The sequence below is a fragment of the Mizuhopecten yessoensis genome, unplaced genomic scaffold (assembly GCF_002113885.1).
Source record: "Mizuhopecten yessoensis strain PY_sf001 unplaced genomic scaffold, ASM211388v2 scaffold10227, whole genome shotgun sequence".
Classification (NCBI taxonomy): domain Eukaryota; kingdom Metazoa; phylum Mollusca; class Bivalvia; order Pectinida; family Pectinidae; genus Mizuhopecten; species Mizuhopecten yessoensis.
Window position 1 is genome coordinate 710,127 of NW_018408441.1, and position 72,089 is coordinate 782,215.

The window sequence follows — 72,089 nt, forward strand, 5'->3', positions numbered from 1 at the left end:
CAAAATCTTGCATGCACGGTCGTCTTGTAGTTATAAGTATCTTAACTTCATACAAGCTCAAACAAACGGTCGTCTTGTAGTTATAAGTATCTTACTTCATACAAGATCAAATAAACGGTCGTCTTGTAGTTATAAGTATATTAACTTCATACTAGCTCAAACAAACTGTCATCTTAGAGTTATAAGTATCTTAACTTCATACTAGCTCAAACAAACGATCGTCTTGCATTTATAAGTATATTAACTTCATACTATCTCAAACAAACGGTCGTCATGGATTTATAAGTATCTTAACTTCAAACTCTTATATCTCGGGTTGGATTAGCAAAACAAGATACATGTACAATGTACATGGAAAGTTATATGAGAGTATGAGTATACCATATATGTTGCTTCGATAAAAAAATATACATCAATGTATATTTACATTGAATATATATCTTAAATAACAATTAAAAGAGCTCTTTCATATGCTTTATCATATAAAATGAATAACATGCATATCTTTATCATGGAAAAGATTTTCGTCAGATATATCTTTATCATATAAAATACATTACAGATTTATCTTTATCATGTAAAAGATTTAAAAATTAAACTACATCATATAATTCATAGGACATCTTATATTATCAATCATTTTGAAAAGTTGATTGATGAAAAAATAGGGCAGATGCTATCTCATTTAATGAGACCAAGGAGAAAGAATCACGCGAGATATACATATAGCATATATATATACTCTAATAAACTGAAATGGGCATTTTGGTGAAGATATATACTATGTTCTTTGTAAAATAAATCTTTATCTATATCCACATTTGTTAGAATAGCATATACTTTATACAATGTAATATATATTATTTACACAATATATCATACACCTTTATGATATACAAATGTATCTCGTCCATAAATTATCATATTAGGGTGGTCGGGTAGAGCAGAAGAAAGCCACTTCCCTTTCACCAAGGCGGCCGGGGTTCGATCCGCCGATCGGACGTGAAAAAGTATGGAGTCACCTGCCCGACCACGTGGGTTTTTTCCGGGTACTCCAGTTACCTCCCACAATAATACCCCCGCGCGCTAACATCCGGGCCAACAAACGTATTTAATAAAAGTTGAAATAACTTGTTTCATAATTGTTGTAAAATAAATAAAGTTTATATGTATATTTTAGATACCTTATTCAATATAAAATATATCTTTTTGAGATATCGTATTTGTTGATCTGATATATCTACAATTACATGAGATATCTGACTTCAAAGTAATGATAAGATGGTATGCAATATTAACTTTAATTCCCGTTTTACTTGGACAGCTTCACACGACAATAAACTGTAGAGTAAGGGAGCTAACTCCAATTAAATTATCTTATACTTCGTAATTGAACAGTGTCGGTTATTACGTTGATTTCGTGGTACATGCGATCATTCTCCTCGAATTTTACTTAACTGCATTATGTAAAACATTAGAGCACAAGTATCATATAGATATATGTATGTATTGCTTTTTAGCAGCAAAGTATCATTTTAATCACGAAAATCGTATTAGGCTAAGTAAGTTAATGGGGTTTCGGCGAATTTGTTCTTTTGTCCTTGATTCCAGATGTCTACACCAGAATGACGAAGAAAAATCGCGATTGTGGCTCTCCAAACAAAACAAAAGAAACATAAAGAAAAACAATGAAAGTGCCCTAATATTTTTCTTTACAGAATCTAATTTAAAGAAAAGTTCAAATGTAATAAGCGACACTTCCAATGAATGTTTGCAACTTCAGCATGGAATTGTACAGATATATTTAGATTATTATTGTTAAATCACTGAAACATGTCTCCAACCCGAGTAAAATATTATTGGTACCAAAGTTTTTTGTTCGCCCCGCTTTGGTGCCGCCACCCCATTTCTCTCAAAACTGATACCCCACTTGTGAGGCTATACACAGTGAAAAAAAACATAAGGTGATTGTTTTGGTTTGGTTTAGTATTGTTTAACGTCCTATCATCAGGTATGGTCATTTAAGGACGGCCTCCCTGCGTAAAAGATGCATGCGTGTAGTGTATGCGTATGTGTTTTGGGAGGCTGCGATATGTTCGTGTTTGTCTCCTTGTGATTGCCGACCTTATAGTGCTACCTCACTGAAACATACTGCCGAAGACACCCAGCAGGACACCCCACCCGGTCACATTATACTGACAACGGGCGAACCAGTCGTCCCACTCCTAAATTGCTGCGCGTTAAGCAGGGGACAAAAGAAGAGAAAAGATAAGATCCCAAATTTAGTCGTCTCTTACGATCATGCAATGGGCGCAGCAGGTACAATTCTTACGCCCTACCCGCAGGAACTCCATAGGGTGAACACACGTACACAGACAAAACTGAACCTCAAAAGGAATACCGATGAAATATCGAAAACACGGTCACCATAGTGAAATCACAGACAAAAACCAGGTGGTCCAAAAGTACATGCATCACGCGTGTACATTTCTAGGGCCAAATTTGCATTTTTGTCTCTGTTTATATGTTTTATACATGACGTCGTCTTTTATATTTTCAAATCTTGACTGCCTCAAGTTATATATCCCATTATTTTGCCATAATCATTGTCAATGGTAGGGGTATACGAGTAACAGAAAAGGAGAGCAGGCAAAGAAATAATTAAACTACATGTTATAAAAAGGAACAATTTAAAAACACTGAAAAGACATTATCACTGTCCCAAAATGTGCGTATGATTATGCACAGTGTATATTTACAACTGATGAAGACGTATCATTGCAACATTTCAATAACAAACGATATCAGACAATTACAAAAAAAATCAGACAAACTTAATATTCTGTTATATACAAAATCTTTTGCTGTGTGTGACAATTTTTACATATCTAGACACCATTATTCTCATCTAATGCTAGGTTTTCATAACCAAACACTTACTAGATTAACCCTAAGCTTAAAGTCATATGTATACTGTTTAAGTATAAAACGTGAATATACAAGCTATTAATTAAGATTTATAAAAGTGATAGTCATCCTCACAGTGCATGCGTGGTAGTCACTACTCAAAACACAGTTTGAATCATGAACTAAATTTAGAAGGAAAAGATCCGTTTTAAACAAATTGCATGGCCGGGATGTCTTAATCTGGTACATATGATATTTTTATTTTTATTATTATTATATGTTTTCTATCCCCTTGTTTACAATAAATCGGTCGCTCCATAAGTATATTTTGTACTGAAGCTGATTAAAAAGAAGTGATCGACAAGGATCATTGATAAAATCAACAAACACTTCGAAAACGAATTATAATCGATATATAACTATTGCTGTATATAAGAACATCTCCCTTGCCATCCCTTAATTTCTTTCACCTCTTCCTTAATTTTACTCTAGCTCTTTCCTTCTCTTTTTTGTTTTTCATATTTATAAATAATTATTTATAAAGTATATATATTTCATGTTTTTGTGTGTTTTGGGGGTGTTTTTGTGTGGTTTTGTTTGGTCTTTTGTGGTGTTTTGGGGGTATTTTTGTTTGGTTTTGTTTGGTCTTTTGTGGTCTTTTGGGGGTCTTTTGGGGTCTTTTTGGATACATCGTGCTGTCGGTAGTGAAGCTAATTATCCCAGGAAATTATATCGTAAGAACTGTGTTTAAGATATTTGAGAACTACGTACATTTGTATGCGCGCGTGTTGGAGGTGGATTTCTATGAAGGGTGAGGACCTGGAAACCACAATTCTACGATGACGAACTTTGATATTAATATGTGTGTATAAATATGGCAAACACGATTTTATTCTAATTTTATTCCATGATATGGATATTATCTACGTGTGTGCACCGTTGAACTAATAAACATTGTTATGTGAACTTATTTTGTCAGATGGCCAGCTGACTTGTATATATTCCTATGATCGTGTGGATCCTTTTATGATCATGCATGCTAACATTTATTGATAATTCTTTTAATGTTATACCGAATTGACTTGTGTATATTCCTATGATCGTGTGGATCCTTCTATGTTAACGCTAGCATTTATTGCTAATTCTTTTAATAACAAATTTGAGGGCCTATCATGCAATGGTCAGAACTTGTTACCAATCGAAATATGTATGTCTGAATGAAAGAGGATCGGATGTCAACGTCGTTTGCATTACAGTAGTGGAGTGTAAACGAAGCGAACACTTGGCTAGCGATCAGATGTATTTTGTTTAATCAACACACAAAGACACGAAAAAATGCACATTTGGCTTTCATTGATCAATTTTACAAGATAAAGATGTTTTGTTAAACTATTTTCCTAACTATATATCCCTTATTTGAAGATGCTTCGTACACTTTAAGTATACGTCGCCGCATTGGTCTACTACTTTATACGATGGCCGATAGCGGCCGACAGAACACTCGTATTAGTAAAAAGTGTTCTGTCTGACAGTTTGTCAAATTATAAGTGGGCATTTTACACATTTTGTAAAAAGTGTAAACTGTCATGACACTTTGTCAATTCATGCATGGCAGTTTACTCATTTTACTTTCACAAAATAAAAACTGGGGGAGGAGGGAGAGATGGGAATAGGGTCACATTCCAAGGGTTTAAGCATAAATCACACGGATTAGACGGTGTTTTTAACTGTTCATTGTGTACACTGGGAGCAAGAGGGAGTTCCTGCTATGAAGTAATTTATTGACGAACACAAGTTCAATACTGAAGGTAGCACTGGACTTTACTGGCAGCAGGATAACCTTTCTTGGTAATGTTACACACCGTGTGCTTGATTTGAAGGTCACAAAAAAATAGGAGGCTAATCGTTGTTTTGATAGAAATGATGGCATAGTCAAAGTCTGCATACTATTTAACCGTAATGTTTGATATACTCTTTCTTGAATATAGCACAGAGTTGTTACAATTTTGATACAATAGTTCATACCATTAATTTAACTTATCCGGGAGAACACGGTAATGATAATTGTAATTATTGTAATACTCAGTGACTATTGACAAATTAGTAGTATACATATCATGTTACAGTGACATTCCGAAATGCAAACTGAACCGCAAGACAGTACAACCCTTCGATTTGATGTATGCGTTGTATTTCCTAATACGCATAACGCATCCACTGATAATAGATATAGATATATTTGAGATATATTACATTTTATCGTTGCGGACATATGTTGGCGCAGTCATTAGCTCTTTTGTGTGTCCGTTTAAATAAGTATGCTAAATGCTCCAGTCCCTTTCGAAAATACAAATGATATGCTAGTTATTTACAATATAATTACAATTATCATTACCGTGTTCTCCCGGATAAGTTAAATTAATGGTATAAATTATTGTATCAAGATTGTAACAACTCTGTGCTATATTCAAGAAAGAGTATATCAAACATTACGGTTAAATAGTATGCAGACTTTGACTATGCCATAATTTCTATCAAAACAACTATTAGCCTCCTATTTGTGACCTTCAGATCAAGCACACGGTGTGCAACATGACCAAGAAAGGTTATCCTGCTGCCAGGAGTGTCTAGTGCTACCTTCAGTATTGAACTTGTGATCGTCAATAAATCCTTAAGCTTACATATTCAAAACAGTATACGTATACATTTATAATATAAATACTCTTTAAACAGAATTGTTTTACTTACTTCATAGAAGGAATTCTATCTTGCTCTGTGTACACGAAGAACAATTAAAAATACCGTCTAATCCGTGTGATTTATGTTAAAGGTAAATAAGTTCATTGGGATAGCATACTACGTTCTGATCAGCCCTTGAAATGTGACCCTATTTCCATATCTCCCTCCTCCCCCAGTTTTTATTTTGTGAAAGTAAAATGAGTAAACTGCCATGCATGAATTGACAAAGTGTCATGACAGTTTACACTTTTTACAAAATGTGTAAAATGCCCACTTATAAATTGACAAACTGTCAGACAAAACACTTTTTACTTACATGAGTATTCTGTCGGCCGCTATCGGCCATCGTAACTTTACGCTAGCGCTGTCAACATACCTGTAATGTTTACGTCAGTTGGTCATAGATGCCACAGGTGAAGTACGAAGGAGTTATTTATAGACACGATGAGTCATAATTATTGTAGAGGCATACCTGTTCATATGCAAATACCTGTGACTGTCCTGAATTTGAATCGAGGCCATTGTGTGTGGACAGAAAATACGTACTGGATTTCCGGGTACTTGTGGTGTCAGGTGTTGGTCAAGCAATCGAGGTTGCTCACCTTTCGGACATCATGTTTCGTCGTTTTATTATTGTGTTTAAAGAAGTTTGTGATTAGACTACCTGCAGTCAGGTAAAGCGATATGTAAAATACATCCGGAACCGAAACTGACAACAAACATGGCGGTCTCCGTCTTATTTTCGGTGTTATATTTAACTTTTGTGTGTTTTGTTGATGTCGGTTGGGGACAGAGAATTACTCCCCCACCCCCTGGGAACTTACCTGTAGTGTCGGATGGTATTGTATACAATCTCCGACATGTACCTGCCATATGCCGGGAGCCGCGCGTGTTGGATCCAGATGAAATCAAGTTTGGGATTGTTATCAAAGGCTCGAAAAAAGCATTGATGAGGGATCAAAGTCCTTACAAAGTGTACGGAAACATCGAGCTGGATAGCAAGGCTTGCCTCTACATCGAACCTGGCACTACAATGCACTTCGGTGCAGGTTATGGAATGATTATTAACGGAACTTTGATAGCAAGAGTAAGTTTTGAGACACCCCCTGTCAGTTAGCTTGATCTAACCTCTCATCTTTATTGACTCATAGTAAGTATGTAGGTGTAATGAACACCTATGGGCAAAGAAATGGACACCTGATAATTAATCACCACACAGGTGAATGAGTACATCTATACATGTAAAGGTAGAGTAGAACACGGAATCCAGGACATCGTACCCGTTTATGGTAGTGTACATGCATGTAGCTTAAGTTTTGCACAGGGACCCGAGAACTTGTTACAGCTATATTTGGACCTAAACAAAGGTGTTCAGAGTAATTTTACATGTTTTATACATGTAGGGGTTTAGATCGACTTTCTGTAAAAATACTATACCCAAATGATGATCGATACATAAGAAAAGATGAAAGCTATCGATGTTGAAATTAATTGACCCCACCGGCCAGTATATATATCTTTCTTGCATCAAAAACCTGCACATTTCTAATAGTTAGTTTAAAAATAAATGTTTAGTAGCTGTACCTTATTTGGAAAGATGGATATTTCTTCTCTGAAAAACCTCCTTTAATACACGTAAATGTGCATGTTCTGCATGCAGACATGATCTCCGTTTCCTTTAAAAACACGCCATTTCCGAGTTTCAAAGTTTCACAGTCATTCACCATGCAGTTTGATTCTACCTGTGATGCCTGGGTTGCAAAATAAACATGTACTTTTGAAGGTACAACATTGACCAAGGGGTTTATTTGAAGGTACAGAATGGATATTATTAAGTTGAATACAGTTGAAGGTGTTATCTATAGCTATTCCTTATAATTATTAAAACTGTGCTAGGGTAATTTGTTACCCCTTTGCATTGTCATCGCTCAAGAAATGAGTGTCGATAGGGGAAGAATAGAATAAAGGGGTCAATAAATTAAATAAGTAGACATGTATTGATACAAAACCTAGTCCTAGTCCACAAGTCGGAGGAAATGTAACAAGCCACAAAGCACCATGCAGTACATCATGTGTACATAGTATGCACCCTCTCTACAGTGTACATAATTAAGGACAGCTAGGTCACATGGCAACACAATCTCATCATGTCAATGATTCTTGGGGTTTTGCATCTTCACAAACGCGAAAGTCACATAAAGATGGTGCATGTCCTTGCTCTGATGATCCGATCAGGAACCATTAAGGTAATAGGATTGTGTCACCATTTCTCAGTAGAATTTCTTCAAATTTTGTAGTTATATTGCTTTGAAGTAAAGAAAATTTTCTGCCACAAAGAAATATAGGTTGTCAGAAATTTAAGGATTTTAAATGGAAATTTATGTAAAAAGGAGTGAATTTTGAAAAAAATATGAAAGACACAATCTTTTGTAAAATAATGTCAATAAAAATGATACTGCCATAGATTAGCATTGCATTAATGTATATCAATTTAATAAATGCTGAAATTGTGTAAAATAAATTATCTATAAACAATTAAAAATTGACGCTTTATAATAAAACCATATACACATAGTAATTGCATGGAAGAGTTATCTTTCTTGAAAAACTTCACAGTAGTGAAATAGGTAGCCGGGTTCCTGAAGTACAGGAAAATGGACACCTTTGACTCATTGATAAAAAAACACCTTTTGTACTGTCAATAATAAACATACAATATTCATCAGTTTAATATTAAACATTAGAATATGCGGAAATTGTGATACTGTCTCCCTACATTGGATTTTCAAGTAGGGATGTACTTCCTATTTCCGTTTATCAATACACTCCTATGACCTTAAATTGAGTTCATTTCATATTAAAGTGCCATCTCACTGAAATCTTATAACAAGTGGATAACGATAGCACAACACTCGACTCGGTCGCATTAATACTGATGATAGAATTACCTGTCATTGCTAGTACCACCCATTTAAAAGTTAAGTTTTGCCAATTTAAGTATAGGAATGTGAGGAAAAGAGAAGTGGTTATATATATAGAGAGAAAAAAAGGGAAAATAAAAACTGCTGCAGATCCTGAATTCTTTGATAATATATAAAAACATGAACAAATGATACAAAATAATTATATCAAGTTATATAAAAGCATTAAATTAAATCAACAACTAAATATATTTGCAGGGTGCAACTTATAAAACATAATAAAGTTACAGGAACTATGTTCATTATAAATATACAAAAGAGTGAAAAGTTATGTTTTGTAGTCTAGACTATCAACCAAACACTGTCTATTATATCTATATTTTGTATGTTTACAGGGAAGTGAAGGACCAGGCGGACGGATAACCATGACTAAAGATCCCGAGGGGATTAACGTAGTAGGGAGTAGTTCCCCTTTCCCTACTACAGCTCGACTGATGGATGGAAACACTACACGAGATGGCAAACTGGAACTCTTCTACAAAGGCAAATGGAGGGGCGTGTGCACCAATTATCTCAAGTAGGCTATTTCTCAGCAATGGGTCTTATATATATGTTTACATTAATTACTGTGATTTTTGGCCTTTTCAGGACGCTAAGATATTTAAGTCCAGGATTTAACATTAAACATATATGACTCGCTCGCATTTTAAGAACATGTTATATTATATCTCCTTAAATGTAATGGGCCTTTTTATCAACAATTCGAAAATAATGATCATCAGCGCTCACCTGAACAAAATTTTACAAGAATCTCTATGATCTTCAGTTTAAATGTAATGTTTCAAAGTTGGTTGTGCTCAATTGTCCATGGCCCCTATATACATATATATATCCTTCCTAATCATTGTTATAAAATTATGTAGCGTGTTTATAGTGCTTATGATGAAAACCCATTATATAAGGCCTCTTTCGATTTATTTTAATCATTTCAACTGGTTGAATCTGTAAAGAAATGACAGACATTTAGAACTGAAGTGAGGTTGACTTCAGAAATTTTAGCACATACAGTATGTATGCAGATTAATTTGGGTTGCCTTTGTTGATACATAAAAGAATGTCAATTCATATATATACATGTATATATTTCAGAAAATATTAAAAAATCTATAGTACATTAGAGAAAGAAGCATGAATACTTCTTTGTCTGTTGCAATTTATTGTATAGAAAACTCCGAAACTGTGGTATTCAATTAGTGGTTTTTTTAATGTTCAGTAAGCACTGTAAAAGTACTACTGATGATGTACCTGTTTCCTTGACAGTTACTCCAAGATAGATGCCAATGTGACGTGTAAACACCTTGGATTTGTCGGGGGCAACTTCACCTACCATTCGTTCTCCCGTAACAGGACAGAGTACATGTTTTACCCACGCCCTGAGTGCTCAGGGACTGAAACAGATCTTTTCAACTGCCCAGGAAATCAGCGCATTAACGTTGGCACACACATTTGTGGTGAGTATCATATTGACACCAGAGCTGTACTATTTCTCTTCCCTGATGCCCACGGATCGTACATTTCATGTCCGGGCTCCTGATGACACCACCATGAAAATGCCCACTATTTGCTGTAAAAATATGGATCGGCCTAGTAGAATTTTCCAGTGTCTGTCTGCGGGCTTGTAATCTAAATTGATACAAAGTTGTATACCTCCTGGCCATGGCCCACAAATTTGTAATGAGTAACGTTAACATTGATACATATATTTGTGCTGAGTAAATGATGATACAAATATTTGAAGTGAATTTATCTTTGTCATGAACAATTGTCATGAAATATCAACACAAATATTTGTAATGAGTTAATGTTGACAGATATAGATATAAGTTGTGAATTAATATGGTCCTCAGATATTTTTGGTGAGTTATATTTAATCAACACAGATACATACATAAGTATTTGCACAGTGAATTATTGAATAATTAACATAGACACAAACATAAGTCATGAGTGTCATTGACACAGATATTTGTGGTGAGTTAATGTTGACACAGATATTTATGGTGATTTAATTTTGACACAGATATTTATGGTGATTTAATTTTGACACAGATATTTTTGGTGAGTTATATTTAATCAACACAGATACATACATAAGTATCTGAACAGTGAATTATTGAATAAATAACATCGACACAAACATTAGTCATGAGTGTCATTGACACAGATATTTGTGGTGAGTTAATGTTGACACAGATATTTGTGAACTAGAGATCTCATAATTCATTTTCAACACATTTTGATACAGATATTTTGTATTTAGGTATTGCTATCTGATTTATGCCAAAGTGTAGCAGCATTTTGATACATATATAATAATAGGCTTTTTTTCTGTGAGTACAAGCTTAAGGTTTTACTAAAACGCATCAAAATGTATGTATTTCTAAGTGCATCAAATATCAGTTGAAAGTAGGCAAGTGTACTTAAGCATTGAACTGTTTTTGTATGGTATTTATGATCTATTTGAATGACACAGCTTTGCAAGCAAACAACATAATGCGCGCTAGCGCGCATTATGATTTGTGTGCTTGCAAAGCTGTGTCATTCAAATAGATCATAAATACCATACAAAAACAGTTCAATACTTATATTTACGTTTTCTCTGCCTCTTATGTTCTTTTTTAACTTATAATTTATATTTAAAATTAAAAATGCCCGCCTTATCGACAGTCCACACAATTTCGTTCAATAGTTTGAACAGCATATTGTCGCGTGCTGATTGGCAAACAAAGTAGTACTTTGAAATTTTAACAAACACTTCAATTTTATTCCACAATTCAGTATCAATACAATTGCGTATGATATGTCTATAGGGTGATTTAAGTTTATCAATAGAACTCTGAGCTGAAAGTTAGATTTGAAATTGTTTCGATTTTTCCCCGGAACAAATTTCGCGCATGGACAAATACAGTGAACACCGTAAATCCGACCTTGCCCTCCACGAGGGAGTTATTTTTGGAAGTTAATTCGAACTTTTCTCTCGACTCATTTTGTGAAGAATCCAGGCGTGAATGTATTTGTTGATTGTATGGGAACCTGACAACAGTCGGGAGATTCTATAACATCCTCGCTATTGGACATGTTGTCAGAAACTGAGGAATGGTGGATGCGAGATGCGTGAAACTGATAGCATTTGCAACGGAGCACAGGTTCACAAATGTCTGAAATGTTTATGTGTGCTGTGACTCATATCAGGTGTCAGTAGGGCTATAGAATATGTGTATTTCAGACATTTGTAACGAACCCCTGTTGATCAGTGCAGTGTAACAGACGATATTTCTGATAAATTGCATGAGCGTTAAAATTGTTTCCATTGCCGGCATTGGTGATTTCAACCAATGTGCATTTTGCACGATATTGCAGACTTTGGTCTTGTTTTCGTTGTAATAGAAGTGTTTTTTTATTTAATTTTTTATTTTGCACATACATTTACAATGACATTGTCGAATCTCACAATGCCCAGCGATATTTCAGCAGCCGTCATGTTTATTTATATTGGATATGGTAGTTCCGGTCAGTATTGTATTCATACGCTAAGAATTGTGTCTCGTGATGCATGGTAATTAATCAGATCCGTCACGTTATCATCCCAAAGAGGCTAATTATAGTGACAATGCCATGCAAATGTAAATATAGTATTATATGACATTTTATTTTAGATGGACAACAGTTGATCGGTTTTGAGTGTATAGGTTTGCGATCTGACTTGGCTATGGATTATTGGCGTGGACTTGAGTTCTATAACTCTACAACAGAATCTATCAAGGAAGAAATCATCATTCGCAAGGAGCCACTGTCCTGGTTGGAATACCTTGACATATCTTACGCTGGGCGAGACATTAACAGAAATGACGGCATGATTCATGGTCGCGCCAGCATCAGTGCTAGTCCTGATGTTCCTTTGATGAACAACGTGACTATCACCAATGGAGCGTACGACGGCCTCAACATGACGGAGATTACCGGGCGTATACATATAGCCAACAGCACAGTAGCAGACAACAGAGGTAATGAGGGAGAGGTCACCAGGTGTCAAATGGGGTAGAGGTCAAAAGCCATAGGTCAATTAGGGAAATGTCAACAAATGTTGGCAGGTGTACATGAAAGGTCAATGAGGGAGAGGTCACTAGTGTCAAATAGAGAAAAGTCAAAAGACAAAGGTCAACAAGTGTAAAATCAATGAGGGAAATGTCAACAAATGTTGGCAGGTGTAAGGTCAATGAGGGAGAGTTTACCAGGTGTCAAATAGGGAAAAGGTCAAAAGACAAAGGTCAACAAGTGTAAGATCAATGAGGGAAATGTTGACAGGTGTAAGATCAATGAGGAAGAGGTCAATTGACAAAGGTCAACAGGGCTAAGGTCACTGGAGTGAGGTCAACTGACAAAGATCAACAGGTGTAAGATTAATGGTAAAAAGAGAAACTGACAAAGGTGGACTGGTGCAAGGTCAACAAAGGAGAGATCAACAGACAAAAGTAAGGTGTAAGGTTTATGATTGTAAAGACTACAGAAAAAAGTTTAATAATACATGTATAGTCAAAGGGAAAAGGTAAACAGTAAAATAATCATTGTCTGCTGAGAAAGGTCAATGACCAATGAGGATCCTATAGCTGGTTTAAATGGTAATAATGTTACAAAGTGCATGTAAGGTTGCAACAACGATTTACATGGTAAGATACAAGGATTTAGATGTACAGGGTCAGTAAAACAGAACTGGTTAAATATCAACTTAGGTAGTGTTATTATCTCCCCTTATATATTGAAATATTTGCTCATAAGGTTGTTACTAATCAAATACATAAAATGTTCTCACCTGAAAATGGTTACATGGCATAACTGATCAATTGTGCATGCCTTGTTGATTTTGGGTGTCTGCTCTTGTAAATGTGTTTTAATTATTAATCCTGACAAACTTGAGCATAGCAAGGTGCTCCATTATAAATATGAATTGTGAATGAAATCCCTAGAGTTTTTAGTTTTAATTATCTGTTTGTCATATATATCACCATGCCAAAGTTATGTATGACTTATATTGATGAGACTACTAATCTCGGTTTACTTTGTAGGTTACGGAGCATTCATCCAGAGTAATGTTGGTCGTGTGTTGATAAACATGACTGACATGGACAACAACTGGGGGGACGGGGTGAAGATGTATATGACAAACTTCACCATCCATGACTGGGACAGTGACTTTCCTGCTGATGTCTCTTTCTGTCGGTCAGCTAACTTACTGTACCAAACCTACCCTGTTCTCGTACATGAAAACATTATTGATGACTACGGGAATAAACCAACATGGGACGGTCGAGACTGTGAAAAGGTAAATGGTTTGAATGAGTTTGTTCGGGATACTATGGCAAAGTCCTGACACGGGTAGGGCCGCAGTTGCTAAGTGGTTCGGTTAAGCGTCTGATGGTCTTTGAGCTTAAGCCCTCCACCACTGGCTTGCAGGTTCACCTACATGGGACAGTTGCCAGGTAATGGCTGCAGGTCAGTGATTTTTGTCGGGGGACTCTGAATTTCCTCCATCACCAAAATCTGGCTGAGTTGCATCCTTAAATGACCATAACTGTTAATTGGACATAAAGCACACAAAAAAACAAGTTATGACCAAGGTCAAGAGTTATCAATATCAAAAGAAATATACATGTCATTACTCTGTCTTTGTTTCTGAACAGATTTTGATTATTGAATGAATTAACGAGTTAAGTGTGAGAATACAAAAAGCAAGTTAGTGTTTTAGGGTTGCTGAGGACAAGGTCACCATTACTATTTATAGAAAGATTTGTCCCTTTATATGTGTATTTCTGACCGAAATTTACACGAAAATGAAAAAAAAAAATGAGGATTATTCAAACAGGTGTTCAGAATCTTACGGCCAAGGTCAAAGACTGCTATTCATAGAAAATCGTTTTCAGTATTGAATTTCTGAATTCTCCCGAATGAATCAACTTCAATGTCAAATGAGAATTTATAAACAATATGTAGATATAGTGAAATTATTTTCTTAAATCTTAAATGAATGGAAACAAACATCCTTTTGTCACATAAAGAATGTCTGTCAATATATGAAAAAACCTGTTTTCATACATCAATCAAGGCATAAATGTTACTATTTCAACTTTTTGTCTGTTGGCATCAGTATGGAATCTCAGTGTCTGGATGTGAGATTTGTTATTTTCACATTTGATTGCAGGTATACCGTGGGTATGGAAAGCGGATCACTGTCCACTTCCTGTTGATGGAGAGAGCTCCCTCTGTGTCTGGTTTTATGACGATCTATGATGGGGCAGGTAGTAGTGGAAATATTTTGGCGACATTTCCTTTCAACAACGGCTCGTTTCCTCAGTCCATCACCAGTGACACAGATACTCTTACTGTCCGTTTAAACTACACTTTACCAACACTAACAAAACCCACAGACCCAAAGAAACAGTGGTGCGAGGTGTTCCGCCCTTGTGTTCGCTTTCTCTTGGAAATAACAGCTGCAGAAGGTAAGAAATAGGTGTAAAATAATTAAACACTGCACATCCTTTGAAAATTGCATTGATTAAATGTATATGTTTATTGTATTGATTGTATCAATGGTATATCTATGTACTTAAATTGTAAAGCACTTTGGTGTGGCGTATTCTAGCTAGATGGGGTACTTTATATCTAATGTTGTATTATATTCTTATGATTACATTTTATGCAGTTTATATGTACAGGGAACTAACATGTTTGGGTATATTCATTTATTTTCTGACTTGGTTGGTGTTATTGAAATGCGATTGCAGTCTGTAAGAAAGTTAAGACCCAGTGGCCCCTCCCTGGGTACTGGGAGCAGGGTTTAAATTAGATCAATTTCAAAATGTCTGTTTTAGACCACCAATATACTGTTTCCCAGGAAATTTTCGCCCAGTCAAACTTTTGTCCAATGCTTATAAAATCTTAATGTTCCCTGTGTTCATTTTGTCTTTTACTATTGATTCCTTTGTTTATTATAATGACTACTAATTAATGTTCGCTCTGACAATAAATCCACCCTCATTTCTGAGAGTGCCGATGGTGAAAGTTAAACTGCAGTGAACATTTGTTGGTGTAAAGTATGTGATGGATTAGCTATTTGTTAGACGTGATGTGCTTGACACTAAGTACTGCAGGCTAGCTTCATTAAATATGCATTAAAATGTGATTTCAATATGTCATGTAGTTTTCCATGTTTCATTCTAGGTCCAGAGGAAGAGTTCCGCTTCATCAACTCTAGTGCATCTAACAACAATGGCTATGGGGTCAATATCCAGGACATGAGGAGCAAAGTCTCCTTTAACTCATCTGTTGTGTCTGACAATAAGTATGGTGCAGGAATACGGATCTACCAGGGTGCTGGCGAGATCGCTATAAACAATACTGTTGTGGAGCGTAATTTGCGATCAGGTGTGAATATAACGTACTCTGGGGGCTATCAGCTTGTCAACAACTCAAAAATCATTGACAACAGGGGATACGGCATCATTTCTGAATATGAACGCCTCAACAAAACAAGATTTGAACTTCTCCAGAAAATAGAAATTGTCCATAGCCACTTTGAGTTCAATCAATGGATTGCCCTACGTATAGGAAACTATTGCCGCGGTGGTCGTATTCTCGTGAATGAGAGTAACTTTAATTTCAACTTTGATGAGGCCATAGAGTATTTGTCATGCAATGTATCAACAATGGTTCCTACTAATTTCAGTCTGGCCTTTAATATGTTCAATGGAAACGTACGTCACGGAGTGCTCATGTTTCCTATGGTTAACACTATAGGGCGACTGACAAACAACACCTTCAGAAACCATAGTCTGGGAGCTGTACGAATAGACAATGGTTATGATCTGCTGATAAGTAAATGGTATTCAGATTTTGGAGTGAGTTATGAAATATTTGAAAATATCTTTAAAGAAAATTATGGGCGTTATGCTATCAGTATGCGTTTAACACAAAGTAGTCCATTTCAGAAAATTGTCTTTAGCTTTAATTCTGTGGTAGACAATTACATCAATGACACTTCGGATTTCCTTAATCCCAGAAACCGGGCCAACGCTCCAATAATTGTGTCGTCAGGCAATATTTTAGTGCAAAGAAACAGAATCTTCAATCCTCATTCGGTGCGTGATATGGCTACTCATCTTGTTGACCCGTCAGTCATAATTAAAGGAGATTTGAACTGGTGGGAGACCATCAGTCATGAGTATATGTACGGCAGGATTTTTGACAATGATGATCGCTACAATTTGGCAGAAATAGAGTATTACCCAGCATTACGTGATAACTGGCTTTATGGACCGTTGTCTACTGCAGAGTACCCAAAATACCGCTGGGTCTTCTCGCGTGGTGGACGTATCGGTGGTGTTTTAGACACACCAGGATTTACAACTGAATCTGGAATACAAACATATCATGTTGATAAGGATATCTTTATCCGTCCCGGTGTAACATTTACCATCCGCCCTGGCACTACTCTGGAGTTCGAGAACTCCATTGGAATGGTCGTTCATGGAAGACTGAAGGCTGATGGTGGATCAGCAAATACGCCCATTGTCTTTCAGCTGCGAGAAACCTTGGATGTCATTGCAATAGAGAACAGGACAGCATCTGTACGCCTCGTGGATGGTACAGACGAGTACGAGGGACGACTGGAGGTGCTCCTTGACAATGCGTGGGGCACTGTCTGCAATGATGTAAGACTGTGTTTTCTTAAGTTTATAGGCAGTATTGTTCCAGTAGAATTAGGATATGTCTTAGGATCAAATTAGTGGACAGTAAAGTAAACAGGTGATTTATTATCGCAGTTCCATATAAGGAAGTTTAACGAGATATTTGAAATACATGTTGGTCAACTGACCGCACATTGAGTACAGTATATTGTTATTTTGTTGGGGTAAAACCTCTTATTCTTCAAAAATTTATAGTGCTGATTTGTGTTGCAATTGTGTGTTTTTTCCCACATTTTCATCTAGGAAATACCAAAACAGTAATTTCTATCACATAAACATTTTATTCTTGTACATAGGGATGGACTCCACTGGACTCTAGTGTGGTCTGCCAACAGCTAGGTTTAACCTTTAACCCTGAATTCGGAGAGGCTCTGAATAAGAATGCAGGATTGATTTCAACACAGAAAATGCACATGAGTGGTGTAGATTGTGACCAGCTAGACACTGACCTCACGAAATGCCGGTCACTCCGGGATGACCAGTTCTCTTGTGATCCACGCAATATTGTCTTTTTACGCTGCCAACTTTCAACCTGGTCAGGTGAGTTGCAATCTTGTGTCCAAAAAACCTGCATTTTAATATCCATAAGCAAAGAAATGAGACCAACAGTCTAAATGTTGCATTCTTAATTACATGTATGACCTGAAATTCTATAAATCTGTCAATATGTAAGAAATATGCTTTAAAAATTTGTGAGAACCTTTAATTTGTCATTTTACTTTCGCCTGTCAGTAAAGGATAATTGCTTAAGTACCTTCAATAAGAGACACACAAGTGTAACAATATATCAGCAAAATATCGTGATGATCCTAAAATATGCATTATGTTTTATCTAGAATATTTGAGAGAACAGATGTATTATTTCCTCTCTGCTATTTATCTGAGTGTTTGAACTAAACATGAATATTGAAACTTCTATCCAGCTGTACTACCCAAGGTGCGACGCTCTGTAAATGTGAGCTATTCCCGACTAACAGATATTAAATGTTCTTACACAGGCGTCACCATTCCTGCTGTGCCTACTGGAGGAAGTCAGGAAGATACTCAGATCCGTCACGTTATCATCCGTAACGCTGGACTTCTGGACTACGAGGAGATGAAGTACACACCAGCACTCAGGATAGATTATATGTTCTATAAAATGACCGGTCTACAGGTTCTCAACTCAGCATCGGATGGCGTTGTTGTCAAATACAGCAACCCACACACAGAAAACTTGTTTGAATTCTGTAAATTTGATAACAACCTCGGACATGGTTTCCTAACAAGGAGTCCCTATCTTCGAATGTTTTACACCACAATGAGCGGTAACTTCAAGTCAGGCTTTGCCTATGATCCATTCTTCACAGAATATGAGGCCCTAAGTGTCCGCAATTTTATTCACAGGGACAGAATAATATCTTTTACACAGACCCCTATGTATAACCTGGGTGACAGTTCTATGATTTTCATCACGACCTCCTCAGGGTCAGGAGAGGAGAGACATACATACGATATGGAGATCGCTGTGACATTTCGTTATCGTATCACCCTGCAAATCCTTGATTACAACCCTCTCACGACCATTGAATCTGTCACAATTTACGATTCAAGCCAAGACACTATCGGTGAGAGCACCAACAAGTGGGAGATAGAGAAGGATTTGGTTGACTTCCCTATTGTTTCTACCTCGACTCGACTCACCATTCGTCTGGTTGTCACGGGAGTGAGGACAGATAGGCTTACCTTTGCTGCGCATTCACGTAAGTTTACAGAAAGCAGGTTATCCGGGGAAAGAAGCACTGGGCCATAATACACTGTGTTCTTTTCATTTATCAGACTCGCTGGCATATAACCTACCACAGAAATCAATAACAGTTAACATTAAGTGGTAAGCCACATTGATCATCTGAATAATGTATCTGTTGATACAGTAAAAACACCCATGTCATACCTGGTTCTCATGTCCTATCACCAATTATATGACGTCAGAATAAGAAATATAGACATGACATCTTCATACAGTCACAACGTCATGATGTTACAGCGAAAAAAATAGCTATAAGGTCAAAATGGAAAAATTCAAGACTTGACACATCCAATGAAAAATATTTTACATAATTACATGTAGTTGCAGAATTATTTTGCAATGTACAGGAAAAACGCCTTTAAGTTGCTTCCATTTCATTTGAGATTGATGAAAAGCTTTTCTTTTTTACTCAATAGAACCTTGTTAAAATGATCCGATCCAGACTTGTAAATTATGAATTTAATATAAATGTTGGTATATTGTGTGACAGTAAAACCCCAAAGAGGGTTATATGTGTTAATTGGTAGTTTATCATTTCACAGTCTTACATCTTTAATCATGCGTCGTAATTTTAAATGATATAATTCAAACCTTTTAAGGTTTAATAAAGTGAAAGGTACCTACATATTTCCTTTACTTATGGAAACGAGTATCATAAGTCATTTTTGTGTTGCCTGCTACGCCAGGAGACATATAGGTACAATGTATTACTTTGTTGGTACAAGGTTGGTACACATATTGCATACCAATATAGCTCAGACAATTCCGCATTTCAGAAGTTAACGTGCCTTTTTGGTGGAGTTATGCCCCTTTTATTGCCAAAATGAAATAGCTTTTTTTATTTTTTAATCAATTCCTTTCAAATTTTGTACAGTGATGCTAGAAGCAATAATGTTCAACATATATTACTGGTTTTTCTGTCGAGTTTCAACTTTCCGCATTTTGGCATATCTGTTTACGCAATAACTCAAGCAAAAACATTTATCTTACTAAAAGCGCTGAGCAAGCAACCAACAACTCCCGTGGAGTTCTTGTTTTACAGAAATATTCCATATAAATCACATCGCATGATGCATTTTATAGAATTATAAATGTTCAGAATTTGAAAATAAATATAAAAGAAGTGACTCTAATCAGGAAAATCTTCATTCTGTTGCTTCATCTTTCATATAGAAGGGAGAATACTCACATTCAAAAAGTAGCTCTAGCGTGGAATTCTCCTTTGGAATTATAACTTGTGAAACGGCACCTTTTACCATTTCTAAGAAGTTGCAGATTAAAATCTGAAATCATAATTTTATTCAGTATGATGCTGTATCCATATATAAGGTTGAATTTGTCATTACAGATGTTTATTCCCCAACATTCCCGATGTCAAGTATTTACGTGTACAACTCTACGATGGCTAACAACTATCAGGGCATCGTAACTAAACATTACAACAACCCCTCCAATGAGAAAAGTGAGATCTTCCACCGTGCTAAAGAAGAAGAGATCAAGTTTGTCATGGTGCAGGTATATAGGAACAAAATGGAGGCGATGTATATTCCAAGCCTTACAAAATATCACGAGAATTTTTTACCAACCCTTGAGGAAATGACGCGTCCAGAACGTATCGGGATGATCACGTACAAGATTGAGCGGACCAAGTTTTTGGACAATGGAAGAGGTTTGGTGGGGGACCATAACCATGTGGACTTTGCCAATAATGTCTGGCATTGGAATATCACCGACTGTGAGTTCAAAAATACGGCAGACGGCGGGTTTGACATAGAACTACCACGTGTCAATGACATGCTGGAAAGGAAATTTCATTCGATATTCATACAGGAATCAAGATTTGTAAACAATCCACAATTTGGATTTTCAGTGAATGGTTACTACGCCAATGTGACGATGATCAGAAATGTTCTGTCTGGTAATGTATGTCCCCGAGGGCTGGTCACAATTGGAGGGATGGAAAAAGAAATCACATTTCAACACAACAGTCTGGTTGGGAATATCGCAAAATACATGTTTGAGTTGAACACACATAGTCACTCGGAGTATTCAGGTGCCGTGAGTGGAATGTTCTCCCATAATCAGGTACAGGGTAATAACCCTCCTATCAACAGTTTTGTGTCTGGTGCTACAAACATTCCACAGACGTACTCCATCGCCCTGCGAGGTGTGCAGCAGATCAAACTCCATAGGAATCTAATAGATAACCCACAGCTACAGTATGAACTGGTAGCAGCCATTTCCTCACTGTCCCTAGACACTGTGCTGGATGTCACAGAGAACTGGTGGGGTACCCAGTTCCAAAATGCCATCCAGAAGAGAATTTTTGATTTTGATGACTGGAATAACTATGCTCTTGCAAAGTATTTCCCACAGTTGACAGTGGGAGATATAAATAGTCTACCAGCGACAGGCTCTGCATTTAAACCCCCTCTTGACCTGGAAAGACTTGGAGGTCGAGTACATGCAGACTTATCCCTCCCATACAAGGGTACCCCATACACAGTCGTTTCTGATCTAACTGTGATGCCGGGAGCAAAACTGGTCATTGAACCGGGAACTGTCATTGAATTTCATCCAAATGTTGGCATTCTTGTCCTTGGTCAGATAGTTGCAAGAGGACTGCCATTCGCTAGAATAACATTGCGGCCTATTGCATCTAATGCACGTGTCAAAAGGGCCGTAATTGACAGTTATAACACTTCTGTCAGGCTACATAGAGATAATTCAGGCAAAATACCTGAAAATGAGGGATTTCTGCAACTGTTCAATATTTCTTCCCAGTCATGGAACTTCATGTGTGACAGCCATTTCAATGAGAAGATGGCGGAGGTGGTATGTCGCAGTCAGGGTTTGGAGACGGTAAATGTAGATGTTCGGTTTACACATTTGTATGATCACTACATCTTCGGCGAGCCCATGTACTTCCTAAAGGAGTTCTGGAGGTATTCCTATTATTGCCATGGTGATGAGGCTGGACTAGACAGCTGTATGAAGCGTGTTAACTATGACATTCAGAAATGCATTCAAGCAGCCAATTATACATATATCAGGTGTGGTAGGAGGAACTTAGACTTTGGCTATCAATACTGGGGTAATATTAGAATAGCACCTCCAACTTATGAAGAAGAAATTAAACCTGTTATCAAACTTGAGGATAGATCTGTCTTAGAATATATTGATATACACGGAGCTGGTATGCTGCATGGTGAAAAAGTAGGAGCTGTACAGGCCACTTACGACACACCAATCATCAGCAACCTCAACATAACGGGATGCCTGCTGAACGGCCTCGACATGGTAGCTCCGAGACATGAAATGAAGGCACACATGCTAAACATCTCCGGAAATCTTGGATACGCTGTCAACATGCTCATACTTAATGGCGAGTCAAGGGACATTGACATGTCATCGTTCACTCCCCTCCACCTCAACACCGTACCCTACAACATACATGGGCTGGTAGACATATGTAAGATGGAGAAGGAAATCTCCATTAATAATCGTCTGATTGTCTTTTACAAATACTCCCAGACTGCTCTGGACTGTGTTAAGATTGTCACTTCCCAGAATGCTCTGCGTAGAGTCTCTCTCAGGTTTCTGCAGTTCAACCTGTACCATGATGATTTTTATCGTAACACAATTGAAATATTTGATGGAAAGACAGTTTCGCTGGCCACAGAAATGGGAGAACTCACTTACAATAGCAGTAGGTATGACATCTCAAGACGCTACCTCAGTTCTGGTAGTTCCATCGCCATTCACATCCACGCCTCACCTTCATTTGGAGAGTATGGATTCATCGCTGAGGTTGTTGCCTTCCCGCTATCAGGATTAACCTACCCAGGTATGTCTGTTTAAATGATATAATCTCATGCATGTTAAGTCAAATCAGACTTAAGTGTGGTTGAATGATAAATCAGCAAAATTATCTATCATAATTGACTCATGGCTTTCAGTCAACCCTTGACATTTACAAAATGGAAGCTACCAGGTATTTCAAAAGTCAAATCACAGTTTCCGTGAAATTTGAGTCAAAACATAACGTTGTGGGGAGTCAAAAACATACTCTCAAAGTATCAAGAGACTACTGAAAGCCCTGATCATTTTCTTTATAGTGTTTATATATTTTTTGAAAGTGACTACATGTATATATAGCATTTATTAAATTCTGCAGCTGTTTAATGTGATAATAAAACTTTATATTTAACTTTACACACACTATATTAGTAATTAGATTTTAACATTTACATTACCTGTAGAATAACATTCTAATATTTAATTTCAAGAGGTTGATTTATATAAATCTCTATTTCAATTATTTCAGAACAACAGTTTCAATATTGAAAACATATAGTAATGTGATGTATCATTACAAAAATTATTCCAACACAAGATAATATTGAAAAACAAGGTATAAATGAAATTTAATCAACACCTTGAAAAACTGACATGTTAGAAGTATACCTATATAGTTTCCTGTGGTAATAAAAAACAAACTTATTTGGCACTTAATCAAACTTTATTTTCTATTATTACAGACAGTAGTTACAATCACATTCTTCAACACATTGAAATGAAAGGTAATGAAGATGGAGCCATCTTGTACAAGAACGTTGGTGAGGTGAACCCTTCCCTGTATGTCGATCAATGTTGGATCGAAGGAAACGGTGTGGCCATCTTAAATTTGACCTCTCCTCCTGTCATAGACATTGGTCTACAGGATACAAAGATCTTCATTTTTGAGCACAATTTTGTCAGTCAGAATTTAGGAGGAATGTATGTAGACGCGATTACACAGTCTGTAGCGACACACATTCGTGGAAATATCTCAAACAATGTGTTTTCATTTGGTAGACATGGTGAAACATTGAGAATAACTGGTCATCACTATCAGCGTTTCCGCCTACATGAAAACTACATTTTCAACAACACTGCTGGTGACTTTGTAAACACAGTCTATATAGATAATGTCGGGATGAACGCCACATTCAACGTCATTGGAAATAACACTGCCCATCACATTGTCAAGGTGTTCGGTCAGCAGAACACTGAAGCCACACAGATGTTCCTGGGAAATATGTGGTTTGAGAACAACACCACTGCAAAGTATCGCTCCATCTTCAAAGTCGGCGGAGGCAAACCTCTCGTAAACAACAACTACTTTGTCAACTTGGAGAGTGACTTTGAGATGGAGGCTAATCATAAACAGTAAGTGCTATACGACATGTAATGTGTGCAGAAATAAGGTTAGAATTGGTAGTGTAAGCTTTATTATTGTATCAGAATAGGATAGGGACATTCCACCCGAGGAGTTTTAATTTGGTAAAACCCGAGGCTTTGCAGAGGGTTTTGCCAAATTTGAAAATCCAGAGGGTGGGATTTCCCTATCCTACACCCTTAAGCATGAAAGAGTATTTTTCTCTCATTCCAACCACCAGAATAAGCTCAGCATTTTTGAAAATATCAATTTTTCTCCTAAGGTTTTTAGATGAAAACGAATTAGAAGCCAGATTTAGGCATATCCCATATTCGCAAACAATGTTTGCACAGAAAAATTAATCACATCTTTCTAACGTGTACGGTAAATATATCGTAAACAGTTTTAATTTCATCACGTCACCTTTTCTGCATAGTGGCATCAGAGAGTTCCAAATTCGTGACGTCACATCATTGTTGAGCCATTGTGACGTCACATCACGTGAAATGGGGTGTAAGATAGAAATTTCCTACACCCCTTTCTTACCCTGAACAGCTCTATCTTACACATAGGGAAGAGAGAAAAAACATTCCTCTTACAAATCTGCACATAAGTTATGACCATTAACTGAATTGGAAATACAATAATTTATTTAGATATGCATTTATCTTATATAGGTATTTATCTTAAAAGTATGTGGGTGAAAAGCAATTATTTTGCCGATCACTGTCGTAAAAAATGTATTTATGTTGTAGAGGAGTAGCTGACGATGCTATTGATGCCACCAAAAACTGGTGGGGCTCAAACAGACTTGGCTACATTAACGGGAAGATCTGGGACAGCTCGGATAATGACACCCTTGTGTCCATCACCGCTGATCCCTACAGAGTATCTAACCAGTCAATTATAGATGGTAAATTTCTCAGAATAGGTGACCCATCTAGAGTGGGTGGTGTCGAGGGTTGAGGGGGTATGCAAGAACTGTACAAACAGATCATTATAGCCTGAAAGTCTATTGACAATTTGTCAAAATCCTCTGTACGGGTTACAAAATTGATGTAATAGATGTTAAAACAGGAAAAAAGGATATTTAATAATTTGGGTAACATTCTACTTAAACATTTAAAAAAGTGATTGATACATAACATTACAGAAAATTGTGTCTGTTGATAATGGCAACATGTTACAGGAACGGCAATGCATATCCAATGTATCACATTAATAGCTGTAGCATTTTAAGGTCACCTGAGCTTTGCTCAAGTGACCTATTCCGATCACTTTCCGTCTGTCGTCGTCCGTCGTGCGTAAACTTTCTACATTTTCAACTTCTTCTCAAGAACCAGTGGATGGAATATTTTCAAACTTGGTCAGAATCATCCTTGGTAGATGAGGCTTCAAAATTGTAAAATTGGGATTCCTACCCTAACCCCTGGGTGGGGCCTCAAAGGGAAAATTAACCAATATTTCAAAAATCTCCTTCTCCAGACTCAGAGGTACTACAGTCATTTTCTCTGCATGGATGGAAAGATCATCAGGGGCTTTATTTAAATTGTAAATTTCAGAACCCCAGAGCTATCCGTTCTCCCTTGGGGAGGCCCAGGGGTAAAGTTTACTAGTTTATATAGGGAAACAACACTTTTGGGTATATTTTGGCAATTTTCTGTAGGAAATTATTCTTACTTCGTGAGATTTATCCTTGGAGGAAGATGGTTTTAAAATGTAAAATTGGGATTCCTTCCCCAGCCCTAGCGGCCAGGGCGGGGCCCCAAAGGGAACATTTACCAATATTTTAAAATTCTTATCCTTTGATGACATGACAAGTATTGTATTTCACTTAGTTTACATGCTGATTTCCACATCGCATCTAAACAATAAAATAAATCTACCAGTACCTATGATATAACTCAGGTGACCGCTAAGGCCCTTGGGCCTCTTGTATATACAATGGTTTAGATTAATTTGAAGTACCGGGTAGAAGTACATAACTTGATTCATATTAATGTCTTACAGGTAAATGTGCTCCTGGCTGGAGGATACATGAAAACCGTTGCTATAGATACATGGGAGCCGCCCTGCCTTATCACAATGCCATCAGCTTTTGTAGAGTAAGTTTGGTTTGAAAATGGTGGAGAATTCGTTTTTATAAATGTTTTGAGATGGTTTTGACTCATTTCATATATATAAAGTACATTTGATACATTTAGACATTTCTACATAATGCATTTTATATTCTGGTAAGTTTCTTCATTAATAAAGTCGCTCATATAATAATTCATTTATAATTGGAAATTGTCAGTGCTGAAAGGTATTTTTATGATACTGTTTACCTAGAAATGTTCTATGCTACAGAGGGTGAATGGATTTCTGGCGGAGGTGAAGGGCCGTGAGAACTTCATTAGATACCTGATACGTACCACAGAGAGTGTGTACAAAGAAACCCAGCGTGTGTGGATATATGCTGAAGTGGCTGGGGGTTATTGTAGCTCCTTTGAGGATAACTTCATTGTTGCAGAGCAGGAGTGTCATCGCAAGTTTCTACCATTTGTTTGTGAGAAAGGTTAGTGCAGTTTTCAGTTAAGTCAACAGTTATTTTCTAAATCGCATATATCTTGGCCTTGAGTTGATTGGCACTTACATAAAACCTATTTTTTTAGACAGGTTATTGGGGTCCTTGGTACTTTCATACCTGGTAAAACCTTTTTGTCCAGACAGGTAATATGAGGCCTAGTTACCTACATAAAACCTATTTTACAGACAGGTAATATGAGGCCTTGGTACCTACATAAAACCTATTTTTACAGACAGGTAATATGAGGCCTTGTTACCTACATAAAACCTATTTCTACAGACAGGTAATATGAGGCTTTGGTCCCTACATAAAACCTATTTTACAGACAGGTAATATGAGGCCTTGTTACCTACATAAAACCTATCTTACAGACAGGTAATATGAGGCCTTGGTACCTACATAAAACCTATTTTACAGACAGGTAATATGAGGCCTTGGTGTAACAAACTTGTCTTATTGCAAGACCTTACTCATTTAAACAAAACTATAATTACCAATTTCAAATCGATGTTGGGAGAAGCAGTCTCCTGTTACTATATTCACTTTGTGTGTGTATTTATTTACTTCCTGTAATGGTAATATAGAAAACCATCGTGATTAACTGAAGGAATGTTTTGTTTGCAGTATGACAAAAGTCACTAGCAGTTGAAGTGATAATGTATAACACCCATGGGTCAGATTACAGTTTATTGGTGTTCATGTTTCAGACCCGTACATTCTACCGCCTGGATCTGAAGTCCTGACCATGGCCATTGCCATCTCTGCCAGCGTGTTTGGAATAGCAATCATCATAATTGTTGTCCTCCTCATCTTGTGGCGCGTTAAGTCTCGGCAGCGAAAAGAAGAACAGTTTGGGCGCACACAATCAATAAGGATGTCAAAGACGTCGCTCAACAAGTCAAGATCAACAATCGCTATGCTGGACGATAAATATTCTGTGTCTGGTGTGTCATCACGAAGTAGATACTCTGATGAAAAATCAATGATGGCATCTGCAATGAGTCTCACTAGTGAAAAACGAGGGCACCGTGACAGCAGGTATGATTCAAATGGATATATTGGGTCACGTGACAGATTGCATGAAAATGGGCGAGCAAGATCACGTGACCAAATGGACAGTGAGCGACGTCTTGGAAACCGGGATGACAGATTAAACAGTAGTAATAGGAGGCTTGGCTCAAGAGATCGACTCAATAACAATGGTAGGTATGGATCACAAGGTGGACTTCAGGATGATCGAAAGTATGGATCTCGAGACGGGCTCAATGATCAACAGCGATCAAAATCACGTGACAAACTGGATGAAAAGATGCGATCTGGTTCAAGAGAACGATTGAATCGTTCAGAAGAGAGACTTGACAGAGTGTTACTTGAGCGACAGACTCGTTCAAATCTTCATCAACGTGATAACAAGAAAAATGGCACAATTCAGAAAAATGGTACAGTTCCAAAAGAGAGACAAACTGGCTCTCCCCAAGAAAAGAAGCGTCTTGTTCCAGCTTATCTCGATAATCAAGATACAGATGTAGGCTATACAGATGATGGGTTTTCAGAAAATGAATTTGATGATTTTACAACTACTGCTGATGAAGGTGGAAAGGATCCTAATGATACAGATGCTGCTAGCACAGTGATCAACTTTCATACAACTAAGAAACCACCCCATGTGGAAAATGAAATTGATTCCCTCCACGTAAAACCTTCAATGAATGACCTTTATCAGAATCACACATTTAACAGCACACCTAGTGTAGACCTTAGTGGGGCTAAGTCACTGTCCAGTTTTTATCAGCCAGAGAGTCCCGGTGAACGTCCACCTACGCCACCTCCTCCACTTCCTGTTGATCAATACCCTTCAAAGTCTCGGAACCAGTCCACAGACCATGAGCCCGTCCCACAACCCCGGCAACGTCCAACACCAGTCCCAAGGTCATTACAAAACAGTCGGGAAAGGATGGATCCGGGTAGTGGCTCTGAGAGGAGTGGACCAATCAACCCTGCACTCAGATTTCAAAACGCGCCAGGCAGACCTCCGCTGCATCTGAGTAGAGAGAGTCTGAATTATCTAGACAACAGACGTGAGTGGATGACTGATCAGATGCCGGAGAAACAAGAGGATAGTGAAGAAGAAACCGAAACTGAAACAGAATCGGAGACAGAAAGCAGCGAAGAAAGCTACGAAGAAGAGGAGAAATTCACTGACAAGAAAGATTTACCACATCCAGTTACCTATCATACAGACCCCCACAACAGGCCTAACAGCCGTGAGAATTTGTATGATCCGAAAACCTATATACCTCCTCCTTATGAGCCTCCTCCTTATGAAGCCCCTACATATGGTAACCTACCAGATGATGATTATACCCATAGGAGTCGCAGTCGGGAAAACCTTCCTCAGTCTTTTAGTACAATGGACGGTGGACAGAGCCACCATCCCCATGACTACAATCCGGCACCCCCTGTTAACCCTGGAAGTATAAATTTAGGCTTTAACAGAAGCCGTGAGAATATACCTGAAGCCATGAGCAACATGGACTACTTGAAGGATGTTCCCTATGGTGGTGCTAGTAATGACAGGTATCGGCCAGGCTTTGACAATGGTGCCTTTGTTGCCAGTCCCAAGCACAGCCCAACAGAGCCAATGGGGAGTGTTAATGATGTTCGAGGAAGTAACCAATATCTTGACCAACTGTCAAGGAGTCGGGAAAATCTCCAAGGCTACCCAGGTCATGGAAACCAAGGCAACATGGGTAGCCGAAATGACGTTAGTAGGAGTCGACAGAGTTTAGATCATTTATCGCGGAGTCGGGAAAATCTCCAAGGCTACCCAGGTCATGGAAACCAAGGCAACATGGGTAGCCGAAATGACGTTAGTAGGAGTCGACAGAGTTTAGATCATTTGTCGCGGAGTCGGGAAAATATTCATGGAAGTATGTTGAGTGTTCATAGTCAGCACCGGAGTAGAGACAATCTCGGAGTGGTGTATTTGGACAGTGATAGGTCACAATCAGGCAGTCGTCCACAGCCAATAGAAACCGAAATATAACAGGGAAATCTGCTTGCAATTAACATGATTTTATGTATTTTAGCTAAAACAGTCAAACATTAATTGCCTTTTGATGCATATCAATTAATAATATCATCCAATTTTAAGATGATTTGATTGAATCTTACATTGGATGTAAAATGCACATATCATAATTAAATGTATAATTTTTTTGCCATTGAAAGTTGAATAATTATTATAATTGAAATTGTAACTTCATGTATATACACATGTAATGCAATTCAAATTTAATTTTAACCGAATCTTCAGACATTTTTACTGAAGTCTATTTCATGATTTTAATACTGCATGCTACAAAGTTATATGTAATTGATTATGCAAAAAATGTTTGTTATATTAATATGATTAATCTTGACTTTATTTATTTGAATAATACAACAAATAGATTAAGGTGATATGGTATGATCTTTATACTGTTACAAACTTATGTTATCAAATAATATACACTAAAAGTAATTTGTAAAATATGCAAAAAGAGGTATGACCAGTAAGCATTCACATTTCCCTAAAACTCTTGGAGCTTCGATTTAGTTGAATCTGCTCAAGTGACCACACCCATTAGGAAACCACCTCCCATTGAGAAACTATCTCCCATTAAGAAACTATCTCCCATTAAGAAACAACCTCCCATTAAGAAACCGCCTCCCATTTAGAAACTATATCCATTAAGAAACCACCTCCCATTATGAAACTATCTCCCATTAAGAAACCACCTCCCATTAAGAAATTATCACCCATTAAGAAACCACCACCCATTAAGAAACCATGGCCACGTCCCATTAAGAAACTTTCTCCCATCAATAAACCACCTCCCATTAAGAAACTATCTCCCATTAAGAAACCACCTCCTATTAAGTGATCACACCCATTACTCAATAATTCTCCATCTTTAGAGATCACTATTTACTTATACCAACAAAGCCCTTTTAACTTTATCAAAATCTCTTTGCTAAGAGAGCTCTTTAAACCTTCCAAAAAGCATTTTATGCTGGTAGCATTCTCTGAAGACTAAATACAATATTCACCTAAATTTAGGTGTTTTTAATTTCATATAGTATAAAGCTTATATTTCAAATGCACCGAATAGAAAAAAACAAAAAGTGCTAATATACCTATATGGTAGATGTATCAGATCTGTGTATGGCTTTGTTTCCACAATCCATGTAATTTTGCCCTAGATAAATAAGAATTAGCAAACACCGTATTTTGTTTATGTACATGTATGTAATGTAGCTGTTCCAAGGCCTGTACCTATATGTATGTTTTCCCGTTTTATAATTTACCCACTTTAGGGAAATATGGGCGTTTTACTGCCATACCTCTCCCAATGAACAGCTATACATGTACTTATTGTTGTTTGAAGTTTTGACTCCAGTGCCTTGTTTATAAGAGACTTTTGATTTTTGGTGAGTTAAAATTGTTTTTTAAAGTAGTATCACCCGAATAATTTAGATGATCCAAAATTTTATTTTTTCATTGTTGAAGAATTTTGTGAGAAATCACTTGATTTTTTTATGTTGGCTAGTTTTTGCATTCTGTGTATGTGTTTCCACTATGATAATCAATGAACTGGTGAATTTTGAAACACTTAAGCAGATCATTTAACTTGATGATGTTTCAGTTAATATAACTATAACGGAAAAAAATCAAGAATTTTTCTATTAATTATTTCAAATTGCCAAGGTCAGGTATTCGAACAAGTGACATACACTTTAATTAGGTTAACTTGTACAGAATTTACAATGAATTTATAATTGATTTAAGCTAGGTTAATTAACTTTTACTTGATTTACGTTGGGCAAACCTATATTTGACTTACAGTGAGCCCACATGTACATGACTTACAGTGGGCCCACATGTACATGACTTACAGTGAGACCACAAGTACATGACTTACAGTGAGCCCACATGTACATGACTTACGGTGAGCCCACATGTACATGATTTACAGTGAGCCCACATGTAAATGATTTACAGTGGGCCCACATGTACGTGACTTACAGTGAGCCCACATTTACATGATTTACAGTGGGCCTACATGTACATGATTTACAGTGGGCCCACATGTACATGATTTACAGTAAGCCCACATGTACATGACTTACAGTGAGCCCACATGTACATGACTTACAGTGAGCCCACATGTACATGATTTACAGTGGGCCTACATGTACATGACTTACAGTGGGCCCACATGTACATGACTTACAGTGAGACCACAAGTACATGACTTACAGTAAGCCCACATGTACATGACTTACAATGAGCCCACATGTACATGACTTACAGTGAGCCCACATGTATAAATATGTATAATGTAAGTTAATTACATGATTTACAGTGGGCCCACATGTACATGATTTACATTAGGTTAGTAACTTGTACTTGATTTACGTTGGGTTCACTTGTACTTGACCAACTTTTAGTTAACTTATACTTGACTTACTTTCAGTCTTTGAGTTATACTTCTCATTGATTTGATTTAGGTTAATTAACTTGTACTTGATTATCGTTGGGGTAACTTGTACTTGATTTAAGTTAGTTTAATTAAATTATACTTTGTTTAAGTTAGATCAATTAACTTATGCTTGATTTAAGATGGGTTTACTGTGTTGAGTACAGCGTTATGTTGCACAAGAAATCTGGGATTTAAGGAAATTTGAGTTCACATATCTGGTTCCTTGTAACCTTTCTAAACTAGGTATGATTTCTACTGAAATCTTTGCCACTTTATATGGGTTTGCATTTCAACATTTAAAAAAAATAAATATGTATAATGTAAGTTAATATCCTTTGATATACAGTGCTGATGTAAGAACAAAATATAAGGGAAACATATCAATCTTTATGTTTAATTGTTTATAATAACGGTCAACAAATCACACCATTTACATCAGAGAATAAAAAAATGTTCTGGAATATCTGACGAAAGAAATTGAACAGCCACTATAATGAACAAGGTGTTTTTACAAAGTGTATTATAACAAGACAAATAAAACATCACCAGTTTCCTTAATAGACAGGGTCTGGATAAGACAGGTCATCACTGAAAGTATAGGTGTTATGCTCTCTTACGTTCTCTGCACCCCTGATATATGAATATGTCATGATAAAATTGAAGGCTCTGTCGGCACCACCTTGTGGATGATACAAGTAAAGTAGTTTGATCCTTTGACGTACATCAAACAAATCACTCGACAAGGTATAGCTGTAATATTAATAGGCTTTGAAGTCAGATATCACTTCTCTTTAACCTCAAAGTACAGGTATCAGGCTAGCTATTGGTCAGTTTTGTGTCGCCTGCAACGCGAGGCGACATATTGGTATTATACTTTGTTAGCATCTGTCGTCGTCATTGTCAGTTGCGTTGTCCGAAACAAGGTTTCCGTGTGAACTTGAGTACCCTTGGGTTGATTGAACTCAACCTTGGTACACATATTGCATACCATTATAGCTCAGACGAGTTCACATTTCAGAAGTTTACATGCATTTTTGGTGGAGTTATGCCCCTTTTATTGCCAAATATGGGCATTGTGTAGTAAATGCAAGAACTTTTTTATTTTTTTACTAATTCCTCTCAAATTTGTTACGGTAATGCTAGAAGCAATAATGTTCAGCATATATTACCGTTTTTTCTGGGAATTACAACTTTCGGCGTTTTGGCATAGCAGGCGACACATCCACTCCTGTGGAATTCTTATACCTGAAACCTATCAAATAGCTGAATTGGTGCCTTCAATTTTGACATGACTTATTCCAGGGGTGCACAGAATGTAAGTGACCGGCTTAACCCCTGGAAGATCGAGGATAAAGACAGGATAGAAACATTTATAATTTAAGAGAGGAAATATGGGACCAGCTGTCACATTCACTATAAAGAGGTATTTGATTGAGACAGGTTAACTGTTTATAATTTTCAATAAATTTAATTAAATATTACACGAAAAAACTCCATACTTAAAATAATTTGATCTAGTATGCTTTAAATCTTCATTGCTGAAATGTTTCAACATAAACAATGGTTCTATTGTTGTCAAATGGTTGTACAGTGTATATAGAAATAGGATTTTAACAAACTACTAATATTTTAGAATGAGTCATCTAATTGATATAGTTCTATATTGTACCTACTAATCATAATCATTATTGACTTTTCAGTCAATGTAAAAAGATCTGTGATACTTCATTAATTTTCAAACATGTCTTTTGTTGTTTTTTTGTTATGTAATCAGAATAGAGTTGAGACAAATTGCCACAAATATACAATAAATCAAGTATAGTGTATGTAAAATTTGATTGAAGATGCTCAATGTGATTGGGGATTCTGACAGCTTATATTAATTGACAGTTTATTTGTTGCTAACAACTTGTTACTGTATGCCCCCAATGTTTCCATGTGTACATATCACCCACCTAGCTCTCACCTTTCACCCTTCGCGCACCCAATCAAACACTCCCCCAGCTTCGATCCAACTTCCACTCCACCTACTCTAATATAAACATAAATAAACTAAATCATGATGATGTTGTCCACATTATACATAAAATATACATCAGAAAGTGCTCTTTCCTCCTATTTGGAAAAACATAATTTAATGTATAATAAACTCTGTGTAGCGCATATATGTCAAATTGTTTGAATAACACATATGTTTTTTATAATAAAAGAAATCAAATGAATAATTCATTAATTATTAATCTGCATCCAGGAATATTGGTATATTTTTCTATTTTGCTGTGAATTTTAACTACAGGTTTATATGATACATGTTTGTAAAGTGGAGCTTGACAATGATGATTTATAAAAACAAAATGGGGAATTTTACTATCATAATGTTGGTTATCAGGGCTTTCACGACTGCGGGAGTCTATTTAGCAGTATTTGTAATTTGTACTCCGTACTTGATGGTACTTCTCATGAAACCTGTCACCAGCGTTCTCAACTCTTCATTATCATGTCAAACATGCATTTTATAAGTCATTTTTGCAATTTTTTTTCATTTTATGGCAATAGTCTTACTGTGTCATTTCTATGATTGATGTTTACAAGAGATATGTTTTGTGTATGATCGTTTTTGATATCTTGATATATATCCTTTGAATAGCAAGTCAATAAAATATATTCATACAGTATTTCAATGGTTACTAGTGTCATGTTCTACCATTCGTGTTATTGTTTACACGGGAGACCTTGGTGTATCTAATTTTGGAGAGATGGAGTCGGGGACACTGGGAAGGACCAGGGTGGGGGTGAGGGGGTTTGTACTGTTCACTGCACAAAACACTTTGAATGTATTTTTTATTTTTTCATTTTCATGAAATATAATCAGATGGAGAGATTAAAGACTAACTTCAGTTGGTATGAAGTATTCTTAGGCCAAATTAATTCTAGTTTGTATAAAATGAGGAGGGAGTGTGGCAGTAGAACAGGGCTCAATTAATAGGGTAAATGTGAACTTCTCTCAATGAATAATGTACTCCCTTAAGATGTTAGTATGAAAACGGAATTAGATTAGATCCAAGTCCGTGGTATGACACATCCCCATAATGGTAGGGCAGAGAGGCGGGGTCAAGTGGATTTTGTTTGGGTAATGATCTTCAATATAATATACAGGGTTCATAGATTTTGAGTTCCTTTGGTATGAAGCATACCAGGTCATAAAGGTCTAAAGTATATCGAGACAGTTAAATTACCTATAATACGAATGTCATTTACAAGATTCTAATGAACAGTGTAGATGACTGCGCTAGAAAATGGACAAAACGAGTACTTGCGAAATTGGAAAATTAGGTCCATCATTCTAAAATGAATGAACAGCTTGAAATCCAAGTTGAAAACCAATCACAAGTCTGTACTTTTTCGCCATGATGTCCAACCACACAATGATTTCAATGTGGTTGTGTCGGCAGACAAAACATTTTAACAATTTCATCGATGTCTGCAAACACTTTAAATACTGCTTGTTTAAAGACACATACTTCCTTAATAAACTTAATTATAAACTTTCCAGCCTTTTGAATGCGGTAATACCAGCTATTCCCGCTTCTTTATAACAATCGTTCCAAATACATGTACATTTTAATTTAAAATAAATAGGATATGTACCTGCTCAATTGCATTCGATTTCGATTTATTTTATAAACACCCGTTTTATTGCTGGCCCTGCTAGCTGACAATATTCAAGCTTCTTTACACTATGCTTGGTACCATCAAATCAGGATAACAGTCGTATTGTAACAGTGTTTATCCCAGAAGTGGAATTAATAGAAAGTGAACTAGCACGACCTCAGAAAGATATTTTGGTTAATGAAACAACAAGAGAATAGCGAAATATCAATAAAACCGTTATTCAAACTCGAACATCGAAATCGATAACACTCGGGCAAAATATAGACAAGGGAAATATTTACACGGAAACTCTTTAAAAGGTACAAGAACAGGTGTTCCGGAAGGGTAAGTGTCTTCTTCATCGACGACACCCGCCATGTAAATCCAGGACAAATCAATATCACACAAGGATATAGCAATTTCTAAATGAGATCGTGATGACGACCATTGACCTTGCCTATAGCCTTCATCAAACTGCAACTATGGAAACCAAGATTGTCTGTCAGCAGTCGACATTTACCGAGGAAATTAGGATATTCAGAGCAAGCTCTCGAATACCAAATCAAGTGCGACATGTAAATACTTCAGGAAGCAGTGATATTACTATTATGAAAGAGAAAGTTCACGATCGGTAAATCAAAAACGTCATGTCTATCGTATTGCATATCAGCGAGACGTCAATGTTGATTATGTGATAAGTAAAAATTCAGGGAAAGCGGCAGAAGCAGAACAAACTGTATTGTCCTTGATTTCAAGCTCAGGAGGGCGTATACGATCGACGTGGACAATGACTTTCGTCAGACAGCACATCGTCGATGTATCTGAAAGTGAAATTTCAGCGCTTGGTATAATTTATGTCACAAGTCCCGATAAGCTGTTCACGAAATTCAGCCCCATGCGAAACAAAAACATGTCAGACAGAAGAAGGGCAAAGTTTGTTCCAATAGGAATGTTTAGAGTCTGCTGGGAAATCTTACCACTCAAAGATTTAACTAAGATATTATCGACAAGGAAATCATTATTTTTACAATTTCTTCATCGGTATGTTTCAGTTTAATAAGAAAACAGAGGCGTTCCTTCAGTTGGTATGAACTTTGGTAGTGCAAAAAGTCGAAAAGTCCAATGTTCTGTTAGAAGAATCATTGTTGAGGTGAGTTCGTCCTGATTGATCAAAAAGTCTTAGGAATTCTTAAAAATCCACATTATATGAATGCGTTTTCGGAATATGTAGTTTCACAATACGACTTCAGAAATCTTGATAATGGATTAGTTGAGCAACTAGCAGAGCTATCGGTAAAACGCTTTTAGTGAGATTCTTGTTTTGATGTTTCATAATCAAATACAAACAAGGCAGGTCCATACCCCAATCATTGAAGGTTATTATGGAAAGATGTTAATACGGAAGTAAGATAAGCTAGTATTTCGTCTTTCGAAAAACTCGAAAATATATAGCAGGTATTTTTGGTTATCAGCCTAGTTCTTTTTGCAAATAAGGGATGCAATAGTTTTTGCAGACAAAGATTAGGTTAATACTATTTTAATGATTAACTTGATGATTTGACCTATTCTGAATCCAATTCAGCGTGCTTTTATTTGGCCCATTGTTTGGCGTTGTCATTTCGAACCCATTTGACTGGACTACTGCAAATTATATCATTATATATTTACGGAAAAAAGGTTCTATTTTGGTCTAGAACGAGTAAATTGCATAGATAGCAAAGTTTTAACCTCATAGCAAAGTAGACCCCGCTCTTAATTTTTTAATAACTTGTGAACCATTTAATACCACTTGTTCAAATAAACACACCACGATCTATTATTTGGCTGGTCTGGAAGGTGTACAGTTGGTACCAGCCTATTGTTTGTACCACCTTGGTCATTTGTTTGGCTGTTCAGTTAGGGTAGGTACAATATTAGAAACAATCATTGTTTGTACCACCTTGATCATTTGTTTGGCTGTTCAGGTAGGTACAATATTAGGAACAGCCTGTTGTTTGTACCACCTTGGTCATTTGTTTGGCTGTTCAGGTAGGTACAATGTTAGAAACAATCATTGTTTGTACCACCGTGGTCATTTGTTTGGCTGTTCAGGTAGGTACACTATTAGGAACAGCCTGTTGTTTTTACCACCATGTTCATTTGTTTGGCTGTTCAGGTAGATACACTATTAGGAACAGCCTGTTGTCTTTACCACCATGTTCATTTGTTGGGCTGTTCAGGTAGATACACTATTAGGCACAGCCTGTTGTCTTTACCACCATGTTCATTTGTTGTGCTGTTCAGGTAGATACAATATTAGGAACAGCCTGTTGTCTTTACCACCATGTTCTTTTGTTGGGCTGTTCAGGTAGTTACAATGTTAGAAACAATCATTGTTTGTTCCACCGTAGTCATTTGTTTGGCTGTTCAGGAAGGTACAATGTTAGAAACAATCATTAAAAATACCACCGTGGTCATTTGTTTGGCTGTTCAGGAAGGTACAATGTTAGAAATAACTCATTGTTTGTACCACCGTGGTCATTCGTTTGGCTGTTCAGGTAGTTACAATGTTAGAAACAATCATTGTTTGTACCACCGTGGTCATTCGTTTGGCTGTTCAGGTATGTACAATGTTAGAAATAACTCATCGTTTGTTCCTACGTGGTCATTTGTTTGGCTGTTCAGGTAGGTACAATGTTAGAAATAACTCATTGTTTGTTCCTACGTGGTCATTTGTTTGGCTGCTCTGGTAGGAACTATGTAAGAAAAATATCATTGTTTGTACCACGAAGGTCATTTGTTTGGCCGTTCAAGTAGTTACAATTTTAGGAACAACTTGTTGTTTGTACCACCATGTTCATTTGTTGGGCTGTTCGGGTAGATACACTATTAGGAACAGCCTGTTGTTTGTACAACCATGTTCATTTGTTTGGCTGTTAAGGTAGGTACAATGTTAGAAATAACTCATTGTTTGTTCCACCGTGGTCATTTATTTGGCTGCTCTGGTAGGAACTATGTAAGAAAAATATCATTGTTTGTACCACGAAGGTCATTTGTTTGGCCGTTCAAGTAGTTACAATATTAGGAACAACTTGTTGTTTGTTCCCCCACGGTCCATTGTGTGGCTGTTCAGGTAGGTACACTGTTAAGAACAGTCTATTGTTTGTACCACCACTGTCTATTGTTTTGGATGTTGTGGTTGGTACATTATTAGGATCAGTCAGGTGTTTGTACCACCACGGCCAATTGTTCGGCTGTCCCGGTAGCAACACTGTTAGAAACAGCCTGGTGTTGTCACTGCTTTCATATAATAACAAATCATGCAATACTCCTGGTAGTTAAACTTAATCAGCATTTATTACGATACATTAAAAAGGTATTTTCAGTCTAACAAAACACGAAGTTTGATATTTTTGTTTTTGATGATTTAAGTATGGATAGTCTATACAAACTCGATCAAGTTCAGAAAAATATGAAATTGCCGAGGAGTGATATATCCTATTGAGTGCGTGATAGCTATGACTGTAACGAGAAACAGGTTATGAGATAATATCCTGTAGTTGGTGTTTTTGAGTCCGCGTATACTGAAATATAAACTTTTCTAAGAACACCACGTTGTTTACACGTACATTGTATTTCCAAGAAACAAGTGTTCACCACAGATTTAATTTTTAAAGCTTTTAATACGTAGCAATACTAGTAAGTTACATTTAAGAGTTTGTACATAAACATGAATCATATGTATAACGAGATCCTGTCCAAAACAGAATTCACTGTATGGAACAATGGTATACACAGATTGTTAATATCAATGAAATGTTTACTATATTTCCTAGAAGTATTGTTACATGTTCTGTTTCTTATTTTGAATTGACTTTATTTATTATAAAAGATGAACATAACACATAAGCACCCAGATGATTGCTCCTTTAAAATTTGGTTATAGATACATTATGCCAGAAATGAATTACACTGCATCTACAGCTGTAAAAAAAATATCAAATTTCCAACTGATGTACGCGATCATATACTAAGTATCTAACTGTTTTTATTTTGAAAGTGTTTTGTGTTTATAAAGCGTTCATTTCTCAAGAGGTTTTTGTACAATGCTAAAAAAAACATTCATATTATTTATTATACTGGAAACACAAATTATTGAACACACAGTGTATGACACACCAATTAAGTACTCCTTTATCCATTCCTCATGAGGCAGACAGAGGATGTCTGAGTCCCCACTTTCCATCAAAAAATGGATCGCTTGCATAAAAAACAATCCGTCGTGATGCAGTTAAATAGAAAATTCTAATTCTGCAAAATAATCTTCTGTTTTAATTTCCCTAAAATATTATATACCGAGTAGAAGAAACAGCATAACCAGAAAATGATTGAAGTCTTTAAATTTGAGCTTACTTCTTTTACGCTGGGTACTGAGACAGCCAGTCTTAAAAAGTATTTAAAAATATTCCTTTTCAATTAACTTTTGTTTTACCTTCAAATCCTTGCCTTTCCCGAAAATTTTATAGAACGACTTCGGGTAGTACTTTCTTAAAATAAAATGAAATAAAATCCAACATACTTTATATTATAAACCTGATACTCTGTCTAGTTTCATAATTTTCACATATTATATGCGCCTTTTATGGTAACTAGTACATTATGGATTCCTTCTAATTTGAAAAAATAAACGTTTTCTTCACGTTTATGATTTCTTTAACGTTTTCCACAACTAGCATTTAACCAAGGATTAATGCACACTACCATAATTAGTACGCTACCCAAATTGGTACACGGTCAGAAAATGGTTTGAACTCTACTTTTAAATTAAACACATGTATGTGAATTGTCCTGTGATGGTCACAAATTGATGTACTAAACATGGCTAAACATAGAAAAACGGATGAAATCTCATACCGTGTTTAGCGTTCTAATTTTAAAAACAAATTACTTGAATCAAAATATTTCCTTCTTATGAACAACCATGAACAGTTTTTGTCATAAATCAAGAAACTTTTCAAATACAAGATCTCGACTTTTCAATATCATAGAAAAAAACTGACCTGATTGTACCAATGGTGGTAGCGTGACGTCATCTCTACACCGCTGAAGGTTGTACATGTACATTATGAGACGTATGGCTAATTACAGTTTGTAAACAAAAAGGTTGAACACTGACCTGGCTATAACATTATCACTAAACGTACCATACATTGTGGATTAAAATCATTAGGTCACCACAAAACATACATTTCATTAATGTGATCACCTATTAATTTGAATACCGATATTGTGATGAATGTACATATCGTAATCCTACCTTCACTGATTTAGCATATTATTCAGATTAGATACGTTGATCTNTTCAGTAATAAAATCTGTCCATGATATTTGATTACAAATTCATTAAATTCCCTCAGCTCATTTTAAATACAACGATACTTCCGCTCCTACCAATATCTTGTGCAATTATTTCTATGGGGAAAAACATCTACCAAACGCTTACTATAACTTCCAATCCAAAATTCATATGAATTACAAAATTAAAATTATATAGCCTATTTACAAATTCCTAACTATTCATTTCTCATTCCACGATATCGATGTTCAGCTTTCATCACTTTCCCAATAACGTTCGCGTGATGCAAGAGATGATGTCGGTGATGACACCCCTGTTTGTCTTGATCTTATTTTAGGACGAGTATCAAATTCAAATTTTAAGAAAAAAGATGCCATGAACGCTAGTAGCCGACGCCAATAATACTATTGTCCGTGGTAGCTATGTTTCTTACGTCACCCGAAAAATCGTTCCACGCCATTGTACATGTGGTCATGTGACGTTGGTGCATCATTTGAAGCTTGGCTGACTATTTGTGTTTGTTGGTTGAGACTGAGCGAGCTCTCCGTGTCCTTGCGTCGGTTGAGGTTTAAAGGACTGCCCAGAGCCTCGATTGGTTTGAGGCTGAGAGGACTTGTATGTGATGTGGTTTGAACGGTTGTCCATGCGTAGGTTACTGGTAAGCTCATGTCAATCAGCGGTCACCAATGGTGTTGCCGTAGGTGCCTGTCATCGATCGTAAGGAGACATATCACGCCCCTGACCAGACTATCTAGTCGGTGTAGGCGAGGAATTTATATGCTGTTTCAATTAATGCGGTCCTCCTTCAGCGTACTTAAGTTCATAGAAGGGCCATTTGACGCGATAACTGTAAGAATTATTGTCCCAATGTATATCTCCACCCGCCTCGGTATTCTCCAGATCACCTTGGCCACTCTGGTAATCGATGTAGATTTTCCAGTTGAGGTAGAGTTTATCTGTGATAAGTTTGATGTCATACCCAAATAACCTATAATGTTTCATGTCCGTCCTTAACAACAGCCACAAAATGTTCGCTTATTCCGAATCTCGTCCACTTTAACTTATTAGCACGATCCAACGAGTTTGGCGGTCCGAATTGTAGAGAAACCATGTAGCTAGTGGTCACATCACCAAGTGCTTAGATAAGTTAACATTCCTGAATTCACCTCCTAAGTCTATACCAAGTTGTTAACACAAATGTCTTTAAACCTGACTTCAGTATCCTCACCATGAGACATGAAATATTTCACCGAATTATCATTTTACGCACTTCTTTTCGAAAATCAGTGTCAAATAAGCTATATATAATCGGGTTTACTAAATAATTTATTATAAAAACAATGTAACCAATTCTAAACCTAACGATATCGGTATCTGTTTTGGTAGGCCATGGGCTCACAACTAAAATATCCAATAGTATGATTACAAACGTTGGAATAAAACACACACCATAGGCGAATGTTATTATGAAATATTAGAGACACCCGGAACCCTCTTTTCTGTACTTTCTGGGACACATGGCGTTTGAGTGTATTGAGTGCGTCCACCGAAGTCCTTTCCGTATTGCTTGCAATAGTGTCGAAATCTGAGCACGATGTTTCACCGGTAAACTCGCGACCATTAACGGTGCGTCGCGCTTTCCGAAGTCTCATCTGGCGTAAGGTGTAACCGATACAGGCATAGAGTATACAAAGGAAAACCAGGTTGCTGCTACTAATTATCGATATAACGCAAATATAAATGAGTGACGCCATGTAAGAACCTCTAACGTCAATGGAACCACAGTACTGACCGGTTATATTTATAGATGTATTACGCACCTGTGACGTTCCAAATGTTACAAAACAAGGAACGCTCATCGCACAGGCTAACACCACAACTAGCATGATGCCGATCCATCTTTTTCGTTCAGACATCTGAATTTTGAACGGTCGGCATATCTTCTGAAACCTTTGTGCTGCTATAACTGAAAGCATCAACGCAGAGCTACTTGAAAAAAAGAAGCAAAGTGCATACATCCATTTACAAAGCATGTCGCTTGTAAACAGTACTGGACTGTAGTTTATGAGTAAAGCAGCGACACAACTCCCCAAACATGCCAACATATCACTTCCAGCAAGGTACGGTATGAAGAAGCGACCGTCTGTTGTGTGACGAAATCTAAACTTATAAATGTAAATGACAAGAATGTTTCCTAGTAGACACACAGTCAAATACACAAAGAGAAGTACACTATGAGGTAATAGTGCTCCGCGTAACCTCTCATTCCATTGGATGAGCAGTTCCTCCTCTGATGGTCCTGTCTGGTTCATTTTCGAATGGAACCGTGTAGTTCTCGCAAGAAGAAAATGTCTGGGTCAACGATTACCCTCTTGTGATGTATTCTATATAACCTGTCTTTGGCAATGTCAGTTACACGGGAATATAAAGATTTAGTTCAAGTATAGTTCTGGTTGACATATCAAGGTAAAGACAGCCGTCTGTACACTAGGTTATATAAATTGTCCTTAACTAAGCTCATGTCATGCCAATCGTGTGTTTTGCTGCTGCACAGGGAACACAGTAACAGTACAATTCAGCGAAAACAGGATATGCACATCATAGTTTACGAGTCAAGTACTGTACTTTCTTTTTCCTGTTGCTGGTCCGTTGCAGATATGCATATATTATTCATCGAACAGAAATGAAATCATGTTTAGTTTGTATGATATTAATAGTAATATCAAAGTGTTACTTTTTACACAAGCAATGTACGTATTAAACGTGTCGCAACGACTGGTCCATTTGTTAAGCTATGACTGGGACCAGTCGGTTTTGAAACGTTGCGACACGTTTAATACGTACATTGTTTGTGTAAAAAGTAAACATTTGATATCACATATTTCCAAACTGATGAATCTGTTATAGTTATACATTATAGTATTTTTGATTAAAGAAGTCATGTTACGTTAATGTTTTGTAAATTTCATCTTCTGAAATAGAAGAATTCCGGCTAAGCATTTTCTTCGCCCAAAAGAAAATGTCACTTAGAACAGGCTAATGAGGAAAGAAAATTGGTGACTGTCAGACTTAATCGCCCCTTTCGTCATTTAGTTCAGTAGAAAGGTGTAACAGAATATATCATAGAATTAGGAAGTGAGGTGACCCTCGTTATCGGGATGGAGGTTAATGTTATCATAGAGTTTGTAAGTGAGATGACAGTTATTGTTATTTTGTAGATACATGCTATATATATTTTGGTAGTGAGGTGATTATCATTGATATGTTGTAGGGACATGCTATATATATTTGGGTAGTGAGGTGATTAGTATGGTCATACTGAGGATATAAATACATTTTTGTAACAGCTTGAGTATAAGGTAACCATTACCGAGTGTTGTACCTGTCAGGAAGCTATATCCCATATATTCTGCTACCTTAACAGGGTCTATAACAGAGCATTAATGAAAATGAGACAGTTGGAGAGACCATACAGAAAACTGACAACAATCAATAAAGTTAACAGTGGTTGCGAACAACAACCCGAAGAGGTCAATCGAAGTGAGACTTGACTCTATCCGTAACGGACTAGGAACATCATTGTACAGCACATGCTTTTTGTCTATTGTAAGTAGGTCATTGACACCTGCAGAGTATCGATACAGTCAGATGGGGCGTGGGTCTCTAGAACATGTTAATAATAAGAGCCACATATTTCAGGTGATTAAACATCAAACAGGTGTAAAGATCGAGATATGAGGTCTGAGACTCCAGTCATATCATATATAGGCAGCATCAGATACGGTAACAACACAGAAGAGCAATTGCTGACTATTCACCCTGTCAAATTAAAAATAAAAACAAAGGATGAGATTGTAAAAAGTTGCGATAACTTTATTACGACCGGATCACTACCCTCTTCAGTTAGATGACATAAGAGACGCCATTCAACATAGCCGAACGTTAGCAAAGCCATAGACATGACCAGAAATGGACGAAGACATGACGTCAAATATTTCGGAAGGGGACCGTGGACATTGACATGGAGGAGTTAAGGACCATGAGGGTTGTGAGAGAAGGGCTTGCTGTTCACTTTGACCTCATTTTACTTCGAAACATTATATTGAACTTATTGCGTAACAACGAAATCAAACAATTATTATTGCTCATGAAGGATATCAGGAAATGACCAAAATGAAATCCTTAATACTCTTAGAATTATGGTTCCCAGTATTAACAGTAAGGTGGAAAATACAGTGAGGAATTGTACATCTCTAATATTATATCGAATTTGCAAACAGGAAACTTCTGTGATTGTCTCAACTTTTATTAATCATCTACTTATTACGCCAAGATGGCATTGGGCTAATGCCAAGGTTGACAGCTCCAACCAAACTCTTACGATGATGGTACGCGTACGGGCTGTCGTTAATGAACGCACAAATTGGCGGCTAGCTGTGTGGATTCCTATATAAAGCCACATCGCAGAGGACGACCGTTTGGTCGAGAACCAAGCTAACGCTAACCGTAAATTAAGTTCATTTAAAGTCCTTAAAAAGACGACAAAAGGAAGTATTTTATGAAGTCACGATATGATGTTGTCATAGTGACACAAGACGTGAGAGGCAACAGGCTTACATCAGTAGAGTCCGCACCCGACAACCATTACGGTCCGGAGAACAAGTCACCGTTAATGGTATTATAAGACAGTATCGCGTTTCAAGAAAGTTAGCCAATGTTCAGGAAAAGGTACAAAGTGAACAACAGCTTGATGAATAGACGGAGAAGTTCAAGGAGCACATTTTGTTAATGGTAGGCCAGTCCAACTGTAACATCAGACAATACCCGAAATGATGATCCCACTAAGCAGGACTAATAGAGAGAGAGTAAATTAAACACTCTACAAAGATACTAGTTTAAACAATATTTATTCAATAATTACATGTACAACAACAATAATACAAAAATACAATTAGTAGATAAATAGGAATCTGACAGCAAGCTCACAGCTTATGTAAGCCATCACCCTTTGTTTGGTCAGCATCCCTTAATATAACGAGTAATAGAGTAATGTTATTGAACATACAAATATGATAAATTAAGTTAATTAATATAAAGTCAAATGAATGAATAATTATTTTACCTAAATATTGTACTGAATTAGTTATTTTAATGACTACTAGTGTTCGCAGCACTATATTCCCAACTGGTCATCAATGTTCTGAGCTATCTAGTAAAATGTGTAGTTGTAGTCATTGTTAAAAGAACTATTCTCAGTGTGAAGACACTGAGTGATTTTTTTACAAAACGTTATAAACCGGAAACATCAAATGAATTTAGACCTTTTTCCCCCTCATAATTCATCAATGATATTATTTACAGACTGAATAAGCCAGTCAATGGAACACTCGATGCAAACATGTACTAACTACATGTACATAAGTTGTATGAAAAGTGTTACTCAACTCTTTAGTTATGTAGTAACCAGCATGGTCTGAAACTATGAGTTTGCCATCCATGAAAATGATCCTATATATCATATATTGTAATGAATAAACACCACAGTAATGTAAAACGAAAAGTGATCAATCAAGCTATATATTACTCTGATCAGAATGGAGAAGAAAAAAAAGAAAAAACCCATCTTAGATGTACAGACAAATATCTGTTTGTGATACCACTCTGGAATTTAGTCAAATATTATAAAAAACTATTGTTAAGTACAAAAGGATATATATACAACATTATATATACAGCATTTGATATAGCGCCCTATCTAGCTAACACAAGCCACTCTAACGCGCTTTACAGTACATAGATATACAATTAATACAATTAGCATATACATTAATTAATTCAATTTTGAGGAATTCGCAGGCGCTGCCTTATCAGACCCTAACTTCTAATCCTATGCCACCTGGCTAATATCTCCCTATGTATGTATGCCTGCGTGTGTGCTGGAAATGTATTATGTTCTGTTTTGTAATGGGACCGTGCTTCCAACGGCATTTTTTATAGTGCCACCTCACTTGAATGCTACAGCACAGATACCGCAACATCCACCCCAGACCATGTTATACTCCACCTGGGTTGTTTGAGTTGTGTGGCCAGGAGAAAAACACTTTCTCTGATATTCAATGCGTACGACGACTTTGAGGATCGAACGCCGGCCCTCTGCGTGGAAGGCCGAAGCGTTAACCACTCGACCAATCCGCCGAGGATGATGATGTACATGGTTAACTATCCTAAATTCGTTTCTTCCTTAGTTTCATTTTAACGGGCGATATAAACATGCTATATCACGTTTGTGTAAGGAAACAATCTATGTTCTTCCCTATCATGGATATAAACCGGAAACGACCAATGGTAAACACTTGGCCATCATGAATGGTTTGTACTTTAATAGGCGAGTGTATGATAGACGTGGTGTGAAAATAGGCCAAATTGTTTTCCTGCCATTACGATTGACTCGTCGCGATGATCAGTGGACTGGGTTTTCCGTTTAATATTTTTATGATGACAAGATGTTATTTACAAGTATCAAGCTACAAAGCGATGATTTTATCATGTATATGTGTAATTTCCATAATTTCGAAGAAAAACACCTACACACTCAATAAAAATTGTAATATGCAAGTACATTGTATATATTATATTGATATATTAAAAAGTAAACAACCGTGATGAGGAAATGATAAGCGCGGAATGATATAACCTTTCGCACCACAGACACATACAGACACTCATTCTTTCCATACACCATAACACAGTGGAACCTCCTACCCAAAACAATCATCCAATCAGAAACACTAACATAATTCAGGACATGCACCACATATAACATAATCGAACAAATTCAAGACTTGCAACACAACTAACACTCACAGCTTTTAACCAGTTTTTATCCTATAGCAAATTAAAACAAAAACAAACAAAAACACTGTACATACATGTAACATAGAACTACAGCACAAGACCACAATTCCGTAATCGTCAATACTGACGGAGAAAGGGATGAAGAAGAAGATTACAGCATCCAACACGTGTGTACTTCTACTCTTTCTAAAAATTATAAATTATGTCGAAAATCCAAACCGTAACACTAAGTATTTATCAGCGGATAATGTGTTCAAAGTTTGATAAGAATGTTGTTTTGATTTAGCTCAGTACCCATAATGTCTCCTGTCGAAATTCGACCCCTGTCGAGGTGCCACATCTGATCTTGCAAGAAATATTACTCAATCCCAGTAACTTTATAAGACTTTGTTGGAATCTCACTCATTAGCGCTGTCATTTATACTGCCTAAACGGTTATGTATAGGGATTATATTTTTGTAACACCGTAGGGCATACGTGTATACATAGTAGCAAAATGTATTTAATTAGTTTTCATGCAGATTATGAGCCATCGGGATTAGCAGGCATGTACATGTGCTTTTTCAAATGATACAATAGCATAGTAAATGTTTTAAATAAATTGTAAGGACTTGTTAATGAGCTCATTCGTTGTTTGACACGAGCACTTAGTTTCGTCTGCATAAATTCTTTGTGAATATCGTTGAATGCTATGTTTCCTACATTCCGCCATTGTTTGCTGACTATAGCATAGGAAATTATAGGAACGTGGGTTTAGTTTAAACATAATTTATTTGAGAAATTAAAAACAAAAATGGAATGGGATTCAAGATATAAATAATCATCTATTGTTATTAATACAATTCGCAGTAAATATTGTACAGTATTGATATTTATACATAAAGATAACATTGAGTTATTATACATTTCTTAGGAAAATCTTTTGGGACTTGTGAAAACCATGGTTACCACATCAAAAAACGCCAAAAAATGCAAAAAAAACATGATTTTTAACCCAAAATTTGACCCACGCAACTAGTAATGTTTTTTCTTAAAATCTGTCTTAAATTAAATATCACCTACTCGGTCACAGATACTCACGTTTTAGCATGGGTCGTCAACCTAGATTTTTCACAATATTTACACATGTGCTGAGTACAAAAATAGACTACATAAGAAGCTAGCTTTTGTTGTGTAGACACAGATTAGTAAATGGCCAAAAATGTAGTCTCAAGCCAAATTCAAATATGTATTCTTTTTAAATGTGATGCCCACATAGTTCAATTCATCATGTATATGCCAATTTTAGAGCTGTTTTTTTTTTATACTTTTGATACATGTTATATTACAGGGGTTATGCATTGTACAAAAATATTACCCATGGCCACCGTACGCTACTGTACACTGCTACCTATGTATATTGCATTATTGCATTAAATAGATTACCAAATATTGAAGGCATAACAGTAAAATATAGAGAAAATTATTCAATATTAAAAATGAAGTCATATTCCAATGCTTACCGAGATATTAAATTGGTTTATTTTATCTTTGAAAATTGAATTCAAACGACAACTAAAATTAAAACCTATGAACGCTTTCTTTTAGAATCGAAACAATGAAAGAAAGTACATGTAAGCATACCAGGTCTCGTGTAATTTGCGTTTTGTAAAACGCACAAACGTGTACGCAAAGCAAAATCTCTGGAAACTGTAATAGTTTTCTGTTTAAATCCAGTTAATGCGTGATAGCATTATGTGTTAACAAAATTTGATACTTGGTCGTTGAACATCGGATATTCTTATCACGTATAACAGTTTTTATTAACAATTTCACTCGAATTTTGTGTATCAAACCAAGTATCTGTACAGTCTTGTGCCGTAGTCGAGTCGCATTCCTTTGTCTGTAACATTATAACTTATAGTTCCTGCAATCTAATATGCTTATCTCGATCAGTACTATTAACTATAATATTTTCCAAAATTAATTACGTTTAAAAACTTCTTATATCTATCGAATGAAGATATATAGGAATTAAATCACAATAGTATATCCTAAAACATATTAGAGAGCCATGCGATTATTTCCTTCCTCAGTGTCGGGTCGAATAATCCATATATTATTGGGTTAACAATGTTGTTAATAATGTATAAGGTATTAGCAGTTCGAAAACCCAGAGTCTCGGTGGTGGATTTGTCTTTCCAGTCATTTTTGTCTAGAGAACTACGTACTATCGCAATTATTGTTGGCGCATAGCATAATATATACACCAAAGTTACAACGAGAAACATTATCGAAAGTCTATTACCAGTCGTCCTCATCTTTCTTGAAAACTTTCCGTGTGACGCACTTGGCGGGGTCGAGCTTTGTGTCTCTGAAATGGTCGATGTCTTTCCCGTGCAACTTTCACTTAGGCCATCGGGGGATGAAGACTCGCCTATCGGTTTCAATTTCATACTCCTTCTGTACCTGGCACGGCCATATATGGTCTTCCCGATCATGACGTAGAGAGTACATAATACAAAAAGGTTCCCAACGCACATCGTCAAGACCAACAAATTGTACACAAATGGGAATACACTTGACCCCATCACCTTGACGGAAGCGCACACGTATCCAGTCACATTCAAGCTTTTGTTAGTTATCGGTGCTATTCCTGTAATGAACACACTTGGAATTGACAAAAGGAACACAACCAATAACGTGCACAACACACACAGTCTCTTATTTCTCAGGGTCATCCTAGGTTTGAAAGGTCGACAGATTAACTGGAATCGCTGGACGGCAATAATCGTCAGCATCAGTGATGAAGAAGATGCCGCAAACTGGCTCAACATGAAGAAACTTTTACACAAAGCAGCGTTTGTGTAAAGAACGGGATTGAAATTAACAATAAGATTCGCAGAAGAACAAATCACAGAGGCCATGGCGTCTATGCCTGCCAGGTACGGAATGAAGAATCTCTCATCAGATGTCTGCCGAAACCTGAACTTATAGATGTAGATGATCGCTGAATTGCCGAGAATTCCCAACACAATATAAATAAAGAGCATAATGGTGTTTGGAAGGAGATTCATGGCCCTGTGGCTGTTCAACTGGCCAAGTATATCTTCTGGGACAGTCGAATTATCCATATCGATAGGCCTCCTAATCGGCTCGCTCGGGTATGTAACAAGCAATTGTCAACTAACGTATATACATATATCCAGATATCTCACATACTGCGGGGTTTCTCTGTATTTCTTGTAATAAGTTCAAGGAATGTGCGATAAATGAATAATATCGGATGTGTATCAGAAGGTACTTCACGTACCACTTACGCCTGCACTGAACATATTGATATTGTTGCGTAAAGAGATCACTCATCTCACCTCATTTCCCCTTCACTCCTACATTTTATGCAGGATGTCAACAGGTTCTTGACATATTACAGTACACAACTAATTTCCTTGCTTTCTAATCCTATCTCGCTGTAAACATTAAATGTTATATGCAACATAAGCGAAATATGGTCAAATTCAAAGTTGGCTGCATTGAACGTTAAATATATCCAGCCACAAGCGAGAAAAAGGATCGATATAAAACAGAAAATCCACAATATGTATACAAAAACAGTGTGCATGTTGCGTAACATTTCTCTGAATTTTAAACTATGTATATCCATGTTTTTTAAGGATACACAGTTCCTCGTCCTCCCTACCACGAATATAAAACAGGAAATGACCAAATATAGACACTTAAAGCCATCATAGGTTTGTATTTTATAGACGAGTGTGGAATAGACATGGCGTGGTTAAAGTGTTTTACCAAGTGATGTATTCTGGTATCGATAGTATTGTCCTCTAATTCTATTTACAAAAATCCTATAGTCATGTATGTGCTCGATTTTCATTACGCCACACAGTACTTAGAAGAAAAACCATTTCTTGTAACACTCACACACACACACACACACCAGAACACACACATACATATTTTACTGACATAATTTCCCCTTTGCAATACCTACTTCACGGTAAACAGATAACAAAAACAAAACAAATTATTGTTTCGAACGATACTCAAGATAATGCTGATCTGTGAGGGATCAAAAAAATAAAAACCCTGACAATTGTAAACATATTACATGTTGATGGTTCAAATAAAATAACCTTTACTAGATGCTGGAATGTCCGTTTTTGAAACTTGACTACAAAAAAGGAGTGTTAATTTCATAGTCAATATAAAAATAGACTTTCTAGATCCTTGAGAAAAACTGACCATGATATCACCAGAAGAGAAAATTGTTCTTACAAAAAAACCAATTCAAATTGAATGATATGCAGGGTTGCTGTAGCCTTGATGGTCATAGCTATTTATTGTTGAGCAGTGGCATGATTCATAATATGCACATTATGAAAAATATCTAATTTGAAATTAACCAGTACCCTAATCTTTATTTTGAAATTGAGTGGGTTTTATGCAACTTCCCTTCTGTTTCAACAGTAGTTCGAACAAAGGAAATCAAGCTTGTCGGTCCCAAGTTTCAACAACGAGTCGTATCAGGACGAAAAAGCTGTATCCTGTAGTGTCACTCATTTTTGGTTTACTGTATCTATTACAAAATTTATAAACTGCATTTACATGCGCGTGGGTGTGTGTGTGTGTGTATGTGTGTGTGTGACAAAGTTCACACGTCTTAGAATTAAAGAAAATACAAGAGCATCAACTAAACAGTAATTCAAAATCAAAATATATCACATCAGGACAAAATATAGACAAAGGAAAGACTTACAAGGAGACCATTGAAAAAAAGAAAAGATCATGGGTTCATAAGTGAGAAATGGTAATCGTTTTCTGCTTCAATGATAACACATCCCATGTAAGTCAAGGTCAAATCATAAATAATGCCACTTCTTCCAAGCTAAGATAGACAGTCATCAGTCGAAATCTGTCTCAGTAATCATGATATATGGACCAAGGTCTTGAATACCTAATCAATCACTTCATGTTAACACCATAAGTTGGGAAAGCAGAGATTAACTTTCAAGAAAGTGAAAATCGAACAATCACTCTTATCGAACAAGCTGAGCAGTTAGCCGTCCATGCTGATCATAGTGTAAGCAAATTCGAAGCAAGTTATGTTTAAAGCAACTTCTATAAACTCAAGTAGCCAAATGTCTCGATTTAGTTGAAATACGCTGATAAAACGTGAGATGTACCGTTCAGCACCTTTTTATATTCAAACTCTGACAAAGTAATTTAAATTGTAGATGACTATTGTTCACGCCCAGTAACCATATCTCTGTTTCAAGTTCGGTTATAACAGAACAAGGATAATAATCCATAGCTCTGTCCCCGGTACCCAAATAAACCTTATTTAAATTATACCCCTTGAGAGCTAAAATCTCAACATTAGCAAGCAAAATTTGAAAAGCACTTATAAAACCCACAATGTCAACAGTAGAAGACAACGTGATCCGAGGTGACATCAAACCAGAAGGAAACAAATCCTGAATAACTGTCCATAGATGGAATGAGAAGAGGAAACATTGCGCAATTATAGGAAATAGATCTCAACTCAAACGACAATGATAAGCACCGATAACCTAAGACGACATGCACATATATTTTTATCCATAATAGACGCTGCGGAATATCAGTAGGAATTCCAGTAAAGAAACATGAAATTCTTCGTCTTAAATTGGTGCATTTAGGATATAAAATGCTAAATAAGAACTGATCAGCAGAACGTTATTCGATCCTAAAATAATCAAATGAATCCAACTAAGATAATGGATAATGTATGAATGTTAATACACAAATTCAAAGAAAAAAACATGTGATATTAACATTTTTGTGGAGAAAGCAGAAATGATATTGACCATACGTTAGCATAAATAACGAACACATTTAACAAAATAAAGGGTAAATGAAACAACATAAAAATAGTAGGAACTTGTTTGACACCATATACTAGAGTAGATACACATTCCTGGAAAGACATCGCCGAACAGAGGACATAGGTAATGAGATGAACGGCAGCAGATAACGTTTGGTTTCTTCAATGTTCAACCGAAGATGAAAACTCTACGACAACAACAACACAAAAACAATTCTGCAAGGGGCACGTCAATGCCATGTTACGAAAATATGCAGTAGAGGAGAATGACACTAAAATGATAAAAGAGTCAACAGATGGATAATATTATTATTAATTCATGAATTAAAGTTACGATGAATGAATCGGTGCACATATAGCTCCGGTCATTCATACCCGTCATGCCTGTATTTATTTTATATTTGTTTTTTTCTCAAATATGCTTGATCACAATAACATGTCCTAACAATTATTAGACAGCCATGCGATCATTTCCTTCCGTAGTGCCTTGTCGAAGAATCCATATATTATTGGGTTAACGATGTTGTTGATAATATATAAAGAATAAGCACTTCGAAAACCAACGATCACCAGGTTGGATTTCATCAGCCAAACATTTCTGTCCAGAGAATCCCAGACTATCACTATTAATGTTGGCACGAAACATACTATATACACTACAGTGATGACGAGAAACATGATTGACAGTCTGTTACCCGCCATCTTCATCTTTCTGCACGTCTTCCGGTGCGAACTGCTTGGTATGGCCGAGGTTTGTGTCTCTGAAATGGTCGAAGTTTTTCTCGTGCAGCTTTCATTAAGGCCATCGGAGGATGAAAGCTCAAACTTCGCTGTCGTCTTAACACCTTTTCTGTATTTGATACGGCCATAGATGGTCTTCCCAATCATGACGTAGAGGGTACATAATACAAAAAGGTTCCCAATGCAGATTGTCAGAACCACCAAATTGTACACAAAAGGAAATATATTTGATCCCATCACTTCGACGGAAGCGCACACGTATCCAGTCACATTCAATCGTGTGTTAGTTATTGGTGCTATTCCAGTTGTGAACAAACTTGGAATCGACGCAAGAAACGCAACCAATAAGGTGCAAAATACACTCAGTCTCTTATTTCTCAGGGTCATCTTAGGCTTGAAAGGTCGACAGATTCTCCTGAATCGTTGCACAGATATAATTGTTAGCATCAGTGCCGAGGAAGATACTGCGAATTGGCTCAACATGAAGAAACTTTTACACAAAATAGCATTTGTGTAAAGAACTGGGTTAAAATTGATAATAAGATTGGCAGAAGAACATATGACACAGGCCGTGGCGTCTATGCCCGCCAGGTATGGAATGAAGAATCTGTCATCTGACGATTGTCGAAATCTGAACTTATAGATGTAGATGACCGCTGAATTGCCGAGAAGTCCCAACACAATATAAATTAAGAGCATGATTGTATTTGGAAGGAGAACCATGGCCATGCGGCTGTTCCATTGATCAAGTAAATCTTCGGGGACAGTCGAGTTATCCATATCGATAGGCCTCGTAATCGGTTCGCTCGGGTATATAACAAGCAGTTGTCAACTATCGTATATACATATATCCAGATATCTCACACCCTGCGGGGTTTCTCTGTATTTCTTGAAATAGGTTCAAGGAATGGTTGACATACTACAGTACACAAGGAATGTCCTTGCTTTCTAATCCTATTTCGCTGTAAACATGATGTTGCGTCAAATTTATCTGAATTTTAAACATAAACAGTTCCTCGTTCTCCCTACCACGGATATTAAACAGGAAATGACCAAATATGGACACTTAAAGCCATCATCGGTTTGTGCTTTATTTAAGCATTGAACTGTTTATGTATGGTATTCAAAATCTATTTGAATGACACAGCTTTGCAAGCAAAAAATCATAATGCGCGCTTATCATAAATACCATACAAAAACAATTCAATACTTATATTTACGTTTTCTCTGCTTTTTATGGGTTTTTTTAACTTACGATTTATATTTAAAATTCAAAATTTTCGCCTTATTGGCAGTCCACACAAATTCGTTCAATAGTTGGAACAGCGTGTTGTCGCGTGCTGATTATTGGCAAACAAAGTAGTACTTTGAAATTTTAACAAACACTTCAATTTCATTCCACAATTCAGTATCTTGGGTGATTTAAGTTTATCAATTGAACTCTGAGCTGAAAGTTAGATTTGAAATTGTTTCGATTTCTCCCCGGAACAAATTTCGCGCATGGATAAATACAGTGAACACCGTAAATCCGACCTTGCCCTCCACGAGGGAGTTATTTTTGGAAGTTAAATGAGCAAAGAGAAAAGTTCGAATTTGTGAAGAATCCAGACGTGAATTTATTTGTTGATTGTATTGGAATCTGACTACAGTCGGTAGATTCTATAACAAACTCGTTATTTGACATGTTGTCAGAAACTCAGGAAACCGTGGCTGCGAGACGCGTGTAACTGATAGCGTTTGAAGTGAGTGATCTGGCGATGGAGCACAGGGGTTCGTTACAAATGTCTGAAATGTTATCTGTAACATATGTGTCAGTAGGTCTATAGAATATGTCTATTTCAGACATTTGTAACGAACCCCTGTTGATTAGTGCAGTGTAACAGACGATATTTCTGATAAATTGAATGAGTGTTAAAATTCTTTCCATTGACGGCATTGGTGATTTCAACCGATTTGCATTTTGTACGATATTGCAGACCTTGGTCTTGTTTTTGTTGTAATAAAAGTATTTTTTTTGTATTTTCTTTTTTCTCTTGCACATCAATTTACAATTACATTGTCAAGTCTCACAATGCCAAGCGATATTTCGGCAGCCGTCATGTTTATTGTAATTCCGGTCAGTGTTGTATTAATACGCTAAGAATTGTGTCTCGTGCTGCATGGTAATTAAAATCCCATCAGCGACACAGCTTTCAAAGAGGCTATATAGTGACAATGCCATGCAAATGTAAATATAGACAAGTGTGGAATAGACATGGCGAGGTCAAAGTGTATACAGCCAGCAAGGTCAACATATTGATTCGTCGTTAGTGTTCACTGAACTGGATTCCTATGAAATGGTTTAACACATCAAACACACACATACATATCTTACTGAGATAATTTCCCCTTTGCAACATCTACTACACGTTAAGTAGACAAACAAAAACAAAACCATTGTTTCGAACGATACTCAAGATAATGCTGATTTGTGCTGGATAAAACAGGAAGCCCAGGAGGCCTGTATCGCTCACCTGAATATGTTTAAAATAATTGTATGAAGTAAAGATATAGCACTTCATGGTAGGTGCTGTAAGTACATGTATGAAATTTCAGAAAGATCCATCCAGTACTTGAGATAAAGCGAGTACAAACTTCAAACAGAGCCCCACCCCTATGCCCTGGGGGGGGGGGGGGGGNAGGATAAAATCCCTTAATCCCCACGGTCGAAGAAGGATTTTAAAGGTTTATCTCTATTTCTTCTATTGGGCCCCGCCCTTCTGCCCCCTGGGAGACCACACCCACTGCTTATACAAAATTGAGTCCCCTTGGCCCAAGGATGCTCCACACTAAATTAGGATAAAATCCCTTAATCCCGATGGTAGAAGAAGGATTTTAAAGGTTTTACCTCTATTTCCCATATTGGGCCCCACCTCTCTGCCTCCAGGGAGGTGAGACACACCGTTTATACCAAATTGGTTTCCCTTCACCCAAAGATGCTTTATACTCAATTTGGACACAATCCTGTCATTCGTACAGAAGAAGAAGGTATATGAAGAATTGACTATGTTTCCCCTATTGGGCCCCTCCCTTCTGTCCCCAGGGGGACCACACTCACTGTTTATACGAAATTGAGTCCCTTTTGCCCGAGGATGCTCCAGACTAAATTAAGATAGAATTCCTTAATTCCCTATGGTAAAAGAAGGATTATAAAGATTTTATTTCTATTCCCCTATTTGGCCCCGCCCCTCAGGTCCAAGGGGGGCCACACCCATTGTTTATACAAAATTGGTTCTCCTTTAACCAAGGATGCTTCTCACCAAATATGGAACAAATCCTTTATTCCTACAGAAAAAAAAGGATTTTAAAGAAGTTGCTATATTTCCCCTATTGGGCCTAGCCCCTCAGCCATCAGGGGGGCAAGACCCACCGTTTATACAAAATTGGTTCCCTTTCACCCAAGAATGCTTCAGACCAAATATGGACCAAATTCTTTCATTCCTACAGAAGAAGAAGAATTTTAAAGAATTTTCTATGTTTCCCCTATTGGGCCCCGCCCCTCAGCCCCCAGGAAGCCAGACCCACTGTTTATACAAAATTGGTTTCTCTTTACCCAAGGATGCTTCACACCAAATATGGAACAAAACCTTTCATTCCTACAGAAGAAGAAAGGTTTTAAAGAATTTTCTATATTTCCCCTATTGGGCCTCGCTCCTCAGCCCACAGGGCGGCCAGACACATCATTTATGTAAAAATGAGTCCCCTTGGCCACAGGATACTCCAGAATAGATTAGGATAAAATCCCTTAATCCCCACGGTAGAAGAAGGATTTTAAAGGTTTTACCTCTATTTCCCCTATTGGTCCCCGCCCCTCTGCCCCCAGAGGGGGCCACACTCACCTTTTATACAAAATTTAGTCCCCTTCGCCTAAGGATGCTCCAGACCAAATTTAGTCAAAATCTATTTGGCTGTTCAGGACAAGTAGCGTTTTAAAGGAAAAGTTGACGGACGGACTGACGGACGACGGACGCTGTGGTGAACAAAAAATAAAAACCCAACTCATCTATTTTCTCAAAAGAACATTTTTTCGATATATAGACAAATGTAAACATATAACATGTTGATGGTTCAAGTAAAATTACCTTTACTAGAGGCTGAAAAGTCCGTTTTTTAAATTTAATAACAAAAAAAGATGTGTTAATTTCATAGTTAATATAGTTGTTTTGTATAGTAACAGTCTTTTAGACTAAACATGTTCATTAAATATGACATTTTGGCACAAAGTTTCAATGGCACAGCCATCTTTATCAAATACCTCAATGGTTACGTTGAGGCATTTGATAAAAATGGCTGTGCCATTGAAACGTTGTGCACAAAAATCATATTTAATAGTCAATATAAAAATAAACTTTCTAGATCCTTGAGAAAAACTGAGCATGATATCATCAGAAGAGAAAATTGTTCTTACAATAAACACTATTTAAATTGAATGGTATACAGAGTTGCTGTAGCCTTGATGGTCATAGCTATTTATTTTTTAGTAGTGGCATGATTCATAATATGCACATTATAAAAAACATTTAATTTGAAATTAACCAGTACCCTTTATCTATTTAGAAATTTATCAATTGAGGGGGTTTTATGCAACTTCCCTTCTGTTTCAACAGTAGTTCGGACAAATTTGGATATCCAACTTTTCAGTCCCAGGTTTCAACAACGAGTCGTATAAGGACGAAAAAGCTGTATCATGTAGTGTCACTCATTTTTGGATTACCGTATCTATTACCAAATTTAGAAATTGCATTCACTTGCGTGTGTGTGTATTTAACAAAGTTCACACATCTTAGAATTTAAGAAAATACTAGGGCATCAACTAAATCGTAATTCAAAATCAACATATATCACATCAGGACAAAATATAGCCAAAGGAAAGACTTATAAGGAGACCATTGAAAAAAAGAAAAGGTCATGGGTTCATAAGTGAGAAATGGTAATCGTTTTCTGCTTCAATGATAACACATCCCATGTAAATCAAGGTCAAATCACAGAAATAATGCCAGGTCTTCCAAGCGAGAACCGTGGTAGGGATAATAATAAAATTGAATTTATGAGCATAATACAAAAAAATATCGATCTTCGTATAACTCAAATAGAATATCTACCAACGAAACTGTAATGTCTTCTTAAACCTGCCTTACTGGAAACTCTTTGTTGTAAGATAGACAGTCATCTTTCGAAATCTGTCTCATAAATCATGATATATGGACCAAGGTCTTGAATACCTAATCAACCACTTCATGTTAACACCATAAGTTGGGAAAGCAGAGATTAACTTTCAAGAAAGTGATCTTCATACTCGGCAAATCGAACAATCACGCTGATCGTACAAGCTAAGCAGCATGCTGATCATACCTAAATAAACCTTAATTAAAGTATACCCCTTGAGAGCTAAAATCTCAACATTAGCAAGCAAAATTTGAAAAGCACTTATAAAACCCACAATGTCAACAGTAGAAGACAACGTGATCCGAGGTGACATCAAACCAGAAGGAAACAAATCCTGAATAACTGTCCATAGATGGAATGAGAAGAGGAAACATTGCGCAATTATAGGAAATAGATCTCAACTCAAACAACAATGATAAGCACCGATAACCAAAGACGACATGCACATATATTTTTATCCATAATAGACGCTGTGGAATATCAGTAGGAATTCCAGTAAAGAAACATGAAATTCTTCGTCTTAAATTGGTGCATTTAGGATATAAAATGCTAAATAAGAACTGATCAGCAGAACATTATTCGATCCTAAAATAATCAAATGAATCCAACTAAGATCATGGATAATGTATGAATGTTAATACACAAATTCAAAGAAAAAAACATGTGATATTAACATTTTTGTGGAGAAAACAGAAATAATATTGACCATACGTTAGCATAAATAACGAACACATTTAACAAAATAAAGGGTAAATGAAACAACATAAAAATAGTAGGAACTTGTTTGACACCATATACTAGAGTAGATACACATTCCTGGAAAGACATCGCCGAACAGAGGACATAGGTAATGAGATGAACGGCAGCAGATAACGTTTGGTTTCTTCAATGTTCAACCGAAGATGAAAACTCTACGACAACAACAACACAAAAACAATTCTGCAAGGGGCACGTCAATGCCATGTTACGAAAATATGCAGTAGAGGAGAATGACACTAAAATGATAAAAGAGTCAACAGATGGATAATATTATTATTAATTCATGAATTAAAGTTACGATGAATGAATCAGTACACATATAGCTCCGGTCAATGATACCCGTCATGCCTGTATGTGTTTTACATTTGTTTTTTTCCCAAATATGCTTGATCACAATAACATGTCCTAACAAATTTTAGACAGCCATGCGATCATTTCCTTCCGTAGTGCCTTGTCGAAGAATCCATATATTATTGGGTTAACGATGTTGTTGATAATATATAAAGAATAAGCACTTCGAAAACTGACGATCTCCAGGTTGGATTTCATCAGCCAAACATTTCTGTCCAGAGAATCCCAGACTATCACTATTAATGTTGGCAGGAAACATATTATATACACTACAGTGATGACGAGAAACATGATTGACAGTCTGTTACCCGCCATCTTCATCTTTCTGCACGACTTCCGGTGAGAACTGCTTAGTATGGCCGAGCTTTTTGTCACTGAAATGGTCGAAGTTTTTCTCATGCAGCTTTCATTAAGGCCATCGGAGGATGAAAGCTCAAACATCGCTGTCGTCTTAACACCTTTTCTGTATTTGATACGGCCATAGATGGTCTTCCCAATCATGACGTAGAGGGTACATAATACAAAAAGGTTTCCAACGCAGATTGTCAGAACCACCAAATTGTACACAAAAGGAAATATATTTGATCCCATCACTTCGACGGAAGCGCACACGTATCCAGTCACATTCAATCGTGTGTTAGTTATTGGTGCTATTCCAGTTGTGAACAAACTTGGAACCGACGCAAGAAACACAACCAATAACGCGCAAAATACACTCAGTCTTTTATTTCTCAGGGTCATCTTAGGCTTGAAAGGTCGACAGATTCTCCTGAATCGTTGCACAGATATAATTGTTAGCATCAGTGCCGAGGAAGATCCTGAGAATTGGCTCAACATGAAGAAACTTTTACACAAAATAGCATTTGTGTAAAGAACTGTGTTAAAATTGATAATAAGATTGGCAGAAGAACATATGACACAGGCCATGGCGTCTATGCCTGCCAGGTATGGAATGAAGAATCTGTCATCTGACGATTGTCGAAATCTGAACTTATAGATGTAAATGACCGCTAGATTGCCGAGAAGTCCCAACACAATATAAATAAACAACATGATTGTATTTGGAAGGAGAACCATGGCCAAGCGGCTGTTCCATTGCTCAAGTTTACTCCCAGATACAACTATCGTCACGTTATCCATAGTGGTCGGTTTCTTATGGAGCTGTTCAATTGTCCAGCCTCTTACATAGATAGATATTTGACACAAAACCCCAACCGCTTGTTTCTGCGTTTTCAGTGTGGCCAAAGATCATGAAATGTGCAATATAAGATAAAATGATGTGTAATCACGGATGTGTTTAAGACACTTCCTCATAGTTTAATATCAGATTGATCTTGTGACAACATGTCAAGTGATGGTTTCCCGTCGTGACTAACTTCTAAGTCCGGTTAGTTTCAAATCAGTATATCATAGTTGCATTTCTAAAACGTAAAAGAAATACAATATATGAATATGAAAAGCTACATCCCAAGTCTTGTTTTTGTTTTTGTAATATGATTTGAATATAAATATATGCATTTTTGAATAATCTATGCAACTGGTCATCATTCACACATAATATAATGACTATATTGATTACATTTATAGATCTTACACGAGTTTCCATTTCATATGAGATTTATGAAACGAGTCTAAGAATGTTTCAATTTAGCGAGCCTTTTGCGAGGTAAAATGAAATTTTTTTGACGAGCTTCATATATTTCATATGAAATGAAAACGAGTTTAAGATCCTTTTTATCACATATTTTGTGGCATTTATTCGTGTAAAACGACAATCAATTTTCATGTAACCTTGACTGCAGTGCGTAGGTCTGTGACGTCATATAGTTGTCCTAGGCGTGACGTCACACTTGAAACAATTGAAACATACAACCAATCACAGGACTGATAGGTCATACTACATGGGTTAATACGCAAAAGAAAGGCCTGGGTAAATTCACTTGATAACAGGTACATTGTGTGATAAATATGCTAGACCACACACTTGTGTTTTTCTAACGAATCAGAAAGCACGAGTTTATTGCGTGGACAAATATATTCACAATACAAAGATTTTATAAACTTTGATATTTTTTGCAAATACCGGGAACCGCCATGACAAGGGGATTCCCATTAAAAGTAGTCCCGGCTTGTATGGTGATACAACATCTTGTATCACACATGTGTGATACAAACCGACGGAAAACATCAACAGAAAATTGTCGTATTACTATTGTAAGATAACATAGGTATGTGATAAATCTTAATCCCTTCTAATATACATTGATAAAGTCTCCTTTTTCCTTATCGTTTTGAGGAACCAAATTATGACAGGCTAAACTGTTTGCAAGCACAATTTTTTTTTTAGTTTGACTTATATACAATTTAAAACCAAGAGGCCAGCAGGGCCTGTATCGCTCACCTGGATATGTTAAAGCACTTGAAATGGGGTACAGATTATAAGACTCTTTCATGCACAGGGGTGTAGGATAGGAAAATTCCACCAAAGGGGTTTTCAAGTTTTGCCAAAATTGAAAACCCCGAGCAAACAATGTTTGCGCAGAAAAATGTGTACGTAAACGGTAAATATATCATAAAAGGCTTTAATTTCATCACCTCGCCGTTTTCGCATTGCGGCATCGGGGAGTTCCAAATTCGTGAAGTCACGCCATTGTTGAGTCATTGTGACGTCTTATCTTACACACAGGGAAATGAAAGAAAGTGCACTCCATGACTGATACCGTATGTACATATGGAATTTGCCGAAAGATCCAATTAGTAGTTCTGGAGATATAGCGGGATCAAATCTCAAAATCCAAGATGGCAACCAAGTGGCCATCTTGTTTAAATGAATACATCCTAATAGTAACAGGCACTACTAGACAATTTGATCGAGAAATTGGGATAAAATCCCGTAATCCATATGGTAGAAGAAGGATTTCAAAGGTTTACCTCTATTTCCAATATTGGGCCCCGCCCCTCTGTCCTGGGGGCCACACCATTCGTTTATGCAAAAATGCGTGTCCTTGGCCCAATGATGCTTCATACCAAATTGGAATAAAATTCCTTAATTCCTATGGTAGAAGAAGGATTTTAAAAGTTTACTTCTATTTCTCATATTCGGAACCACTCCACCTACACACAACCATTACTAATACAAAATTGAGTCCCCTTGGCTCAAGAATGCTTCTAGGATTGTTGGGTCTGAAGAAGAAAGATTTTTGAAATTTTAGCCAATTTGCTCCCTTTTGGCCCCGCCCCTCTGACCCCTGGGAGTGGGAACCATATAAATCATTTTTACAGCTTATGTATTTCAATTATTTCACGTATTCACTTAAAACAACGATAAAAACTACTCGTCACCAGCTAACAAGAGGCCCAATGGTACTGAATCATTTACATGGTATTAATCTTACATTTGTAATCTTAAAAGTTGAGACTAAAATACAGCTACAGGCAAAATACCAGTGCTGGATTCAAAAGAATCCAATAAAAGATTTAAACATTTGACACATGTGACCTTGCAAGTCAAACAAGGAAATTAAGTTCAATAGTTTTTTATAGCCTATCATACCAGTATGCCTCTGACCAAATGTCATTATCCTGGACTTTTAGGTTATTCAGAAGTTGTTTAAAGATTTCAACATATTTGACTCATGTGACGTTGCATAGCGGTTAAGATCATTCATTTGAACAACTTGGTAGCCCTTCATACCAGCATGTTACTGGCCAAATATCATTATCTATGGCCTCTTGGTTATTCAGAAAAAAATGTTTCAAGGTTTTAAACATATTTGTCTCCTGTGACCTTGATTATACGTCAAAGTCATTCATTTGGACAAACTTCGTAGCCCTTCATCCCAGTAAGTGACTGGCCAAATAGCACTACCCTAGCCTCTTGGTTAATCAGAAGAAGATGTTTAAATGTTTTAAACATATTTGACCCATGTGACCTTGAAAATGAGGTAAGGTCATTTATTTGAACAGTCTTGGTTGCTCTTTAGCCAAGCATGTTACTGACTAAATATCATTACCCTTGGCCCTCCTTATTCAGAGGAAGTTGTTAAAAAGTTTTAAACATATTTGACCCATGTGACCTTGAATATTCGTCAAGGTTTTTTATTTGAACAAAGTCTGTAGCCCTTTATCCCAGCATGCTTCTGACCAAATATCATTACATTAGGCCTCTTGGTTACTCAGGTTAAGTCGCTTAAAGGCTTTAACGTACAGTATTTGACCCCTCTGACCCTGGTAGGCCTTCTTTCCAGAATGCTACTGGCCAAATATTATCATCCTAGGCCTTTTGGTTACTGAGAAGTAAAAAGTTGACGCCCGACAGACCGACGACGGACGTCCGGATGACGGACGCCGCACCATGGCAAAAAACAGCACTTGCACACTTTAATAACTCTCAAATTCAGCATTTTGTTTTTATCTTCTTCTTTTTTTTTAAATCCGCTAGCTTCAGCTATCTTAGTCGGAGTTTCTTCTGGCCCTGACACCAGAATTAGACATTTTGACAGGTAGATGTCTGTTGTGGGGTCAGAGCACACTATTTTATGAAAAAAATGGCACGTGAAAAGATAGCGCAAGGAGTATGTTACAGAAGCATTATTGCAGGTGGAAAGTATTCAAAGGAGACAATAGCTCCCCTACCTGTTAGCACGGTTCGTGTATTCTTCCGATATAGCCGGTACAAAGTTAAATAAAGCTGAAACAGAATCGACAGAAATGCTGTTTATGTTTTGAATAAATGTTTAATAATATTGACCTCGCTAGTATCTTTGTCTTTGAAACATAGATGAACTTATTCTGTTATGAAACTGAGCATGTATCGGAGAGAGCTTACTTTGTGTTTCTATATACAGTAGTTTATGCGAAAGGCAGGGATAAGTGACTGGCTACTTTGATTTTGCTATTGGGTCCACAAAGGGTAGCTGTTGGACAGTACAGCCACGGCGTACGTATAGCGAACTCTCTGTTCTCTCCTCTGTCGGTACTTAGGGTCACATGAGATGCGTGCGCTATTAGGTTTACAGTAATGTTTTATAATTATTGATATTCCCGGGTCCAGTAAAATGATATGATTTAATCATAATGCTGAAATAAACTGCTTTTTTTATTCACATGCAAGATTTAAATATATCAAAATGACGGCTCAGGATGAATGAAACTGAGGAGGGAGAACCTGGATCGGATCGCATAACAAACATATTTTAAATCTTTATTGTTTCAATAGTTCGTGATTTGATGTTGACTTAGGATGTATGATCATGCAACAATTTGTATCTATAAATGATTAATTTTCGATTTCAAATAGAATCAGAATACGCATTGAAAACGAGAAAAGGACATTTGTTTACGTTGTCAAAATGGCGCGTGCGGCTGAGGGTACAAGTAGTACTACAGCTTCTGTTTCGGACAAATGAATTTAATTTATACCATCATGAACGGAAAAACTTCTATTGGTACCAATTCCAGAGATTAAGGGGGCAAAGCGATATTTATTATCGGGATGCGACCGGTTAAGAATGTGTTACTAAGAATAGTTGCATGTCCCGTGTCCTTAATAAAATAAAAAAAATATATATATACTCGTCCCATGCCTGGAGTTGTGTTAAAAAAAAGTCAATATCCCATTACAAGAGGTTTTTTTAAAAAAATATGAAGTTATCTCAACATAAAGAGGTTCCATTTACAAGCATGTGAAGTATTGAAAACATTCCATGTCTGACACATATTCTGCATGTACACGTACATGTAGTGCATACATTTAATAGATATATCCTGGTGTCAAAATTTCTTCATTTAAATATTTGTATGTAAACAATTAACTGTTGATGATGAATAATTACTGCTAAGGGGATTCAATAAGTTTCAACACGAACTTTGGATCTTATTCATTGGCTTTATAGTGCCGGAAGAAGTTACCCGGCGGTCCCTCTCTTGGGGCCCCTTTGCAAACTTTGCATCTCGGTCAGACCACCTGTGTTATCGACGCTATTTTTAACAGGGTATTCCTAAACAATTTAAGTGGTAAAACTGGAAATTTGGAATGGACTTTGAATATGCATGGAATAGCAAGGAAACACGTTCAATAACTGAAATATTGGTTTTAGCGGTATGTTATGCTGGCTTATTTGTGCCATTTCGTTATTGCGGCAAAATAACGAGATTTTAAATTATAGAATGTCGGTGTTTAGTTATTTCGCGGCGAAAAATATAAAAAGGCGACAAAAGTCGAGCGAAAAGACAAAATATTTACGCGATTAATAACGACCTACAACAGTTACTGTCGTTATTTCGTGTTACAAATGTCGTCTTTTCGTCTTTCCGCGACGAGATCAGGACATTTAGGAAAGTTAAAATGTCGTCGTTTCGTTATTTTTCAGCGAGATCATGCCACGATATCAATGTTAAGCTTTCATCACTTTCCCAATAAGGTTCGCGTGAAACAAGAGATAATCTCGATTATGCAACACCTTTTTGCCTTGACCTTATTCTAGGACGAGTATCAAATTCAAATTTTAAGAAAAAAGATGCCATTAACACGCTAGTAGCCGACGCCAATGATACTATTATCCGTGGTAGCTATGTTTCTTACTTCACCCGAAAAATCGTTCCACGCCATTGTACATGTGGTCATGTGACGTTGGTACATCATTTGAGGCTTGGTTGACTATTTGCGTTTGTTGGTTGAGACTGAGCGAGCTCTCCGCGTCCTTCCGTCGGTTGAGGTCTTAAGGACTGTCCAGAGTCTCGCTTGGGTTGAGGCTGAGAGGACTTGTATGTGATGTGGTTTGAACGGTTGTCCATGCGTAGGTTTTTACTGGTAAGCTCGTGTCAATCAGCGGTCACCAATGGTGTTGGCGTAGGTGCCTGTCATCGACCGTAAGGAGACATATCACGTCCCTGACCAGACCATCTAGTCGGTGTAGGCGGGGAATACTGATGTTTTAATTAATGCGGTTCTCCTTCAGCGTACTTAAGTTCATAGAAGGGCCATTTGACGCGATAACTGAAAGAATTATTGTCCCAATGTATATCTCCACCCGCCTCGGTATTCTCCAGATCACCTTTGCCACTCTGGTAATCGATGTAGATTTTCCAGTTGAGATAGAGTTTGTCTGTGATAAGTTTGATGTCATACCCAAATAACCTATAATGTTTCATGTCCGTCCTTAACAACAGCCACAAAATGTTCGCTTATTCCGAACCTCGTCCACTTTAACTTATTAGCACAATCCAACGAGTTTGGCGGTCCGAATTGTAGAGAAACCATGTAGCTAGTGGTCACATCACCAAGTGTTTAGATAAGTTGACATTCCTGAATTCACCTCCTAAGTCTATATCAAGTTGAAGTTGTTAACAGAAAAGTCTTTAAACCTGACTTCAGTTTCCTCACCATGAGACAGGAAATATTTCACCGAATTATCATTTTAAGCACTTCTTTTCGAAAATCAGTGTCAAATAAGCTATATATAATCGGGTTTACTAAATAATTTATTATAAAAACAATGTAACCAATTCTAAACCTAACGATATCGGTATCTGTTTTGGTAGGCCATGGGCTCACAACTAAAATATCCAATAGTATGATTACAAACGTTGGAATAAAACACACACCATAGGCGAATGTTATTATGAAATATTAGAGACACCCGGAACCCTCTTTTCTGTACTTTCTGGGACACATGGCGTTTGAGTGTATTGAGTGCGTCCACCGAAGTCCTTTCCGTATTGCTTGCAATAGTGTCGAAATCTGAGCACGATGTTTCACCGGTAAACTCGCGAGTATTAACGGTACCAGTGCGTCGCGCTTTCCGAAGTCTCATCTGGCGTAAGGTATTACCTATACAGGCATAGAGTATACAAAGGAAAACCAGGTTACTGCTACAGATTATCGATATAACGCAAATATAAATGAGTGACGCCATGTAAGAACCTCTAACGTCAATGAAACCACAGTACTGACCGGTGATATTTATAGATGTATTACGCACCAGTGACGTTCCAAATGTTACAAAACAAGGAACGCTCATCGCACAGGCTAACACCACAACTAGCATGATGCCGATCCATCGTTTTCGTTCAGACATCTGAATTTTGAACGGTCGACATATCTTCTGAAATCTTTGTGCTGCTATAACTGATAGCATCAACGCAGAGCTACTTGGAAAAAAAGAAGCAAAGTGCATACATCCATTTACAAAGCATGTCGCTTGTAAATAGGACTGGACTGTAGTTTATGAGTAAAGAAGCGACACAACTCCCCAAACATGCCAACATATCACTTCCAGCAAGGTACGGTATGAAGAAGCGACCGTCTGTTGTGTGACAAAATCTAAACTTATAAATGCAAATGACAAGAATGTTTCCTAGTAGACACACAGTCAAATACACAAAGAGAAGTACACTATGTGGTAATAGTGCTCCGCGTAACCTCTCATTCCATTGGATGAGCAGTTCCTCCTCTGATGGTCCTGTTTTGTTCATTTTCGAATGGAATCGTGTAGTTCTCGCAAGAAGAAAATGTCTGGGTCAACGATTACCCTCTTGTGATGTACCCTACAAATTGTATATTACTTGTCTTTGGCAATGTCAGTTACACGGGCATATAAAGATTTAGTTCAAGTGTCTTTCTTTAGAATTCTGGTTGACATATCAAGGGTAAGACAGCCGTCTGTACACTAGGTTATATAAATTGTCCTTATTGTTGTGTTCACACAGTGCCGATTATGGCTCCCGTTTGAGATCAGATAGCGCTACGACACGAAAAGCGAAAACGTCGGATTACTATCTTCAATGATCTGGAATGTCCTATCATTGTCTGAACGCAGTCGTATACGTTCGTAACAGAGTCCTACGGATCGGGAGTGGTCCGGAGACTCCCGACAGTTAGGTGCGTCCCGTACATTCGGGAAACTCAGCCGATTTTGTGTAGTCGGATTACAATCGTGACTATGTCGTGACAGATTCTGATTAGGCTTAACTAAGCTCATGTCATGCCAATCGTGTGTTTTGCTGCTGCACAGGGAACACAGTAACAGTACAATTCAGGTAAAACAGGATATACACATCATAGTTTACGAGTCAAGGAGAAACAATGTACTGTACTTTTTCCTGTTGCTAGTGAGTTGCAGATATGCATATATTATTCATCGAACAGAAATGAAATCATGTTTAGTTTGTATGATATTAATGGTAATATCAAAGTTTTACTTTTTACACAAGCAATGTACGTATTAAACGTGTCGCAACGACTGGTCCATTTGTTAAGCTATGACTGGGACCAGTCGGTTTTGAAACGTTGCGACACGGTTAATACGTACATTGTTTGTGTAAAAAGTAGAAATTTGATATCACTTATTTCCAAACTGATGAATCGTATTGAAGATATAAATAGGATTTTTGATTAAAGAAGTCATGCTATGTTAATGTTTTGTAAGTTTCATCTTCTGATGTAGAAGAATTCCGGGTAAGCATTTTGTTAGCCCAAAAGAAATTGTCACTTAGAACAGGCTAATGAGGAAAGAAAATTGGTGATTGTCAGACTAAATCACCCCTTTCGTCATTTAGTTCAGTGTAAAGGTGTCATACTGTAACAGAATATATCATAGAATTAGGAAGTGAGGTGACCCTCGTTATCGGGATCGAGGTTAATGCTATCAGAGTTTGTAAGTGAGGTGACAATTATTGTTATGCTGTAGATACATGCTATATATATTTTGGAAGTGAGGTGATAATCATTGATATGTTGTAGGTACATGCTATATATATTTGGGTAGTGAGGTGATTAGTATGGTCATACTGAGGATATAAGTACATTTTTGTAACAGCTGGGGTATAAGGTAACCATTACCGAGTGTTGTACCTGTCAGGAAGCTATATCCCATATATTCTGCTACCTTAACAGGGTCTATAACAGAGCATTAATGAAAATGAGACCGTTGGAGAGACCATATAGAAAACTGACGACAATCTATGAAGTTAACAGTGGTTGCGAACTACAACCCGAAGAGGTCAATCGAAGTGAGACTTGACTCTAGCCGTAACGGACTAGGAACATCCTTGTACAGAACAAGTTGTTTTTCTATTGCAAGTAGGTCATTGAAACCTGCAGAGTATCGATACAGTAAGATGGGGCGCGGGTTTCTAGAGCATGTTTATAATAAGAGCCACATATTTGAGGTGATTAAACATTAAACAGGTGTAAAGATCGAGAGGTGAGGTCTGAGACTCCAGCCATAGCATGTATAGGCAGCATCCGATACGGTTACACAGAAGAGAAATTGCTGACTATTCACCCTGTCAAATTAAATATAAAAACATAGAATGAGATTGTAGAAAGTCGCGGTAACTTTATTACGACCGGATCATTACCTCCTAAGTTTGATGACATAAGAGACGCCATTAAATATAGCCGAACGCTAGCAAAGCCATAGACATTACCAGAAATAGACGAAGACATGACATCAAACATTTCGGAAGGGGACCGGGGACATTGCCATGGAGGAGGTAACGACTATGAAGGTTGTGAGAGAAGGGCTTGCTGTTCCCTCTGACCTCATTTTACTTCATGGTATTGAACTTATTGTGTAAAAACGAAATCAAACAATCATTATTGCTCATGAAGGATATCAGGAAATTACTAAAATGAAGTCCTGAATACTCTTAGAATTATGGTTCCCAGAATTAACAGTAAGGTTGAAAATACAGTGAGGAATTGTACATCTCTAAATATTATATCAAACTTGCAAACTGGCAACAATGGTATTGAAAGAAACTTCTGTGATTGTCTCAACATTTATTAATCATCTACTTATTACGCCAATATGGCATTGGGCTAATGCCAAGGTTGACAGCTTCAACCAACTCTTACGATGGTGGTATGGGCTGTCG

The 72,089-nt window shown here is 36.9% G+C and overlaps 2 protein-coding genes across 4 annotated transcripts; one reads left to right on the forward strand and one right to left on the reverse strand.

Annotated features, from left to right (window-relative positions):
- Window positions 1–6,144: 6,144 nt before the first annotated feature.
- LOC110459837 (protein bark beetle-like) lies at window positions 6,145–32,287 on the forward strand. Of its 3 annotated transcripts, none has more exons than XM_021512293.1 (16): window positions 6,145–6,733; window positions 8,963–9,144; window positions 9,888–10,078; window positions 12,284–12,631; window positions 13,691–13,947; window positions 14,824–15,121; window positions 15,843–17,332; window positions 17,665–17,908; window positions 18,367–19,110; window positions 20,506–23,004; window positions 23,699–24,368; window positions 25,113–25,270; window positions 26,368–26,462; window positions 26,707–26,914; window positions 27,634–29,715; window positions 29,821–32,287. In XM_021512293.1, exons 1-16 carry the CDS (start codon window positions 6,368–6,370, stop codon window positions 29,970–29,972), a joined length of 9,984 nt encoding a protein of 3,327 aa, XP_021367968.1. In that variant the 5' UTR covers window positions 6,145–6,367; the 3' UTR covers window positions 29,973–32,287. The 3 variants fall into 3 exon arrangements, with proteins under 3 accessions (XP_021367968.1, XP_021367969.1, XP_021367967.1); XM_021512294.1 differs by having other exon boundaries at window positions 27,634–29,676; window positions 29,782–32,287; XM_021512292.1 differs by having other exon boundaries at window positions 27,634–32,287.
- Window positions 32,288–49,616: 17,329 nt separating this feature from the next.
- Window positions 49,617–52,368, reverse strand: LOC110459811 (cholecystokinin receptor type A-like). The gene has a single exon (XM_021512258.1). It carries the CDS (start codon window positions 51,403–51,405, stop codon window positions 50,326–50,328), a length of 1,080 nt encoding a protein of 359 aa, XP_021367933.1. The 5' UTR covers window positions 51,406–52,368; the 3' UTR covers window positions 49,617–50,325.
- Between the last annotated feature and the right edge of the window lie 19,721 nt (window positions 52,369–72,089).

Bases quoted from the DNA above. Each gene is read 5' to 3' on its own strand.
- LOC110459811 (XM_021512258.1), bottom strand. From the start codon at position 51,405: ATGGATAATTCGACTGTCCCAGAAGATATACTTGGCCAGTTGAACAGC.
- LOC110459837 (XM_021512292.1), top strand. From the start codon at position 6,368: ATGGCGGTCTCCGTCTTATTTTCGGTGTTATATTTAACTTTTGTGTGT. The intron at 15,122-15,842 runs GTAAGAAATAGG...GTTTCATTCTAG, and splicing joins GGAAATAACAGCTGCAGAAG to GTCCAGAGGAAGAGTTCCGC. The intron at 26,915-27,633 runs GTTAGTGCAGTT...TTCATGTTTCAG, and splicing joins ACCATTTGTTTGTGAGAAAG to ACCCGTACATTCTACCGCCT.